At 32.1% G+C, this 72089-nt stretch overlaps 2 protein-coding genes and 1 pseudogene across 3 annotated transcripts; 1 reads left to right on the forward strand and 2 right to left on the reverse strand.

The window, feature by feature from the left end:
- Positions 1–20207: 20207 nt before the first annotated feature.
- On the reverse strand, positions 20208–31579 carry LOC18589386 (PA-domain containing subtilase family protein). Of its 2 annotated transcripts, XM_007014334.3 has the most exons (12): positions 31277–31579; positions 31016–31103; positions 30432–30630; positions 29156–29300; positions 28599–28993; positions 26434–26529; positions 26282–26354; positions 25413–25698; positions 22726–23051; positions 22272–22539; positions 21868–22149; positions 20208–20830 (listed from the first exon to the last, which is right to left on the reverse strand). In XM_007014334.3, the coding sequence occupies exons 3-12, from the start codon at positions 30608–30610 to the stop codon at positions 20424–20426; spliced, it is 2457 nt and encodes an 818-aa protein (XP_007014396.2). In that variant the 5' UTR covers positions 30611–30630; positions 31016–31103; positions 31277–31579; the 3' UTR covers positions 20208–20423. The 2 variants fall into 2 exon arrangements, with proteins under 2 accessions (XP_007014396.2, XP_088666079.1); XM_088809953.1 differs by lacking the exons at positions 30432–30630; positions 31016–31103; positions 31277–31579 and adding an exon at positions 29625–29771.
- A 14574-nt stretch (positions 31580–46153) lies between these two features.
- On the forward strand, positions 46154–48473 carry LOC18589389 (pentatricopeptide repeat-containing protein At1g11290, chloroplastic pseudogene; annotated as a pseudogene).
- A 194-nt stretch (positions 48474–48667) lies between these two features.
- LOC18589390 (pentatricopeptide repeat-containing protein At3g62470, mitochondrial-like) lies at positions 48668–51058 on the reverse strand. Its single transcript, XM_007014343.3, has one exon. The coding sequence runs from the start codon at positions 50968–50970 to the stop codon at positions 49087–49089; it is 1884 nt and encodes a 627-aa protein (XP_007014405.3). The 5' UTR covers positions 50971–51058; the 3' UTR covers positions 48668–49086.
- Between the last annotated feature and the right edge of the window lie 21031 nt (positions 51059–72089).

Here is a 72089-nt window from a genome sequence, read left to right on the forward strand (position 1 = left end):
TTAGAAATTGGGTGAATTTTCAATAAGAATGAGTTCTCCAACATGTGCAATTTTTATTGTCACTTAGTATAACCTGATTCCCAATCGAATATAAGTATAAATCATAAATCAACCACAAAATCAACTCCACATGTCCATTTTAACTAGTAATCCAACATTTAACCAATATTACATTTCATCCACCTTGGCACTATCATAATAGGCACATTCAAGGGTGTCAACATGAAGATAGTGATTATTCTGCCCCATTATTAAGGCAAGGGTAGTGGCATTATTGGCCTCACTTATGGTCAAAAAGATAATGGTATTCCATCCGCACCACAATAATGGTATTCTTGACCCCACTTATAGGTAAAAAAATAATGGTGTTTTCGCCCCACTAATAGGCCACAATAGCTTGAACCCACTTATAAGCTCTCTTGAAATTTTGAAAAGGTATCATGCAAGTTCTCATCTTTCTTTTTCAGTTCATTCATTTCATTTTGCATGCTTTTCACAATGGTTTTTTAGCTCAATCTCAGTCATAGCTAGGGTCTCATTCTCAACCTTAAGCTTTGATATGATGTTTTTGTATTTCATGGTCTTTTCTTCAAATTCAAATACTAAGTCATCATATGCATCTTGTAACTCATGAGATGAATATGTATTTTCATCAAGCATATGTGAATGAAGATCATAAGAGGTAGAACATACCTCATAGTCATCAAGTGGAGTGAGACAAAGGTTTGCAACCTCATCGTCTCCCTCATCTTGAGAGTCATCATTATCACTCTAAGTGTTCATAATTTCCTTTTTCTTGAAGTTTCTTACAGTGTTCTTTTTGTTTGGGCATTCATATTTGGTGTGTCTCGACTCCTTACAATTATAACATATCAAATTATCTTTGGTATGCTCTCTCTTTGGCACATCTTTCCTTGTAGGTCTTTTATCTCTATAATTTTTCTTCACGAACTTGCTCAATCTCTTGGCTAGCATAGCCATATCCCTATCCTCCTCACTCTCACTTTTTGTGCTTCTTCCTTCCTTTTTAACTAGGGATTTAAGGGTTATTCTCTTTTTCTTAGTATTTTTCTTCTTAGCTTCCTCTCTTTCACTCCCATGTTTTAAAGTCATTTCATAAGTGAGTAGAGATTTCACAAGTTCATCTAATTTTAAGTTGTTGACGTTTCTAGCTTCCTCTATAGCTGTTACTTTGGGTTTCCATGATTTGGGTAGGCTATAAAGTAATTTCTTTTCAAGTTGAGCATTGGGAAAGTCTTTCCCTAAGGCTTTCAATCCGCCAACAATGTTAATGAATCTCTTAAACATTTGGTAAATGGACTCACCCTTCTTTATTCTAAACAACTCATAGTCAACTGTAAGTAGTCCTATTTCAAATTCCTAAACTTGGTTGGTTCCTTCATATGTGGTTTCGAAAGTATCCTAAATTTGTTTTGCATTTTCACACATAGACGTCTTATTGAGTTCGATAGCACCTAAGGAACATAGAAGAGTATCGTATGCTTTACAATTGATTTGTATCAATTTTTTTTCTTTTTCATCCCATTTTTTTTAGTCTTAATCACTATCTTACAATCTACTTCTTTATAAGTACATGTGGACCATCTAAAATCACATTCCACACTTTTAAATCCATAGATTGAATAAACATTTATGTTCTCTTTTTCTAATAGGGGTAGTTTGTACTTATAAAGAGAAGAGGCCTTTTGGATAGATTGCCTTTCACCAAAAATGGTTTTTGTAATCTCCATTTTAATAATTTGAGCTTTATTTATGGATCACTCAAGGCTATTAATGTAGTAAGCTCAAATTAACTAAGACGAAGATGGGATGAATTGGGCTTTTTGAAAAATCTTTTCAAACTCAATGAAAAATCAAATTTCCTTCAACCAAATTTTTCTACTTAAGTTGATAACCAAAGAGTTAATATTTTTCAAAAGAAAATGCAGCAATGAAAACCAAAACAAAAACAAAAGTAAAAGCACAAGTATTTTAATAGAGGTTCGGTTTTCTCAAATGCCTATATTCTCTCTCTTGGCTCACCAAAGAGTTTTAAATCCACTATGAAAAATGCTTTTTAACAGGATCAAGAAAAATCTTTACAATGCCTTTTTCTAAGCTCAATCACAACCCTTACAATCGCATTTTACGGGCCTTAAGCGCAACCTTTACAATGCCTTTTCACAAAAGCAAGCACAACCTTCACTAACTTTTCAAGGCTAAGTTAGAACCTTTACAAGAATGGATACAAAGATTGAATAGCAATAAATGCCTTTCAAAGGCTGGTGAGCTAAGTGTTTACGCTTGTGAATAATGAGTACAATAAATATCAAGAAAATCAGCTCAATAAAAGCTTTGAATGCTTTGAAGGAATACTTGAATGAAGTGTGGAAAGGAATAAATGATTTTAAAGCTTTTTCAAGTGTAGGAGCAATTTTCAGAGTTTTTTCTTACTTCAAAATAAGTGGGAGACCTTTTTTCAAACCCTTTTGAAAGAATAGAGCCATTAAACACAATTTGGTACTAAAAATAGCCTTTGAGAGTATTAATTTATTGGCTATCATGTCACTAGGGTCGAGTATAAGAGTGATGGAGTCAACCCTCAATTTGAAATTTTTCAAATCTTGCTCCAAGGGTCGAGCTTTTAATATTGAAGTCAACCCTCAACTCGAGGCAACCTTCATTTTTTCTTTCCTTGCTTTGCAATCAAGTATTCCTTGACTAGAGTTGACCTTTTAAGCTTTCTTCAATTTTTTTTCTCAAGTTTCTACCTTAGGTTTGAGTTTGGTGATTTTGTAGTTGACTTAAAACCCAAGCCTTTTACTTCACTTCACTTCACTCTTTCTTCATTTTTTCATGTAGGGTCGAGTATAAAGAGGTTGTAGTTAAGCCTTAATTAGAAAAATGTTTGCTCTTGATTTCCTCTAACCAAAAACTCAAGGTTTTGAAAACTTCTTGATCTTTTCTAAATATAAGGGACTTAGCAAACATTTCTAAAACCTTAGAATATTAGAATAACAAGTCAAAACATTTCAAGTGCTTGTGATCAAACATAAATAAAATGCAATTTTGTCAAATCAAAACATAAGCGATTTTCAAGTTTTCAAGTAACTCAAGAACTTGGCTCAAGAAAATAGACAACCTTGTTCCAAAAAGCTCAAGAAAATGAAGATTTCAATAGACATAGTTGACCTTGGCTCGAGTATAGTCTATCTTGACAAGTCAAAAGAAGGAAAAAGTGGACATTACATAGACATAGTTGACTATAGTAGCTCAAACTTGCAAAAATCATGCTATCAGGAATTGGATCGAGTAAAGGAAGGTTATACTCAACTATGGAGTTCTAATGTGAGAAATTTAAATAAGATAGTTGACCTTAGGAGCGTTGCAGTCAACCTTCAAGCTTCAGCAATGATCAGATTTGATTTAAACTTGTGTCTAACGACTCCAAACTTCACATCAGTTATAAATAGTCGTTCTTAAGCTATTTGGAAGCAAGACAATACTTGAGCCAAAGTTTAAACCCTAGAAAGACCTTCAAAAGCTTATCCTCACTCTTTAGCTACATTTTAATCTTCCATTAAGTTTACAAAAGTTGAAAAATTGAACTTAATGCCAAAGCCATGCATACTATCCTTAGTGCACTTAGAGAAAGGTAACACAATCAAGTTCAAAATTGTAGTAGTGCTAAAGAAACATAGGACAAGCTAGAAGAGCTACATGGACAACAACTTGAAAGTTGTAAAAGGGCTTCTTGTGATAGGGAGAAAAAGTGTTGCAAACAAGTAAAAGAATATGCCAAAGGCGACGAAGAGGAAGGTCGGAGTAATTCTTGAAATATTGAGTGTCGTGGCAGGTGAAAAATAATAAGAAGAAAATTAAAGAGCAAAAAAGAATTAGAGAGAGAATTTATAAAGAGAAGCTCTATAGGAGAATGTGTTAGCTTTCCAAAGAAGAGAAGTCCCTCTAAATGAATTGTGAAGCTCTATATATAGTGTCAAAAGTGGTGGTTACTTAAGAATAGGCTTTAATATGTCTAATAAATTACATTATTATGAAAAGCTTTAATGAGAGTAACCGTTACTGTAACACATTATGTAGACATTAAAGTGACGATTTTATGGCATATAATGTGAGTGACCATTTAAATAATAAGACTTGTTCTTGAGTAGAAGGTAATAGAGAAGAGGTCTATGAGAAAAGATATACAAGAACAAGTTTAGAAAAAAGGTATATGTGAACAGGTATAAAAGAAGAAAGTGTACATGAACAGGTTCACGAGAGCAAGGTAGGAAGATGACTCATTTGTACTTTAGGAAAAAGTTAAGAGGTAGACCTCTTAACTACCTCCATATCTAAGTCATCGAGCCAAACTCTCTGAAACATCCCAAAATAAAAGTAATCCATGACTCTGCCACTTATTCCAAGTTACTTTCACTGTTATTTATGTGAAGTGGTTGTTCTAATAATATTAATTTTTCCACATGGAGTAATGCTCCACTTATTTTAGTTGTTCTGCGTGAAATAATATTTAACTTATTTTAGTTGTTCTGCGTGAAATAGTACTTCACTTATTTTAGTTGTTTTGTGTGATGTAGTATTTTACTTGTTCTAATTATTCTGCATGAAGTAGTACTTCATTTCTTTTAATTGTTCTACGCGAAGTAGTGCTTCACTTGTAATAGCTATTTTCATTATTCTCTGTACAATAATATATTGTAAAATAATTCTTTAAAGAATAGGTATTAACCAAAATTGGCTATCTACCAAAGTGAACTAGAAGAAGATGATTTCTTGTATGAAAGCTCATCAAGTAACGATGAAAAGAATATCAAATTTCAAAATTCAAGATCAAACTATGAGGTAAGATCTTCTTCCCATATTCCTATGGATAGTGAATTAGCAATATGTTTGAAGAATTAAGTTTTACATTTCAAGATATTTTTTTCTAACAGCATTTTACTTTTCAAAATCTTAGCTTAAGTCAAAAAGAGAAATTTTCAAATCTTAAACTTGAAAATGAATCGTTAATGGAAGAAAACAATCAATTGAGAATTGATACTGAAATACTCCAAAGAACTTATGATCAATTAGAAGAAGAAAATAGGAAATTGAAAAGTATTGTTAAAGGAAAGGAAAGATAAGAAATTAAAAGTAGGAAGTCTCATAAATTTGTTAATTTTTTTTTTGTGCATTCATTATTCAAATCATTCTCATTGATATTCATTTTATGCACACATTTGTTGAAACTAACCTTCAAGGATCCAAAGCAATTTGGATACCATATGTTATGTAAAAATGAGTTTTGTAGGTGCGAAATCCAAGATTGAAAAGAAAATAAAAATAAATGGCTGATATCTATTTCCTTACTCTTTTAATTTTGAAGAATGCTTGATTGATGAAATTTGATTGATTGTGAATTACTTGTTTGAGCATTGAGTGTTATTCATGTTGCATTTGCTTGAAAATATAAGATTGAGTGTTGATTGTACAAAATTGTTGAATGCAAGGAATGTGAGCATGAGATGCATTTACACTTGAATATAAATGACTTGATGAAGATGATATGATAGTAACATAAGCATATTTGATAACTTGCTTTCACATTCATTCTAGTCGTCTAAATAAGAAAATTTGAACTTAAAAGTTAATCTTTTTAAATTTCCTTGTGTCTAAGATATGTTAACCTTTTGAACTTGTTTTGCAATTTTAAAATCAAATTGATAAGTTCAAAATGGTTAAACTTGAGCATGAAAATGTTTGACTACTTGAATTGAATTCTTCAATATGACTTTATATTGACTTACATCTTGATCAAGTTTATCACATGTTGAAAATGCTATTTTGACTTGTTCTTGATGAAAATGAATGAACGAGTAAATGCTTGAGTTTATTGATCCTATTATTACTCGTGTGCTTGCATAGATGACATTATTTCTTGAGAATGAAATGTTTATATGGTCATATGGATTAAATCATTTTTTAAGGAATTGAAATGTTAAACTGCTTGGTCTAAAATCAACTTTGGAATATGTTTTATGATTGTGCTTAATTGATTGTTTCAAAATTGGTTTTTTGATTATGCATATAGAATTGGTTATGATGAACACATTGAACTTCATGAAAAATATTTTTAGTTCATCTATCTTTTTGGTCAAGTCATATTCTTACACGATATCTCATCTTGCTTGACCTTAAGATTTAAAGTCTATAACTTGACTTAAGTTATGCTTTTGAATGAGAAAGTTAAATTGTCAAGTTAGATTATGACATACATTATGTTGACATAGTTGAAAAAAAAAATTTAATGTGCTTTTGATGTGAACTATGTCCTCCATGAGCCTAAATGATTGCATGATCTAAAGACTTATGTGCATCCAACATTAGATTATAAGATATCATGAATCACTTAGTTTAAAATGAAAAATGGCCTATAGCTTTAGTTAGCAATGAATATCTAATGAGCCTTAACTGAATGTTTATTTCTTGAATATTAACAATTGTTATTCATTAATGCTTAGCTGCTTACATTAGATATATTCATGAATTGAGTTCCTTATTTTCAATATTTCATAACAATTAGTATCACTCATGAATTATAGAATATTAAGAAATAGTATTTATCTTGAACTTTATTAATCATCCTTTGTATATGCCCATATTTTTTATTAAAATCATGAATGCATTTCTATGAACATAATTAAAATCATAATTAATGAAGATAGCCATGTTATTATATGTAATCATGCTTGTGCCTACTTGATCTTAATATTCTCTTGTATGATTACAACAGGTGCAAAATCTATTGAAATGCTTGCTTGAATATATTATGGAAAAGAGATTACCAAAAAGGTTCAATGATAATATTTTCATGATGATATGCTCTTGGTGAGAAAATTCTCTCTTGAATTGTCATTCTTATAAAAATTTCCTTAAATGCTTGACTGATAATGCTTGGACAATGCACGATGAAAATTGAAAAATGTGCTTAATGCAAAATGATATCTCAGACATGCATTGAAGCTAATGTGCATAAACTTCTTGAAATTATCAGTATCTGAAGCATATATTGAATATTTATTTAAATACTCATGTTTTACTAGTTTCTTGAATATATGAGTATAAGATTGACATGTTGAATATTCATTGTAATGCTTATCTATCATATGCTCATGATTTATCCTCATATTTGTCTCATGATCCATTTATGAGAAGGTAAGATTATGCTTTAATATGATTAACCATTTAATTCCTTCTCTTTATTGAAATTGATCTAGTGAATGCTTAAGGGGGAGATGACCATTGTGGACATTGTCCTATGATTCTTGAGCACTTGAAATCTTCAACAGTGATCTTCATAAAATCTCAACAAGCGATGTTCATCTATATTGGTAATATCTGTTAATCACCATATTTAATTTGTGCTTAATAATGCCTCACATTCATGCTTGAATGATGATTTCTATGCTTTTTGCTATACTTCTTTGCATATAAATTTGTGAATATATTTGTATAATTGGTTGCGTATTCAATTTGTTTGTTTTTAGATAATTGCATGATTACTTGATTATTTAGTTGAATGAATATGTGAACATATTAGCATATGAAGTTGCACACATATCACTACATCATGTTCACATTATATGTAGACTTATAAATGCTTTATATATAACTATGCTTGTCTACATATATGCATATCCAACTTGAACTTAAAAGATAATATGTGTACACCTTGCTTATAAATGTACATCTATATGTGGCATTCTTAGTTGATTGACTGATGATATATTTCTTATTAACTTACTTGAAAATATATGAAATGGAGATATATCTTGATTTGTTATGATATATTGATATATTCCATAATTCCTTGATTGAATATCTTATATGAAAATATATCTTGGTTGAATATGTTTTCTTCATGCTTTGATTGAATATTTTGAGTAGAAATATATTATGACTTATTGATTATATATATTATGCTTGGTATGCTAATGAATATATTTCCCTATGCTTTACATGATTATATTTATTATGACATTTATTACATATTGATTGGGAATATATTTTGATCTGTTGCTTTCATATTATTATGAATGGATATATATCTTAATCTTTTAATTGAATATCTTTGCATAGGAATATATCTCATTGTTTTGATTTGATGGTTAGAGATCATTATTGTACTTAATGCTTATTTATACTTGATTATTATCACTAATCATTATTTCTTGAGTTTAAGTGTGTAAAGCTCACACTTCTTAACCTTTTTGATATAACAAAAAAAAAGAGAAAGTTTATAAGCACATTGAAATGTGATAACTCTATAATATAAAGCTATTTTGCCACATTTTAAATATTAAAAATAGCCAAGTTCTTGTGTTTTTAAGTTAATTTTAGGTAGTTTTTATGGTTTTTGTTATTTAGTTTAATGCATATTGAATTATTTTAATTTGACTAATTTGAGCTCATTTTTCTGTCAAAAGTTCTAATTTGAGAAATCATTGATTTAGTCTCTACTGTTGGCTCCATTAGTTTTATGATAATAAAACATTCACATTCATTTGTGTCTAATGCCTTTACTTGAGTGTGCAGAAAAATTAATATATAAAATTAATAAATCAATCTTTCAAAGTGAATATCAAAAGAAAAAGGGAGATAAAAATAATAAGACATGACTGCTTAACTAGGAGAAAGCTCATTAGATGAATAAGGAAGAATGTTGGATGGTCAAGATTCAAATTGGAGAAATGGCGGGCTGAAGAATATTAAGAAACAAAACCAACTTAGTTGACCAAGAAATGAGCTAGTCGACTAAGTGTTTACTGCTAGAACTATTAGAGAAAGGGAGCAGAAAACAGAGACAACTTAGTCAACTAAGATATCAGTTAGTCGACTAAGAGCATTCTGCCTGCAAGTTTGAAATCTGCACTAAAAGACAGAGTAACGGTTAAAACCGACTCCCAACTGTCTCCAACAGTTAGAAAATTGTCAAACTGTCATTAGAGATGTTTCTCCAAGTATAAAAAGGTCTTCCAACAGTTAAAAACAAGTTTCTAGAAGCATTATAGAGATTTGAGTCACATAAGAGCTGAAAAATTAGAAAATCTCTCTTGTACCCTATTTCACCTTAACGTTCATTCTTTGTACTTGTATTCTGCACTCAACCATGTATCATTTAGATCAACTTGTGATCATAGGTACTTTCTTTTACTTCTCTTTTTGTACTCTTAGAGTGAAGGATTCACTATAAGTGGTTGTTTCAAGCAAGGTTTGCTTAAAGGTGTTAAGGTTCTAACTTAGTCTTGAAAAGTTAGGTGCTGAGTTTTAGTTTAGTCCGTAAAAACTAGTGTAAAAGGTTTTGGCTGAGCTTGCTAAAAGCTATTGTAAAGTTTGGTGAAAGCTTGTGAATTTGACCGATTCTTAGTGGATTTGTTGGAAAAATTCTTGGTTGAATAATCAAGGTAGTAGATGTAGGTCTTGGATCGAACCACTCTAAATTCTGTTGTCTCTTATTTACTCTGTTTTGTTTCATATTCTTTCCTTCATTCGTCTCGCCCTTATCTAGATTTTGAGACAATATTTGAAAAAGCCAAATTGTGCTATTCACCCCCCTTCTAGCACATATTATTAGGAGCAACATCTATTTTAAAGGTTTTTAAGTATATAGAGCTTCATGGAAGTGCAATGTGCAATAATGGCTAGGAGCATAATTTTCTGAATATGTTGTGGTATTTTGGATATAACTCATACTACAGAAGTCTGACTGATGAGATCTTTAGATCACTAGAAAACTAAGAGGAAGGGCTACAACTTTAATGTTTATCACTTTGTCTAGTTATAATTAGAAGGTGGTTGACATCTTTTTTTGAAGTGAAAGTACTACACAAGGAGAGCCAAGTCAAGACATTGAGAGCTGCGACGCTAAAAAGACTTTTAGGCAGATTTCAAAATAGAACCATTGAGGGCCGTTACTGTCAAAGTGAGAGCAGTGACACTAAAGCCATTTTTTAAAAATAAGCATGTTACGAGGATTTTAGAAATTAGGTTATTTTGAGCCTATTTAAAGGACCTTTTTCAAAGAATTCTTAAAAGAGGACAAGTAGTTATTCTGGAGAAAAATAGCCAAGGATGAAGCAAGAAAGTAAGAGAATTTGAGAGAAAGTTGAGATCAAAAGCTTTAACTATTAGTTTTTTTCTCTACTTTTGTGTTTCTCTTATTTTCTTTGACTTAGATTCTGTCACGACCTAAATCCCAAGTCCGTGACCCATGCACGAGCCCAGCAGGCAAGCCCACTAAACCTGAGCAAGCCTCAGAATCCAAAATCATATAACACAAAGCTAAGGGATTCAATAATAAAAAATTCACAACAAAACCAAATATAATACATTATCCCTGGAAGATAATTCATACAAATATTTATAGGGTCTTACGTTGGCCATACAGGGTGGGTTTGTCCATAACAACCCTTACATAAGTTCATATGGTACATCGTGCCTGCATACATAACCACAGCGAAGAATTCGACTAACTTAGTGGAGTGACCAACATGTAACTGGAACTTACCATATGCCAAAACTAGTCTGTCTATAGACAACCCTTGCCATGCACCTTTGTGGTCTATTTATCTACACATGGTGCACAAATGGGTAAGTACTATAGTACTCACTGAGTAGTGCAGATAAACAAAATCATACATAAATATATATAAAAGTATTGTACTCTCTTGCAACCACATAATCCAACAAACATCTCCAAACATAGGGCATATCACTATCCCTAAATCTCCAATATGAGGGCATATCATCATCCTTAATGTCTCTAAAAATCATCACACATATCATTAGGCTTACCCTCAAAGCTGATTAAAGTTATTCACATCATTCTCCATGGCACACTCTAGTCTCTAGAGTATCACATCATATTCATATCATATTTATTTAAGCCTCTCCATGGCTATCTCATGTCATATGCAACTCAAATCAACGAGTGGTCCTCCCCTGGACATAATCAAATCACACTCAAGACAAAGTCACTGGCGGAGAACAAATCATGCGCGTGTTAAAGCAATAGGTGGAAAAAAAATCACTCATAGCATTGAAGCAACTAACGAAGAATCAAATCACGCACATGCCGAAACAACAAGTGAAAAATCAAAATCATCAATTGGAGTAATCTCTCGACAATCGGCATTACCTAGAGTACTCTTAAATGGGTGGTATCAAAACATTGTAGGCGAGAATCACAAGTGGGACTAATACCACCATCCCTGCTTACCACAATCCGTGCAAGCACACAAAGGTAGCAAGGCATGGGACTCCACTCAACCACAAATCAAATCAGCATTTTACATTCATCCCTTAAACAGAATACACATCCACAAATCTGACCATCGTGCTTGTGACATTCTATATGTCCACATCAAATCATATTTCAAATTCAACGAACTTTAGTCATCTTTAAGTTTAGTATAATTTTAAGTGCCTTCAAATCTCTAAGGCATCATTAAATGAAACATAATCAATTTACATGCCCTCATGCCTTTAACTCCATATAGGTACTCATAATACTCAATCCAATCAATCGTGGCTTATCAACCTTATGCATATCCTCAATCAACCATGAATACATGGGCATTTATGCATATATCATGTCCATAAGTAATCATGGCCCTTCGACCTCACATATTTGTTATTACTCAATCGTTGTGCCATTAACCCAAATACTTATCGAGCCATATACCTATTTGGTAGCCCATTCATCATATTTTGGCACAATTCTTAATCCATAATTCATATTGCACCATGTGTAGAACTTTTGCTCTAGGTTCTACATACCATAAGTTCTAACATAATGTCACCTTGTGGCTCACCACAAATCACACAAACACACATTTCCTATCTCAGATAACTAATTAGCCTAGGTATTCTCATCTAGGCACACAATCATATTTATTCTATAGTCTAGGCATATATCTTTAGGCACACACACACACACACATATCAATTCTCTAGCCTCGGCATTCTTATCTAAGCATACACATAACATTTAAGTACCATGGCAGCGCATACATTATGCAATATGCATCACATGCATTTAATTAAATCCCACTCGCTTTGACAATTAAAGATAGGTCCATAATCAAGCTCAACTTTTAGCCTCTAACCATCTTCCAGCTCACAAACACATCAATAGCCTCCATTTTCCCTTTGAACAAATTAAAACATCACAAAAATGTTTATTTCCTATCTTTTAAAAATATCCCAACTATTTAAAATATCCAAATTCAATATACATGCTCATTCTTCCAACAAATAAGCCAAATCCTTACCTTAGAAGCTAGGTTGCCCAAATCTAGGCTCCAAATCTCCAATACACTCATGGGCAGAAAGTTTGACTAATCTGAAAATATTTAGATTTGAGGTTATTAACCAATTAAATTGAAAATCAATCGGAAAAAACATGTAATCTTACCTCCATATCGATTTTCCAAGCTTGGATCTAGCTCAAATAGGCTCCACATGCCACTTGGAGCTTAGGATTTCATATGGGGTAAAGAGAGAAACAAAGAAAATGGGTTTTCTCCTAAAATGGGCAGAATGCCCAAAACCCCCCCTTTTTATTTTTGCCTTTCCTCAATGATGTATCAATACATTTGACAATGTATAAATACATTTGCCCATATTTCGACTAAAGGTATTGATACATTGGGGCAATGTATTAATACATTTCACACAAAATGGTTTTGGGTGCTCTCTGCTTCAAATATATCGATATATTAGGGCAATGTATCAATACATGTTCATCAAATTTCCAAATCTATCGATACATCCTTAAATGTATCGATAGAATTCCTTCAGAACACCTCATATTGTTCTTCTTACCAAGAATGTATCAATGCATGAGATGATGTATCGATACATTTTCTCCTAGAGGCAGTATTAAGTCTTTTTTTACTTCCAAAATCCAACTTAACACCTCAAATCCATTCTCTGTTTATCTCATACCTCAAATAACTCATATAATTCAAATCCTCATAATATATTCTCAAATATACAACAAATTAAATCAAATCCTCAAGTTGTAGGATTAATTCATCATTTTTATTGATATTTGCCTTGATGTTGTATTTAGGTGTCAAAGTGCCAAACATATGCACAATTCCATTGAAAACTCTCCTTTATACCAATATTCATAGCCATATAAGTATAAGTGTAGTCATATTCACCAAAGTTCAATTTAGCTCATCAATTGGCTTAGCTATTTCATCATATTATTAGAATCCTTAATGTACACTAAAATTCATAGTCTTTCTTTATAGAACACAATAACTCATATGCATGCTTCACAAGCATATACATCAAGTTTTCAAGTTTACTCATCAAATTACTTGACCAACATCACATTTAGGCCATATCAAAAATCAAGTGTGTTACAGATTCATAGCTAAATTTCTTTGGATTATGTTTTATTTCAATATTATGAACTAAATTATCTTTCTAAGATTATGGTGGATTTCAATATGTAATTTGAATATTAGTTTCTCTTTTATTTATCATGAATGGTTATAGTTTTGCTTATTCAAAAATATTCTTAATGCTTTTAATTGTCTGATCAACAATTAACTAATTTTTTAATCTAATTGAGATTTGATAAGGAGATTTTGCATTGAACTAAGATTTAAATCGTGTATGTTCAAGTCATTTAGGTGATTTGATTCGCAATTCGGGTATATATACATCAATTGCCTTACACAGCCAAATTAGGATACTAGCTTAATGAACCTTATTTAATTGATTCCTATAGACATATAGTGACTCAATAAAGTTATGTTTTTGTGCAAGCATCTTGACGAAAACTTGTATATAGCTTTGGATTCTAAGTTAGTAAAACCACCCATGAATATAAATAATAAAAGAAGTTGATATCAAATGAAGTGTTAAATAAACCCATAAACCTAGGTTTTAGTCTTTTGCTTTTCTCAAGTAATTTTAATTTCTGTTAGTTAATTTAGTATTTGCTTTAATTTAGTTTTAATTAATTTCTTAAAAAGTTGTAATTACTTAAATGAGATTAATTTGTAATAATTTTAATCCTTAGTGAATATTTAGAAACAAATCTCTGTAAGAACAATACTTTACTTCATCACTATATTACTTGTTTGCGATAATGTGCACTTACGTTAGAAATCGATAATAAAATGCTCTTATGTTAGCTGAATTTTTCTTGAAAACATTTTTAAACTTCATGTATAAATTGAGAGGGAGAATTTTCAAAGTTCATATTCACTTTTATCCTTCTCACTTATATTTAAATGTTTTCAACAAGGGCATAGAGACTAATTAAGTTAGGGGAAGGTTTCAAGAAATTTCAAATGCAATATACTCATGTTTTTGTCATATCAAAAAGGGGAAGACTGTTAGCCTTGAGTTACATCATGTCAAGCATTTAAAATTGTCTCAAATATATTTTTAATCCCTTAAGGTTACAAAGTTGTTTGAAAAGCCATGCATCATTGGAAAATATCATAAAAGCTTTCAAACAATGCATACTCAACTAAAAAAACAAGAGCAAACATGTCTTGAATTATTATTTGATTGTAAGAACAAGACAAAAAAGAAATAACCGAAGAGAGGTATCAAAAACCTAAGGAAACCTTAAGACACAAGTCAAGAGTTGACCTTAGAGAAGCTCAAATCGATCTTAAGTCAAAAAAGGTGAAAAACATGAAGAATATAAAGCCATAGTCGACCCAAGAGTGCTTATAGTCGACCTTATTCTAGAAAGCTCAAGAAAATGAAGATTTGAGCAAACATAATCGACCCAGGCTCTAGTATAGTCGACCATAACAAGTCAAAAGCATGAAAAAGTGAACTTTACATAGACATTGTCGACCACAGAAAATGCATAGTCAACTATAGTAGCTCAGATTTGCAAAAATCTCACTATCAAGAATTAGATAGAGTAAAGGAAGGTTATACTCAACTATGGTGCCGTAATTTAAGAAATTTGAAGAACATAGTCGACACTAAGAGAGTTATAATCGACCCTCAAGCTTCAGCAATAGTCAGATTTGATTCAAACTTATATCTAACGACTCCAAACTTCACACCAGCTATCAATAGCCATCTTTAAACTATTTAAAAGCAAGAGAAGACTTGAGCCAAAGTTTCAAACCTTATAGAGATCTCCAAAAGCTTATCCTCACTCTCTAGCTTCATTTTACTATTCCACTAAACTTACAAAAGTTGAAAACTTGCTTCATTTAAGCTAATATTTCTTCTCTCACTACATTCAAGCTTAAACTTATACACCTAGCCTTTGTAGAGGCATTTTGTTGTTGAAATTTGTACTTCATTGGAAAGATTCTAAGTTAACCTTGAAAAGCTATTTCTGAGGGTATATGGTTAAGCCCGTAAAAACCATTGTTGGTGGGTTTCACTTTATCCCGTGCAAAGCTTATAAAGGTTTTGCTTGATCCCATAAAAAGCATTGTGAGGGTTTCGCTTGATCTTGTAGAAAGCTCTTATAAGGGTGTCACTTGATCTCATAAAATATTCATTTCCTTTAATGGATTTCAAATTTCTTAATGTTGCAAGAGAGTGGATGTAGGCATTAGAGAAAGTCGAACTATTATAAAAATCTTGTGTCTTATTTTCAATTTTTTGCATTGTGAATTATTGCTTGCATTTAGCTTAGGAAAATATTTTGCCATGATTTATTAATTTTATCTTAGGAAAATATTTTATATCGATTCATCATTTTTGCTTGCACGTTACTTAGAAAACTATTCTTACTTTGATTTATTATTTGTTCATTACTTGACCTAGGAAAATATCTTAACTTTGATTTATTATTGAAAATTGGTTTAGAAAGATCACACACTTTATTTTTAACATAAAAAGAGATATTTTATTGTAAAAGTTTTGATTTTTATACTTAGACTTCAAAAGAATTTTTAAATACCAATTCACTCCCCTCTTGATATATTGCTTATTGAGACTTCTACACTAATAGATGCTTCATTCATTAGAATGCTTTTCAAAAAATTTTTGGGCAGTAAGTATCAAAAGCTCATTTATTGGTATCGATACTACCCTTCTAGAATGCTCGTTTTTCCTTTAAAACACATCCATTTGGCCTACATTTCTCTCCTACAAATCAAATACACTTAATAGCTTTAAAATATAGCTTTTCCAAGGGAAGTTTATGAAGATTTTGGACCAAAAACATGTTTTAAATGCTTACCAAGTAGAATTCCTATCCTTAATTTAAGGTGAGGGGTTTCACACTCTCCAAATACAAGACCTTTCCAACCATTGGCTTTCAAAACTACCTCGACTACATATAATGAATAAAACTTTGTCTAATACTCAATTCCATAAACAATCAAAGCAAATGCATAGTCGTCAAGTCAATTACACTAATTGACTTTGGAGACAAACCATGACGACTTTACAGCACTCAATGCCACAAATAGCCAATGCACATGCATAGTCGTCAAGTCAATTACACTAATTAACTTTGGAGATGGACCAAGATGACCCCTTGCATCAACTTAAGCAAGACTTTTTGTCCTCTCACAATCATCTATATCAAGGAAATCTTTCATCATTGTCTCAGTAAATGAAATCTCACTTCGAAAGCTACCATCCCATGTGCATTATTCCCACTCCTTTTAGGCCTCACCTTTTAAACCATTATGCAAATTCCCTTTCATCAAGACCATGTTGCCTTATGTCACTTTTATCATTCCATCATTGATAGAAAAACAATGCCATTTGCAATCTAATAAGCTTAATGATTTTAAGTTCTTACGCATCTTAGTGACATAGGCCACACCACCTAAATAGCACAATCCCATCAAATATTTTGATTCTCATAACTCCAAGACTCATGAATTCACAATTGACTCTGCAAACAATTCATTTTTTTCAAGATCATCTATTGCAAATTTCAAGAATAATCAAGACTAAGTCATTATTGATTAATCCAAATTTGTTTCAAAGCTTTTGAGGCTTCTTTTATTTGGATATTAATTGTGTTGATGGCTTTAATGCGCATATTAAATCTTGGGCTTAATTCATTTTGATGAAGAAATCTAGCCGATGATGATTAGATCTAGGTTTTTAGAGGGTCTTGATTTTCTTTAGATTTGGGAAAATAGGAAGTGTTTTTGATAAATTCATTTTAACTAAAGGATAAGCAAGGTTGAAATGAAGAAAAAAGAAATTTTTTGGGTGAAAAAAATGCCATTGATAGGTTTAGCCATTGGAATCTAGGTTTGTAAAGGTATATAGAGAAGTTTTGAGTTAGAGAGAGAAAGGGAAGGGAGAAAATGAAAGGAGAAGATGACTCTAAATATTTATACTAGGTGCCAAACAACTCCGTTTTGGGAAAGGAACAAAGAAAGAAAAAGGATTAAATGGTGTCATTTTAGGTTGGTCAAAGATGCCTAAACGATATCGTTTCAAAAGAAAGAAAGGAGATAAAAGAGTGAAACAATGCCATTTTTTTGTGGATGTAAGGTTCCTAAACAGCTTTGTTTTAGGAGAAAAAAGAAGAAGATGACTCATTGACTCAAATTCAACTTGGCTTGACCCAAACTAGATTTGGCATAAGAAGGTCTAAATAATTTTGGACAAATTTAGGATAAAGCCCATTAAAGGTACATTTTCCTAGCCCTTGTTTTGTTATTCATTTTATTTCTTTTATTATTTTATTTTATATGTTTATTTTAATTTATGAAGTTTTTTTAAAAAATAGTAATAAAAATATACACATGATAAAATTAAATCTCTAAGTAAATAAATTTATTATTTAATAATAGTAATTTTTTAGGAAAAAATCTCTTTTAAAAAAGGAGATTTTTGGAGAATTGCAAGTGGCAATTTCCTTGAATTTTTCCAAGTGAATGAAATTTTGGGACCTTACTAAAAGTGTTCGAACAAATCCCAAAAGTTACTTTCACAAAGAAGATTATTTCTAAATAATTACATAAAAATGTATAAAACAAAATAAAATTGTGAAAAAAAATGTTAATTGCATAATGATATTTATTTGAATCATTTACATTTTATTTTAATTGCACAAATAGATGAAAAATTTCACAATTATGGAATTTCAAGAAAGTTGTCCATAAGTTTCTTGAAAATTTCTAGGTGAGAAAAATTTTTAAAATTCTACCAAAAGTGGTAGACAATTGAGAAGAATTTTCAATATCAAAGATTTTCACTTTTTAACAAAAAAAATAAAATTTTTCAATGATAGAATTTTAAGAAAGTTGTAAATGACAATTTGCTTGAGATTTCCTAAGTGAGGAAAATTTTTAAAATTCTACCAAAACTGTTGGAGAACCAAGAAGAATTTAATATCAAAGGTTTTCATTTTTTAAGAAAAAGAAAAAGTAGAAAAAAAACAAATTAATGAAAATTTTTCGAGGAAAGTTGTAAGTGGCAATTTTCTTGAACATCTTTAGGTGAGAAAGATTTTTAAAATTCTACAAAAAATGTTGGATAATGTAGAAAAATTCGAATATCAAAGGGTTTCCATTTATCTTTTAAAAAAATAAAAGGGGTTAAAAAGAGGTTCATTAAAAATGCTTTAGGAAAAGAACAAAAAGAAACAAAAAGGAATTAAAGATTTAATCAAATATTTGTCATAAAATATCAAAATAATTTGACAATGGAATCTCTTCAAGTAAGTGATTTTCTTAAATGTTCTTGAGGTGAGGGAATTCTTTGAGTGTCTGTCACAAGTGTTGAGAAAAGTTCTAAAGATTTTCAAATATTTAAAAAGAAGAAATAAACTAAAATAAAAAATAAAAATAATCAAAGAAAAATAAATTAAATATGAATTTAAGGTTTATTTGTCAAAGATAAAAATAAGATAACACATGGACTAATTGGTGTTTTTCTTTGAACAAGTGTCATAAGGGTGCCTAATATATTCTCACAAACAATTGTACTCTCAAACTTAAATCTGTTTGGTAGACTAAAACCTATATTTTTTAATGAATTAAGTCAAGCATATGATTTCATTATAAACATAGATTTAATTAGATGACCAATGACTCTTAAACAAAAAAAACATTGGTGGTGATTCCTCCTTTCACATTGAGAGGTCGAGTTCTCGGATTCACATATTACGACAGCTTGACCACTGCTTTAAGAATTTTGAGAGTTGAGTTAACAATTAACCTTGTGTTATGCTAAGCTTTAACTAATTTGAGCCAACTCAATATTAACTTTATTTCCCTTAATTCCAAATAACATTGTTTTATTCATTTTCTTTATTCGCGTGTTGATTATTTCAGTTTATTATCATTTATTTGTTGTTTTAATAAATGTGAGGCTATTTAGGACCGGGGAGGCAAGGTTGATGTGTTCTAAGTTTATATGCATGCATCAACTTTAAACCCAGGTTTGTCCGTTTTAAGAGGGGATAAAGTACTTCCATTTTTCGTAAGGGGAAAACCTCCGACCTAATGAAATACTTCAACTCAAATCGAATCTTTTCTGTTGATAATCTATCATGGGTAAGGATTGGAATGCTTTACAAATCTATACCGGATCACAATAACACATGTTTTTGGTGACACTCTATTTATTAACTTCAAAAACAAAACAAAAAAAAAAGACTTCCTTTTAGTTTATTCTATCTCAAGAATCCTCAGCAGCTCATACCGAACCATGCCTCGAGTAATCATTACGTGAAAGACCCATTGATCTCAAATGGGTGCGACACTTGTCAAGGTGTGAACAAACGAATAGGAAAAAAAAATATATAATAATATCAATATTTAATAGATTTCTAGTGAAAAAATTTAAAAAGAAAAACAAAAAATGGGATTCAATTGAACAAGAAAATGCGACTCTCCTTTGCATTGGATTTAGATGAGTAGGTTTATTGCTTCATTTTGAGGAAACTTTCCAATGAAAAGAAGCCGCGTGCCTAAAATTGTTGCCATTGTAACATAACATTGTTTGTGTATATCCAACATCAAGAATAATAAGAGAATTTATTTCATTGAAATGCATGAATAACTGATGTAAGGAACCTCACTAGTATTTCGTCTTAATGGTTGATGCCTGATTTCGGCTCAACACAGCAAATCTCGCTTCCTCCAAATCAAAACAAAAGCATGAGATTAAACCCAACTTTTGTAGTCAATCCAACAAAAACATATTTCTCACAGGACACAGGGTGCAGAAAAAGTATGAAGCATTCTATCCAATTAGCAAAGAAATTAGCAAAACTTATACATGGAGACACTAGGAGTCCCCCCACGTTATAACAGTTATCTTTACAACTATTCCACATACATATATTTCAGACAAAATATATCTAACCTCGTGTCTTATTACCACAAATTACAAAGAATAATACATCCATAATCCTTAATTTTGCTCACCAGTCCAAACTATCGCCAGTATCCCATAGCCACCACCGGGATACTTACCTTGTGCCCTCTGCTGCCTTTCATGGTAATCTCTCCAAAGCTATAAGTTCCAGTAACTGATCGAGCAGTAAGAGTTACAGAGAACTTCCTAGATGCACCAGGTTTCAGAGTCATCGCTGAAGGGTTTGTTTCAATAGCAATGGATGGATGCATTCTAGCTGTGATGACATAGGTTTCTTCTTCAGCAACATTTGTAACAGTACGAGTAACCGTTTGAGTTCTTACCAGATGGGAGATTGTAATTGATGGGGTGTTGAGATTTGATGGGTGGCCCATGGTGTGGTTGCAAGGTGAGTTTGTGTAGTTCTTTATCTCATGGATATCAATACCAGGTGTTGAGCACAAGAATCCCAAATAATCCTCATAACCTACAAAAAGCCAGGGAGGAAGCAAATAAAGACTCTACTCAATGGTTCTTCAAAGTTACAATGCAATGCTGAGAGGCGAAAAAGCTATCTCGCAGCTTTAGCAGTGTCTAGGCAACCTCAAGCTGTCACCTAGTTAGATGTTAAAGCTCACTGGTGTACTACTAAAGGCACTGTTTCAAGGCAAACCTTTACTAACAAGCAAATGTCATAGCAATTTTTTGTTTTTTGAAAAAATTTCAGGTTTAAGGTTCTAAAATTCAAGTTTCCCAGCATGCTTCTCCACTGTTTCTATTCCCTTAATAAGGTTTTTCATTCGTTCCTATTGAGTATTATTCACCATAGCTTTTGGCCCAAGTGTCCAGTTTATGTTATACGATGGCCCTCTATCATCTTCTAACTTGTTACCATTCTCTAAGGCTGTTTTTGGGAATTTGAATTTGAAACAAGGAAATTCAATTTCAAATTTAGCATAAATTGTGTGATATAACTCATGAAAACATGTTCATGATGATTTTCAAATTCATGAATTTGTTAGATCTCTAGTCATTGGTGAATTTGAAATACTTATAAGAAATAGGTAATTTTAAATTCATTGGCTTATACTCTCTCCGATACATACGTATTAAAATCTCATCTAGCTTTTAGCATTCATCCCCACAATCTATAAAACAAACCAAATCTAAGTCCACTCTCCAAAATTCATGTTCCCAAACATAGTAAAGAGAATTATGCCAGTGCCTTTCTTGTAATTGCTATTGATTATGTGATGAACCTTGAATTTTCTTTGAATACTTATACCAGAATCACAACTTCCTTGGCTATTTACCAAACCTTGTAGTAAATATCTTGTAGCTTAAATGCTCTGAAAGAAAAAAAAAATCTCATCACTTAATTAATGACTTGGGGCACAAAGTGTCAAACCCCATTCACTCCATCCCCTTTCCTAGATGAGATCTATGTTTCATAGTTGACTGAATCTATATAGAATAACCAACGAAAAAATAAGGGACAAAATTACAATGCCCAAGAAGAAATACCTGCATGAAAGATGAGCCCAGGATCCAGAGCAGCTCTCGGATTAACATGGCCACTCCCATAATCAAAAGGAGTAGCTGTGACAAGCTTCATAGCCTCTGTTTCAGAATACTGTTGTGCTTGAAGAGGCCTTCCTGCTCTGTCCAGCTTTGTTGATGTTGTCATCAAGGCTGATTTTATTGCAGCAGGGCTCCAATGAGGGTGCTTCTGCTTCAAAAGAGCAGCTATCCCTGCTATATGCGGTGCAGCCATACTAGTTCCAGATATCATTGCAAATCCTTCTCCTGCTCAAAGCAAAGAATTGAATAATGATACACCTCTTCATCCTCTAACATGCACCAGAAGTTTCAAAAGTGATGGCAAAGAAGACAAGCAAGAGCAATATAAGAACTGAGCACATCTTTACCAACATAATTAGGCTCATCCGTTCCATTCGGTGACCAAGCAGCCCAAATTAGAGAACCAGGTGCCAAAATGTCTGGCTTGAGAAGATCTGCATCTTGAAAGCTGTAATCTTTTATGTTTGGCCCTCGAGCAGAAAATAGTGCTACTTGTGGTGCTGATTTGTGGAGAATTGGCATCAAACCGTCCCCAATGCTACCAATAGCTTTGAAGCTCTTCACTCGCCCAGTCCAATCTCTTGGTGTAGAAACATTATAGTAATCAATAAGATCCTAAAAAGATGATTTCCAAGAGCCAAATCACAATGTTTTACATTATCATGTTAGCAAAGTGGGCTGAAATTAACTCAAGCAATGAAAGCATGTTGCAGATTCTGGCCCCATTTCATGATGGAAGCCATCAGCTTCGCTTAATCATATAAAAAAAATAGGTAAAAGGAGCAAGGATCCCAGGTATACCATTGATTTGGAAACATCGGTGATAAGGATGCCAGGTATACCAACAGGAACAGGATCAAACTTTGTTCCAGGAGAAACATTTTCCACTGCAAGAACAAAACCAACTGCACGAAGAGCCTTGGCTGTTTCAGAGACTTTCTTAATTGATGCAGTACCAACAACAAAGTTGAAGGAATAGCCACAAAGAAGAATGTTCCCCTCAACTAAGTTTTTATTTAAAACTTCCGGCCTTTGGCAGTCTGAGGGGCTATACTTCATGACTGAGGAATCCAGTAGCACATCATTAGCAGCAACCATGGTGTAGGTTTGGTTTGGATGAGTAGAAGCTGCAATAATCCAGAAGCTCTACACTTCAGTTTTGAAAAACTGAGAGATTTATCGAAAGAAACTAAATGACAACAATTTGACAAGTAAGCAACCACCACTGCCATGTGCTTGGACATGCATGATCATAAGCAAAATTAGTCATATACAGCAAGTAACCAGAGAATAGCTGCAATCTCAAATTATTTAAAAACAGCAACATCCTCCCCCCCCCCTCTGGTAGATCAACTCCACCCCTAAGCCAATTTGGCCTCAAAGTGCCAGATTGTTGCTAGTCAAGGCAGACTGGGGTCCCGATGGCACTGATCATGAAATCGGGAGAGAAGGACAAAAAGATAAGAAGAAAAAGTGAGAGGTGCCATGCTGCAAAATTTTGCCAAATGGCAACCATTAATGAGACCAATGGCATGTACCGTCATTAAGTCCAATTGTTAAACTAAGGTACTTAATTAATCAAAACTGGAGATGGATTCATACACCAGAAATTGGAGGAAAATTTAGACCCTAACGAATGTAATTAGCCTTCATGGTATTAATTAAAGATATATAGTATTATGTTGGAACATGAATACAAATACATCTAAAAATTGCAACATCAATTCCTCAGAAAAGACCAAGATTTTTATATTTTAGTCAACATTTTATTACCACCATGACAAAAATAAGAACATGAGTGAATAAAGGTATAATTGAGGCAAGCCAGTAGAAAGCCAGCCAAGATCAGCTTGACTATAAAACTCAAGACTTGAGCTTGCCATAGATTAGAAGCCTTGAAGCTTGAACTTAACGCAAGCTTGGTTGAGCTTATCTTCTGTACTTGAGCTTGGCTTGAAAAAATAAAATTGAGCTACTTGAGCTCGATTATCATCACCTCAAAAGGAAGGAAAACCCAACTTGACTCAAGTTTAAGTTTCAAAATGTGTTTCAAAAAGTTAAAAAAATCTGTGAATACGTAAACATATATTATATTGTATTTCCATATGTCTACTATACTTAAAAATATTTAAACCTAAAAGCCTAATTAGACATTCAAGCTGCTCAAGCAAAGGATTAAGATTTTGGAACTCAGTTGACTCATTACTTGAGTTACAAAAACTCAGATTGATAATGAGTTGTGTTTGAGTATTCACCAACCCAAGCCTAAGTAATTCACAAGTAGCTTGACTTATTTAGACACATAGGTGAGCATGTCTAAATCCTGTTTGATACAAACTAATAGCAAAAAAAAGTAATGATTTGGTAGTTAAAAGCATTAGTGAACAACTGAAAGTTGAGATTTGGGCCTTGGTGATCACAGTTAAATTTTATTAAAATAGTAAAAAAAAATAAAAGCTGGGACAAAGTGGGATAAAGCCCATTAGTGTCTATTTAAAACAGCATTGTTTCCACATATTTGGTAAAATAATGTTATGGTGACATAATTAAAAGCATTAGCTTAAGACTTGAAGTCAAGGTTCAAGGCTTGTTAACAACATTACAACAATATAATTTAACCAAAACCACGAACCCTCCCCCCCCCCCCCCCCCCCCCCCCCCCACACCCTCCATCCCAAAAAAAAAAAAACAAAAAATAGAAAATGAGTAAATGAGTCAAACTGGGGTAAAATAGCTGTTAACCAGATTAACCAGGTTTGACCGGCTCAACACTAGTTTGGCCTCATCAAAATTGGTGACCTGGTCACCAAGTTGGATGGTCTAACTACCAAGAGAGTCTCTAGCTTTATCAACTATGCTCTAAAAACAATGCTCTACAAGATTTATCTCACTCAAAATGCTCAAATATTTAGCAGTTCATGAATAAAGCCTCGGTAATCAAAAGCATTCTATTGGTCATTTGGTAAACCTAAATTATATTCAGGTGCAATAGTCATATTATTATTTTAACCTAATTTCAGGCTTGAAACTAAGAAATTCTAGTAGAATACAAATTTATTTCTACAAAAAATTGGCAATTCTAATTGTCTAAATATAGTGTTGAACTAAAACATGTGTCCTAAAAAATTTAATGCACTACCTTAGACCAACATAAAATCAAAAATTTTTAAAAGGTGAATGAAACTAGAGATAATCAGATGAGGTGTCAAGCAGAAAAGTTTACTATTAATGGTCTACCATATGCAGATTTGCCACAAATGTATAAGGCCATCAATTAAATAAATCATTAATTAGAATAAGGAATGTCTACGTCGTTTGAATCATAATTTGACAGATTAACAAAATATGCCATCTCATACGTAGATCTTAACTCATTTGCAGTCCACTGTTCTTGAAAACATCTTTCCATAGGTTAAATAACATCTTTCCACTCTTCCTGCATGCTACCAGATCAGAACAAATAAATAGTCAAAGTTGAAGTAACTCACGGGACAATCCCATGCCAGCTAAGATTTTTCCATTTCCCAGGTTCAAATGGTTTTTGTATCTACGATCATCAATTGCAGCTGCAACAGATGCGATCCATGGGCTATAGGAAACCAAAGTTTTGGGGAAAGGACCTCCATTTCCAGCTGCCTGAGCAACAAAAACACCAGCCTTGACAGCTGCAAGAAGTGTTGCATCAAAAGGATTTAAAAACGTGGTCTTCGTGGTTGCCTGAGGACTATTTGGTCCCACTGAGAGGCTGAGAATATCCACACCATCGTGAACAGCCTGCCCATAAAAGTTCTATCAAATCACAAGTTTTCAACAAGAATGACATAAAAGAATGTAGAATTGATTGGAAAATGGGCATCTATCAAAGTCACACTGATAGCAGAAATAGAGCTTTTCATATTTTTCCTTTTAAGTATCACAAAGAAGCAAAAACTTTCACACGTTTTTCTTTAAATGTTCCCAATTCAACTTAAGACAACTCAAAAAGGACAGCTTCACTTTTCTTTTTGTACAAAGGAAGATGACAGTAATCAGGAGCCCCATGTCAAAGATACTCATTAAAGAAGTGTTCCCTATACAAAAACATAGCTGACCCCAAAATTTTTGCTCAATCCTTAAGGAAAAGGGACACGCGTATGACAATATTCAAAAGGAAGATCATTTATCTGGTTACCCAAAGTCCCAAATGACGCATGCAAAAGGAAAGCATTACTTATGAAGATGTTGAATCTATATCTCAGAAGGTGTTATCAGTAGAAAAACCTGATGGGGAGACATGTAACTTAGCAGCAGTCTTAAATCAAAATAGCAAGGCAAGAAATAACTATGCTACCATCTTCTGATGTAAATTGAAGCATACCTGATCAATTGCAGCTACCACATCTGCTACAAACCCTCCAAAAAGCCTGTATAGTGCCTTGTAGACAGCAATCCTAAGACAAAAACAAATTGAATTTCCAAATCAAGGGGAAAAAATGCATAATAAACTAGGAAGATGTTAGTAATTTGCACCTGGCACGGGGAGCCATTCCACTTGCTTTCCCAAATTCATGGCCATGCACTCTCACAGGAATACCATTATTCCCAGCTGCAATAGCTGCCGTGTGACTGGCATCCAGTGATATAACAAAGAAGGTGGAATTGGTTAAAAAGAAAGAATAGATACAAAATCTTTCTCACTCAATACCAGTTAATTTAAATAAAAGCCTTTCCATCAAATGCTTACTTTTTGCCAAAGTGGGAAGAATAAAAGTGATAGTTCCCAGTTTGAAATTTATAAAAAAAAAAAAAAAAAATCTTTCCATCAAATGCCCCTTAGCCTTGCAGAGAAGTGCTGCAAGATTAGTGGAGGTTTCCCAAATGTTGGTTGCCTGTTGCTCCATATTATGCTCTCCTAACATACTTATTTACAGTTTAAGGTAACATATTACCCTCTTCATAGAGCTTGTCTTCAATATCTAACTGTTTGATCCATATATTCATTTTCATGACTTAAAATTGAAACAAAAATATATTTAACTTGGTCATTTTCGCTAAGGGCTGCTACTGGTAAGTTGACATGGTAGTTAGAAAGCCAGACGTATAACATGTGAATACCAAACATGCTTTCTTTGGAAATAATTCTTTATAAAAGACTAATGTAATTTTAAGATGAAGCATTATTTTACCACTTCCCCATGAAGAGAACAAGACTCAACACCCTTTCAAGACCTCTACCTAGCACCTTCCAACTTTTCCCTTAGTCTAAAATGTTGGAAAGTTTACTTAAACAACCATTTCAAAACAAAAAACAAAATGAAAATCAGAAAACAGAAGGTGTTGTACAATAATCTTATGAAGAGCATACTTTATTCATTTTATGCAGGCTATCACTAAGTTAAGACTAAAACCAAAACTAGAATTACAAACACAAAGCCCTATCAGGAATTCTATTCCCATTGGTGGACTCAGGAAAGAGATCTGGATGCCTATATACTGGAAGCAGAGCTGCAACCTCAGTTCACACATGGGAATATCATGTGCAAGAACGATTGCTTATTTTGAGGTAAATTTTGTGTTAACTATTTCCCAGGAAAAAAAAATTGTCTTTTAAAAGGATGATGGGTTGTTGAGTAACAAGCGCTACAATTGATAAACATGAAGCCAAACATTAGGATCATGTACTAAATAGTATTAAGAGACTCTAGCTGAGAGAGTAGTTAGAACTTGAATAAAATAGTGGGGCCCACTAGTATCAGGTTAGCTTTTGGGATAACTGGTGAACCAACATTAAAACAAGTTAAAAATCGGAGATATCTATAAAGAAAACAAAAGATGAAACTTGACCATAAATTTTAACTGCCATTTTTTATATTGTCTGGCCTTTAAGTGCATGTGTGTTAACACAATTCTTTTTTTTTCCCACATGGATTTTCATCATACATTAATGATGTAATGTAAATTTTCTATTTACAGTTTGACTAATTCCAGGATGTTCAATGTTCAATGTTACATGTACCTCAGCCTGTTTCACCTGGTTTGAGCTGCAAGAAAACATTTTGTTGAAGTAGAGCTCTTTGAAAGATGCTGTCTAAAGAAAATTATTTGAAATAAGTAAGAACATCTTTTGTCTGTTTAAAAACTTCAGAAAATTCATCTATAAGCTTTTTGTTGCAACTTTTCTCAAAGCTCTAGTTTGGAGCTTTAGCTTTCAGTTCTTAAAAGCTCATTGTCAGCTTTTACAGAAGCCAAAAACTGTTTTCACACCTTTCAAAAAAAAATTGTTTTCACAAAACCTTGTTTGACCTAGCTTTAGATATCAGTAGTAAAGAAACTGTTTCACAAGCAGGGTTAAACAGGCACTATATATAGTGAATGTCAAGGCTTTAATAGATAGTCTGTTTCTATCTTCTTCTTTTTATAATATGTTTGAGTAGGAATAATTTTAATTTATGTTGTTACTTGCATATTAGCAGTTATATACAAGTTTTCAGTCCAACAATCACATTCTAAGTTGTTGATTCTCATATCTGCACCTTGATTAAAACTGACATGAGCTAATTTAGGTCCTTAGACTTTCCTTCCTGAATTGTAGCAATCACATAAACTAAAACCTCTCTCAAAGGTATATTTGTTTAAGATAAGGTAGCATAGCGTTTCCATTGAAACTGTAACTGCAGAAAACTATGGTAACTAACCTTCCATGCCCATCACCATCCATGGGAGATGCAAAATCAATAGCAGGATTAAATGCACCAGCTGCTTTTGCAGCTTCAGCAAAATGCTGGGCTCCAATGATCTTGCCATTACAGAAGTCTCTCTTGGTATCAGGATCAATTTCGCACTTTCCTCTATACTTTGGAACAGGCCCATAGGGATCAGTATGATAGGCTGCAAAGCTTGGGTGAAGTGGATAGATTCCTGAGTCTACAAATCCTATCACAATGTCCTCTCCTGCCCTGTCAAAGCCACCTCCTGTTGGCCATACACCTGTTGGGAGCCCAAGAAATTGTGGGGTATGTGTTGTAAGTCTCCTCACCTTCCAATCTCTCTCCACAGATTTCACACCAGGAGCACGTCTCAGGGTTTCTGCCTACTAATATATTGGCATAGTGTAAGGAATGAGAATGAAAAAGACTGGATTCAGAAAAACTGAAGTATTCATTCAACTAAAACATAATTTCAAATTCAGAGAAAAAAAAAACATTATTTCAAATACAAAAGCACAAAAATGTTTAGCACTTGAAAGTTTCACCTGTTCAGGGGAAAGGTGAACTGAAAAGCCGTTTATTAGGTGTTTATAACTGTAGAGTTTCTTGTAACTCCCACGCTCAAACAGCATTCCAAGAAGCATATCATGTTTTTTCTCAAGATGACTAGCATAGGATGTTACCAATTCACTGAAACAAGCACCAAAGAAAATGACACGATTATTAATGAAGCAAACTTCAAAATATCCATCAAGTTGAGAGAGAGAGACAGAGAAGGAAAGATCACTCATGTCAAGGTAGTACATGATAGACCAAGAGACTTTGGAACAGTAAAAACAACCACCCTATTTTCAACACAAGGAACACAGCAATTAGATGAGAAATTTCATTAATCGGATTACTAAGTGGGCTAAAAATTAACTCTATTATCCATAAAATGAAGCTTCAATTTCAAAAATAAATGGTTCAACTAACTCACAGCAATAAGCATAGAATCAGGAATTAAAACTTTACCTTTTTTTTGTCTTTTTCCTAAAGTCTGTCAGATAACCTCAGGTAGTAATAGCATGAAATAAGAGTTGAATCTGGGATCAATGGTTTATAATGGGCCTCACGGCAACTATCTTCAACTTGCACAGCAAAGGAAAACAAAACTTTTCAAACTTAACATTTTCTTCACTTCTCTTCTTTAAAAAAGAAAAAATATTTTCTTCACTCCTTTTCTAACTTCTCCTTCTTATTTCGACGGAAAGTTCCCGCATGAATAATATAAGTAGTTGCACCCATTTTCATAATAATTATTATTTTAACAGGAAAACTGCATTAAGTTATTATCAAAACTTTAGAGCAAAAATATTGAAAAATTCCATTGGGACAATGATCGCAGACAGAGTCCAAAAGTATAGATGAGCTGCACACAGGTGAAAATCCAAATTTCCCAACCAGCAAATATGATTCACAGTAATTTTTTTTTTTTTAGAAAAATTTTCCATGCAGAATATAAAAGAGTGAATAAAAAAAGGGAAAGCCCCACATTAATTACTATACTACATCAATACAATCAAGAAACTGTTAAGTATAAGCAAGCTATCAACGTTTATTTTTGCTGGGGTACTGCTACACTATATATTGACAAAGTTAAGTCAAATTCATGGTATTTTTTTTTTCTTTTAGGCCACAAATGTGCACATGTCATCGAAATACGTCCATTGCTCAACAGGATATCAAATAAGTGAAGAGTGAAGACCCCACAGCAGAAACTGACGAAAAAAAAAAACAACCAAAATTGAGAACAATGCGAAATAGTACCAAATTTTTTACCTTGTAGTGTCAAGCTTCTCATCTGACTCCACAGCCGTAGCTTCAAATCCATTCTCACCACCTTTGTAGCTAATTATAGGCTCTCCTTCAACTGTCACAATATAAATCTCCGCTTTCCCAGTAACCACAAGCCCCAATAGCACCACTAGGACTGCGCACCGAAGCTCCATCACCTTCATTCTTCTCTCTTTCCCAAGATCTGCTTCTCGCTAAATTCAGTACCACTTAAAGGAAAGTTCTGGATTTCTTTTCTTTTTTTTTTTTTTTTAATTTTAGCTTTGAGTAAATTTTACAGAATTATTTTATTTTGTTTCTTAAAAAGGAAAAAGTTCAATTTAATACGTAAGCAAAGAGACTTAACTAAAAGTGATACTGACATTTATAGTGAAATAAATAAATAAACTAACATGGATTTGGATCCTTCCTGCTCAAAAATAAACTTACTTCAATGGAGATCATGAGATAGAGTTGAAATCTACTAAACTTGATTTAGCTACTGAAACAAACCGTTTTAAATTTAAAAAAAAAAAAAGAAATAACACTACTTAAATTAGTAAAAAAAAAAAGGAAAGAGAAAATATTACCGAAGAGACACTAAAAACCCGATCCAATCCCGCCAAAGCTTGCTTTTGTTATTTACATTCACGTCAATCTGCGTCAACGTCCTTTTATCTACGATTCAAGCAAAGAATAATTAAAAAAATGAACTAAAAACATTGAAAAAAAAATAAAGAAAGGAAGGAAGGAAGAAAGAGCAGAATCTCCATTAGCATTTTCGGTGGTAAAGAAGATCGTAGAGATATCATCTCAAAAAAAAAAAAAAGAGGAGGAAAATTTAGACTTACGCAAGCATTAAAGAAGGGAATCGAGGAAGCTTTGATAAGACGATTTTATCAAAGCAGCAAAAGAAAAAAAAAAGAGAGAGAAAAGTGACTGTGAAAAACAGAAGAGAAAATGATTAGATCAGAGAGAGAAAGAATATATTTATTCACATTTGCAGAGCTAAGATCATTTCACGCAGATCTTTCATTCAAAGCGAGAAAAGAAGAAGAAAAAGAAAGAGCAAGAAAGAGATCCAAGGGATGGAGAAAGGAAAGCGTGTATGTTGATTTACTGTGTTTTAGTGAGGGAAGAGAGTGAGTGAGAGTGCGTAAGGCAGTTGAGTCTTTTTATTATATTTTATAATAACTATGCTTTTAAACACTAGAAATGAATTTTATAAAAATCATTTACACTTTATTTCGCCCATTTATATAAAATTTATTTATATGTTAATTGTGTCTACATAATTATATTCAATTTAAATTTATTAAATCATATCATATTCATGTGATATACAAAATTACTAATACCGATCAAAGTGAAGGTGGTAATAAAGTGATGGTTGTATTTTTTAATTTTTAATTTTTTTATTATTTATATAAATAAAATTTAATATATATTAATTAATTAATTTTTATATAAAACTCTAAATTCGTTATTATATTAAATATACAATTATTTTATTATTTACGTGTTTTAACGCGGACTTACAGACAAGGAAGCGAAGATGATGGTGGAGTCGTAGACAAATTATTACCAAGGTAGCATTATTTAATTCTTTTTTATATTTGTTATATAATTTACTTTTATCACGTTATTTGTCAATTAATGCAATGACTTTTCGTTTTTTTTTTTTTTTTTTGTTGGTTTCATGTAGCTTTGTTGTTATCTTTAACTGTTGTTAGGGACATTCGCGCGCAAGCTGTCGGGGGAGTTGTTCCAGTGAAATGACGAAACCACCCTTGGAATTTGGCTATGATAGTCGATAGGAGGCAGGGCAGCTGAGCGGAGAGCGAATTCCCAGCTATTTGATTTGCCGCATTTACGCGAGTGTCCACCAGTTTTTCTATACATATTTTTTTCCTTTTTGTGGTATTTTCTTTTCCTTGTATAAATGTTTTCTTGTTCAATTATTCAAAGATACATGCTTTAAAAACAAGGGCTTTTGTCATAAATAATTATGGAACTCTATTAATATTTTTTTTTTTTTTTGGTTTTGGTTAATAAATGTTAAGGTCAAACATTGCCACAATTGTCTGGTAATAAAAATTGATTTTAAGATTTTCAAAAAGGTGAAAAAGAAGAAGATTAGCAAATGAAATTTCAATGGTCAAAAGGTAAGTGTAGATTACACGATGTGCGCACAAGATCAAAGGTTCCCACTTAATCAACTACTTTGCCCAACTTTTCCTGATTAACTTGCCTTCTTCTGATTACAAAAATGTTTAGCATTTAGAGTAGACATAGAAGCTTAGACTTTGAGCAACTAGAAGGTTTGAGGAGAAAACAAAACAATAGTAACAAAGACAAATTCCACTATTTTCTAGTTTTCTTTTTATATATATTATTGATAAAAAAAATTAGGCATGTTCAAAGGAAAATCTAGAATCTGACCGTGAAAACCTCTCCAATTACTCTTCCCTAAATTGATATGAATACTTAATTAGCGAGTTAAAGCACAATGCTTAATATTCAAGTCGTTTTTTTTTCGGTGTGAGATTAAGAAATTATAATTTGGTTTAAAAATTAAAATTAAATATTTTACCTAATATTTTAAAAAGTTTTTTAATTTTTATTTTTTTATTACATTCAATTAAACTATTATATTTTTATTTAAGTTAGATAGATCTTTATAATTAAAGGTTGATCAATTGTTATTAACCAAAACGTCATGTGTCATTTTCTACTCACATGACATTAACGTAGAGTGTGAAAAATGTCATTAATAATGTCATTATGTCACATCACTGTTCATTATGACATGTTAATATACCATGTTAACACCACTATTATAAAAATAACAACTAACGTTTTAACTATGATATTTAATCAACCATTAGTTATAAGGGTTTATTTGATTCAAAATAAAAGTATAAAGATTTGATTGAACGTGATAAAAGAATAAAAATTTATTTAAATTTTTTAAAATATTTCGGAACCTTTTTAAAATATAATATCTAAATATTTTGATTTGAAACTTTTCATTTAGATTTTTTTACTAATAAAAAATTAATTTAATTGATAAAACCATTTACCTTGACAAAAATTGATGTTGAGTTTCGATCTTACTAATAAACCATTATATTACTATTAGTACTATTTAGTAAAGAGACAATTGTTTACGCCCTAATAACTATAACAATTTTTTTTTTAAATCGTTAAAATCACTCATTAAGAAAATCTATTATTTATTATGCCCATAAACTATAAGCCTCCAGCTGTAAATTTTTGATATGGGGGAACATAATACGATAGTAATTTAAGAGTACCAAGTAGAAATAAAGATGGTAGTTGGTAGTAATTATCAATGTGTCAGCTGATAAGGACTAAAAGGTTCACTCACAATATCATAGGACTCTACCTCCTTTATTATGGCTTCCAATAAATTTTGAAATTTTCAGGCAGAATAACTGCAGTGGCATTTGGTCCAAAAATAATTTAATATGTAGCATATTTAGGATAATATCGTGTATCAATAACTAAAAGCAAATGTATTAATGTACAATGTTCATTTTTTTATTCTTATAAAAATATGGGAGATTAAGGTGACTTTTTTTTAATCCGTCAAAATCTCTATTAAAAATGAGTAAATATATCACTAAAATTAAAAAAAAAACAGCTAAATTTAAAAGGTACAAGGACTAGATCGATAACGTATAAAAAATTAGTAATTAAAAGTAATAAGTATATCGAAAATCTAACTTACCTATTAAAATAATAGGTAACGAAAAATTTCACGAATTTAGCTTAAATATTGACCCAAAGATAATATAAAGAGATCATTAATTTAAACATGAATGTTGACTTAATTTTTTATGCTATTGATTGACAAGGTCAGCAAGATGAATAGAGTTTGTGGAGTCACTAACATGTATGCTTCGAATGAGGAATCGACAAAGAAAAGGCTATGGGAGGAACTAATTGAGGCCATGACAAAAGGGAGGTCATGTGGTGTGTGGGGGGGATTTTAACACAATTAGATATGAGCATGAAAAATAGGTAGAGGTGAGGTAGGAAGATTAGCTGTTGTGTTTGAGAATTTTATCAATAACTTGGTCTGGTTGATCTGCCTTTAATAGGAGATAAATTTACTTGGTGTGGCTACTGTGAGGGTTTGGTTTTCAGTTGATTGGATGGATTCTTATTAGATATTGAGTGGCTACAATATGAACAAAGGCTTCTTTAAGAATGTCTACCAAGTTTTCTCTTAAACCATAACCCAGTGATCTTGAGGTCAAACAATGCTGATTGAAGGCTTAAACCCTTCAAGCTATTCAACTACTAGCAAGATGAAAAGAGTCTTCAAGAGTTGTTGTTAGGCTTTTGGGAGAATAATGTGTAGAAAATAGTAGAAAAGAGGGACATATAAAGTAAGCTAAGGGATATGAAAGCAATTATTAAAGATTGAAGAACAAGGGTGTTAGAAAACACACAATTGCAAATTCAATGTCTTGAAAAAGAACTTAAGGAGTTAAATTCTCAATGTTAGGTGATGGGGTCTAAGGAGGAAAAATAGATGGAGATAAAGGATAAAAAAAGTTAAGTTATAGGCACTTTATCCCAAATAAGAGACGAAATATATAGATGCAAAAATAGAAACTTAAATGGGTTAAAGATGAAGATTGAAATACAAAGTATTTCAACGATATGACTTTTAAAAGGAGGAAAATAAATCACATTGAGATAATTCAAGGGGCAAAAAGGTTAAGAGGTGATCCACTAGGCATCAAAGAAGAAGAAAAAGTAGCTAATCATTTTGAGAAATTGTATAGTGAAAAAATGGTGCTAGATCTAGTTAACTTTGACTGTTAGTTTAGGAAACTCAATAAAAACTTTGCTAACTTCTTAGAAAGGCCATTTAAGGAAGATGAAGTCTGGGAAACAATCCAAGGATGCTATGGGAACAAGTCCTTAGGGCTAAACAGATATAATTTGAATTTTTTCAAGAATCAATGGAATGTGGTCAAATTCATGAGGGAATTCTATAAGCACGGACAACCTAGGTGCAAGGTGAATGCATTGTTTATTGATTTGATACCCAAGATCCTAAATCCCAACAATTTGAGTGAGAAACTGATCAGCTTAGTGGGCAATTTATACAATATTGTGGCTAAGACTTGGGCCAACAGATTGAGAAATGTAATTGATGAAGTTATTGGGAAGAACCGATTTGCTTCCATTAAAGGAAGGCAATTGATGGTTATGCACTTATAGCCAACGAAACGGTGGATTGGATGAAGAAAAAAAATGGTGTGGTGATTTTAAAATTTGATTTCAAAAAAGCCTATGATAGCATGAGTTAGAGATTTTTTGATTTAATTATGAAAAAAATAAGATTCGGGGAAAAATGGAAATAATGAATTAAGGAGTGCATTACTTTGGTTTCAATCTTAATGTTAGTTAATGGATCCCTAATGAGGTAATTTCGCATGAAAAGGGATTGAGACAAGGATGGCGACCATTGCCCTTCCTATTCAACATGGTTGCAAATGCTCTTAGTTGTATGTTGAGAAAGGCAGAGGAATTGGGGTTGTGCAAGGGTTTGAGATCAGGAAAAATGGATTATCAATCACTTATCTTTAGTATGCTGACAACATGATATTGTTTTGTGAGCTCAATTTAGAGAACATTATTCTTCACTCTATATATTTTGATGATAACAAAACATTCCTCACTCATTAATGTTTAACTTCACTATTTAAGTGTGCAGGATTTAATCTTATACCCCTAACAAAGCTGTTAATTAAAAACAAGTAAAGGAGCTTCCTAAGTTTAATGAAGAGTTAGTCAATTAAGAAGGAAAGAACAAATAATGAACAAAACAGAACCCTAGTAACTGATTATCAATGGACCTTAATCAGCTAAGGCATGGTTGTGTGATATGTTGAAGTAGAACAGAAGTATTCTAATTGGTTAAGAGGTCTAGTTAATCAGTTAGAGCACAATGTCCTATACTATCTTCAAACGCCAAAAACAAGTTTAAAAATATAATTGACTGTTAAAGGGAGCCAAAACGAAGCAGTTCAAAATTCGAAGATTTTCTAATCGATTAATGCTGGTTTTAAATGATTATGGTTGAAGGAATAAAAGCTTCAATCAGTTAAAGGAAAAGCTAACCAATTAGAGGAAGATTGTTGTGCAGACAAGTGAAAAAAGAAAGTTTGTAATCGGTTAGAGTAAAGAACGCAGCAGCAAGATAATGCAAGGCAAAGAAGCTATAATCAGTTAGAACTATCTGTAATTGATTAGCTCAAGTTTGTCTGCCTGTTTGAATTTAAACAATAGAGGACAAAATAACGACTAGAAGTGCATCAGGGTTATTTTTAACGACTAAAAACTATCTCTAATAGAAAAATCTAACTCCCCAAGCATAAAAGGAAGCTCCAACAGTAAAAAAAAGTAGATTTGAAGATAAAAAAGTTACTTTGGGCAAAAAGCCAAATATTCTTCATTAAGAGCACTTGTTCTTTATTCCAAATCCAGAAAAATGTTTGAACTTGATTGTAATTTGATCAAACCTGTAAAGGTACTTAGTTGTACTTCTTTTTCTTTTTTTCTTGGGAAATTAAAGTGGGGGAAGCACTCTAAAGATTGTTGTAAGGGACTAGAGCTTGGGTTAGAAGCTCACTTTGCTAAACTTGTTGAAGCTGTTAATTTCATTGGTTTAGTGAAGTTGGGTTGAAAATATTTGATTGGGAGATTAAGGTGGTAGATGTAGGTGAAAGGGACTGAACCACTATAAATACTCTTGCATTGTCCACTTCTCTTTACTCTTCCTTACTTGGTTTCTAGTAATTCTAACAAGTTATTGTCCTTTCCTTTATCTAGTTGATTACGTGCTCTTCAAGCTCTAAAGGGCTGAACAGAAAATTTTTAGTGTTATTCACCCCATTCTAGCATTTCAACAGGAACAACAATTATGGCATTAAAAAGAATATCTTGATGTTTCCAAAGCATCTCAAGACTCAAAATTAACTTCCACAAGATCCACTTGATAGAAATAAAAATTGATTAGAAAGTTGCTGAAAGTTGGGTGAAGAGTATCTCATGTCAAGTAGGGAAAACTCTCACCACATGTATTAGGCTATCATTGGGTGCGAATCATAACTCCATAAAATTTTGAAAATCAGTACTTGAACGAGTGGGATCAAAACTTGTTGGTTGGAAGGTGAAAACATTATCCTTGGGTGAAAGAGTGACTTTACTTAGATTAGTGTTGGCAAGCTTGTTAATATTTTACATGTCATTTCAAAATTCCATCCATGAAATTGAAAAAATTCAAAGGAGATTTTTGTGGGGGTGTGGAACAGAAAAGAAAAATTCATTTTGTGAAAATGGATAGGTTTGTAATTATAAAGAGTGTGGGGACATTGGGATTATGGACTTAGAGGTAAGAAATCATGCTTTGTTGAATAAGTGGATTTGGCGATATGGTAAAAAGAGAAACAGTCTATGGAAAAAAGTGGTAATGGAAACCAAAAACGATCCTTCCATTATTTTGCGAAACATGAGTGCAAACAAGAGTGCAAATAAGAAAGTTTTAACAATACAGAAAAGAATTATTAATCCCAGTTTTGTTACTAACAAATTTTTCTTACAGGTGATTTCTAACATTGGTTTTACAGTTGGTAATAGTGAAAATATTGCCTTTTGGCATGAGGAATGGATTGAAAAAGTTATATTGGAACGTTGTTTTCTTAAAATCTTCGCATTGGCAACAAACAAAAGTAGAAAGATTTTAGATTATGGCAAGAGAGATGATTGTAATTTGGTGTGGGACTTAAGCTTGAGAAAAAGTTTATTTTATTGAAAGATCGAACAATGGGAGCAATTGAGAGATACTCTTTGGGATTTCTAGCTTAGCAAGAAACTCAAAGATGATGTGGTGTGAAAAAGGGGAAGCTAGTAAGATCTATACGGCCAAGTCATTTTTTAATCATATTCTCACCCTTAGTGAAAAAATTGATAGCATATGGAAACATGTGTGGGCAAACTTGACTTTATTTAGAGTTGAGATATTCATTTGGCAGTTGATGCATGGTAAGGTTGTCGTTAAAGACAAGTTAGCCAAAAAGGGTATGCTTCAAAATAACTCAATATTGTGCATGTTACGCAATGTGGAAAGGGAAACATGTTGTTACCTTTTTATTACTTATTGTGAGACATAAAAAATCTGAATAAGTTGGTGCAAGGCTTAGGGCTATGTTTGGACATCACCAAAGAGTGCTAGATTTTTCTTTGAGAAGTGAAAGGAGCTTAGCTTGGTGAGATGGATAAAAATATATGGAGAATGGCATAATTCGCAATTGTTTAGTTAATTTGGAAAAACAGAAACGAGATGGCGTTTGGTTAGAAAAAGTGGAATGTCAATTAGTGTTTTTGGTGAAACTTAAAGTGGCTTTTTAGGCTAATGCCAAGAGGCTAAATGGGTACATGTCAGTGTTGGACACATACAGACAACTTCTAATTGACAGACAACATGAAAAAATGTGTAAATAAAGAAAAAATGATTAAATGGGAGGAACCAAGGTAAGGACAGATGAAGTTCAATGTAAATGGAGCTGTTAAAGGGTGCCCAAGGCTTGTTAGGATCAAAGGATTACTGAGGAATGCTAATGGTGAAACTAAAATCATATTTTTCAAGTCCATTAGTACCAAAAATTCCAACTTAGCAATGACTATGATAGTGAAAGAGGCATTCCTCATTTTTTCAGTTTCTATGTGGAAGGATGAGTACAAACTTGTCATCGAAATTGACTCAAGCAACGCTATTAAATGGACTCAATGCCTGGAGATAATACCTTAGAGGTTGAGGAAGTGGTTGTTGCAAGTTGAGAGATTGAAGGAAAAACTAGAAGGATGAAAGATTCAACATGTTAAAAGAAAGGCAAATTAGAGAGTTAATAATCTAACGAAAGATGGGGTGTAGTTGCAGACAACAATACTACATGTTTTCTAGTAGGTTTGTCATTTTCTATAGTTTGTATTTTTTATCATTTCATTGAATTGATTTTGCTACTAGTGCATATCTTGCTTTAGTTATTGGTTAGTGTGTCATTTGGGACGTTGTTATGGTTGCTGGATTTTTTATTCTTTGAGTTGTGAATTGGGGGGGGGGGGGGGGGGGAGGTTGCTACCTTTTTTTGTGTATAGGGTTGTCTAGGAATTATGTTTTATAAGGTTGCCTGTGATAATGTAAAGTGCAAGCATAACGTGCTTTTTATTTCTCAGTGCATGTGTATGAAGGTAAGGGCTTGGGTTATGTTTTTGATGGGGATGGGTGAAATTGAGGGGCATTGGGGACATATTGTCAAGCCCAACTTTATAATATACTTGTCATATCATTTATGTGCTTGATAGAATGTTTGCATAAGTAAATGTATCGAAAAAATCGTTAAAATTCTGTATTGTACCTAGTGGTACAATTAAGTTGATTAAAGCCTCGAACTAATCCAAATAGAGATTTTAAGATGTATTTGAGAGTTATTGAACCTTAAAATGTCTTAAAATGGTAATTTGGAGTTCGAGGATTGATTTGGAGTTAATTCAAGAATTTTCATAGCATAGGGGTAAAATGGTCATTTTGCCATCCAAGGGTAAAATTGGAATGTTGGACGAGATTTTTGATCAATTTTGACTATTTGGAGCATAATTTGAAATTGTGGAGTGAAAATTTTCAATTTTGACATTTTTCGAGTATAAGGGCAAAACGGTCATTTCACGTGTCCATGAGGACGTAATTGAAATTTTACACCACCATGACACTTGTCAAGCCCATGAATTTCACCTATTATCACTTTATACTTTGGATAATTATGGGATTACATGTGGTGGTGAGAAATTGCTTAATGGTTAAGTTTTTAAACATGGACCAATCAAATGGTGACATGTGTCAAGCTTTAATATTTTTATGATTTTCCTTTATAAACCGACTTAAGCTTCTCCCATTTCATTCTTATGGCCGGCCAAGCAAGGGAACAAAGAGAAAAAGAGAAGAACAAACCCTAGGAAGGAAAAATTCAAGAGAAATTGTTGGATTTTAAGGAATTAGGCAAGTAAAGGTAAGATTTTTTAATTTTAGCTTGTGATCTACCTTTCCCATGCATTTTTTTTCATTCTCCATGGCTAAAACTCAAGTTTTCAAGAGGGAACCTTTGCTGGCCAAATCTAGAGAGAGAAGTTTTGGTGATGAATTTTGCTAGATTTCATAATATCCTAGTGTTTTTAGTCATTTTGTGATGTTTGGAAGGAAAAACAAGCAAGAAAATCACATGTTCTTCAACCACCCTCATTTGGCCGATTTTTTTATAGAGCATGTTGATGATGGATTTGGTTTTATTTCATGTTATTTAGCTAGGAATTGATGAATTATGGTGTTGGACATCGAAACCGATTATTGAAAAATATAGTTCCTTTAGAAAATGGCTTGATGGAAAATGAGAAAATCATAGTAAATGGACTTGGATTTGATTCCTAATGATATATATATGGATTTACGATACTGTGTAGACATTGATTAGTATGTTCGTTCGGAATCGGAATGAATTTCAAAAAATGGTGAAGTTAGTCAAAAATTAAGTTCATTGTAATGCTTTGGTGTATTAGATTATTGGGAGTGTAATGAATATATTTGGAGTTGAATTGGATGTTTTGGTTAAATCAATGGTGCATAGTGCGGGTTAGGTCGAATGCCAATTCAGTCTTATCATAATTGAACCCCCATAGAACATCGTCTTTAAGTGATTATTCGGACACTTCTCTTTCAATTTCATGCATTCATATAGAGCCTGAAATAGTTTTATAACAGTTTGGTACAAATATATTGAATTACGTGTCGTGTATTATGTATAGGTGGTGAGCCCTCTGGTAAGGGTAAGGATATCATACCCGAGGATCAAGAATAAAAGTACTCCATACTCCCGTTATTGTGAGTAATCAAACTTTCGTCTTAACTATCTAAAGTAGTTTATACTCGTTTTTATGTTTTAAAGAAAAATGAATTTAAATTGTAAACTATTATGTTTTATAATTGAAGTGTTGATTAAACGAAATGAGATTTATAACTTGTTTTGAAATTGAATATTGGTTTTGGAAATTGAGTAAGTGGAGACTGTATACTTGCGTTATATATATGTTTTGACATATGGTATGAATTGATGGCTTATGACAATGTGATGGCAAGCATGGTTGGATTTGTGTTCGTGTGGAATATATGAATTGTTTTGCTTTACCTTAACAGGCTGGTAATATTATATCAGTCATGTCATGCTGTCAAAAATTTTATTGAATTGGTGGGTTATTTGATTAGCTTACTGTAGTGGGCGGGTTTCCGTGGACCATCCTATAAGAGGGGTACGGTAAACCCCGTTATATTTTACCTTAGTACGAGAGGCGCGGAGGGTATCTCTTAAGGTAACGTTAGAGTTCACTTCACGCCGAACCACCATGTGAAGGTGAAACTCAGTCAACGCCAAGGAACGGCTGTGTTTTAAACGTAAGAACTTGTTTTATGTGCATATGTTATTTTCACAGCCTTGATGGACTCAGTTGGATGCCTCGGGCCAAGGTGTCACCGAGTATAAGTTTGGCACGAGCCAAGTTTTAAGAGAGTCATAAGCCTTGTTGATTATATTTGATAAAATATAAGTGATTGATATGGGTTGAAATGAGATTTGATATTATGAATCATATTATACTGAGATGTTTTAAATTGTCTCCATTTACTCGGCTTTATATGTTATAGATGAAATTTGCTTACTCACTGAGTTTATAAAAACTGACCCATTCTTTCAACTATTTCAAGCTCAAGGCAGTATGTAGACCGTCGATTTTGTCGAGGGTTTGCTGTTGGATTCGCACCCTTAGAAATTACAGGTTTATAATCGTGTTTATTTTGGTTATTTTGGGGGCCCACATGTCATTGTAGAATATTTTGTATACCTGGCTGTGTGTACCACTGTATGTATGAATTTATTTTGCTTTTACGCTACAAAAATTATTTACACAGAGTTTTATAAATATTGTTTTATAAGAAAATATAATATTTTATTTAATATTTTTATTTAATTTGAATAGCTATAATTTCACTTTAAATTGATGAATTAGACAACGAAACTTATTTTTAGACATGAAATAGATGCTTATTACTCGTATATCATATTTTTACCAGGGTTTAAAAATTTTGGATTAAATGACCAAAATACTCTTGTGTAGTAGAAATTAGTTATTGATTGTTTTATATTTGAAATTAGTCTATATTTCTTTAAAACATGGTATTTAATAACTGTTGCTCACAGGGGAGAAGTAAAACTGATGCGAAAGTCTTGCGAGGTTTTGGATGGTATTTCGGGTAATGAATGTCAATCGAGACATCGCAACAGTTGTCACGGACTCGATAGGAGTACCGAGTCATGACACATATACTCATCTGTGTTGTGAAGTATATAATCCAATACCATAAGGTTTTTGTTTAATTTACAAGTGATGTACTAGAATGAGGGGAAAAATTCTTTTCGTCGATGGTCATGAAAGAAGTTGCATAATTTTCAAAAAAAAAAAAGTTAATAGCTATTAGTAATTTTTTTTTTTGAAAGAAAAAAGAGAAGAGTTATGTTTCATAGAATCAAATGGAAGCTACCATGAGATTACTCCTTTTAAGTCTTTATGAGAAAATACATTTTTTCTTATATTTACATTATTCTAGACAAGGAAAAAATGATACTTTAACAACACTTGTTAAACAAGTTGAATGAAATTGGTAAATGAAAGATTTATTAGATTGAGCAATTTTTCAAAGGAACATGGCTTTCATTCAATTTGTAGTGGAATCCAATGTTGCACTAGCTATCCTCAGGGTCCGCTCCTACCCTTGAATATTGGATTTATTATTACAAGTAGAGAGCTTTCAAACGAGAACTAGTTACCAACCCGTGCTATGCCACCGGAGTTATTAATTGACATATAATAACATCATTTTGTTTAAAAATCATTTTGAATAGTTAAATAATTTGATAATATATTTTAAGGTAAAATATCCCACACATTTAAATTCTAATCGAAATTCTAGATGGGTTTATTAGTTTTCGAAATAAACACTCTACTTCAAAATAATATCATTTGTTAAACATATAGATCTAGTCGTTAATCAACTATTAGTGTTTCCATTAGTTTGATAATGTGACAATATTAAAATGATAATTTTACTTTTTATTAATTTTAAAAATTATTATTATATAATTTTTATTTTTTATTAATTTATATATATGTGTGTGTATATATATACACGTGGAGAGACAAAGATGGACTTATACTAATGTTATAACTTTGAATCATTGCACACTTTAATATCTTTTTATATAAATATATTATGTTTTAATCATTTCAAATATGATGCTTTGTAAATAGAGAGAGACTCATATTTCAATAAATTGTAGATGTCCAATTTTTTGGTTTGACAGGAAAGGGCGTACAGAGATTTTTGTACTGACAAATAAGGAAAAAGAAGTTTTGCTTCTGGTATCCGGAGCTGGGAAAACTAGATTGGAGATCGGAGATTGGAGATTGTAGCTTTTCTCACAGTTGCTTGCCCAAGCACATGTGAGGCTGCCCCACCACCCTTGTCGTTTGCTTATACACCACATGTGACGCACTTACTCCACTTCATTCCCCCCTGCAATTATTCCAATTCCCAAACATATGAAAACTAATCATACGAAATTAAACCCTTTTTATCTCTCTTTAACAAAAATTTACTATGTAAGAAGAAAATATATCTAAGCCATGATTGGGTTGGTCCCCCAAATAATCATTCATTCTATCTTGTGCATAATCCCAGTCTATCCTATACTCCCTAGCCTTCACTAATTTCTCTTTGGAAGGATTGTCATGTGACCTCCTTTAGAGCTAATAAATAAATAAATAGCCGTATGTTTAATTTCTTCTAAGCTTTAACCGTGACATGAAGCCTTTTCACTCAAATTGCAATTGGTTTTGTCACTTCATGGGAGTCGTTTTTATTGAGAGTTGCTTTGAACAGTGATGGTATTAAGAGGAGGTTGGTCCATTAATTAGTCCCATGTGGGTATACATATGCCTACAAAGATATTAACTTGATCACTGATTGATCAACAATTAGGATATGCACCTATTGTCATTATCCACAACCATGAATTTTTTTTTAAATTTTTTTAAAGTTTATTTGATCACACACATACCTATAGATTGCACTATCAATCCAGAACCACTAAGACTTATATGTTCATAAATGCTTAATTTTTTTTTTTATCATTTTAAAGAAAAGAAGAGTTTGAGAGGGAATGGTTCAAGTCTGGTACGGTGATTTTGTCACATGTAACATGCATGCTTGTTCATCTACTTAGAGAGCATTAAAGTTATACCTAATATGAACATACATATATATAAATTCCAATACAAAAAGGCTTTTGAATTACCACTAGTATAATGGGTGGTTAGACTTCAAAGCAGCACATGATTATTGAGTGGGGGATGAAGGATTGGAAAGGAGCTTTGGGAATTAATTAATAAAGTTGATTGCATGATTACTGTCATGCAAATAGATGGGGAAGTCTTGAGTCATTGTTATGTGTATTGTGGTATGCTCTTTTCCATTTTACATGAGCAAGAGCAAACGGGTTAAATTGGTGAAAAAGGCATGGGTGGGGGTGGCCAGCTCTTTGGTGAAAGGGGACAAAAGTTGTTGTCAATGTGACAAAAAAGGGGAAGACTTTTTGGGTGATTGAAAGAGACCAAATCATCCTCAACGATCCCCTCTTTTTGTTTGCTTTTAGGATTTTCATAGGTGATGGTTATGATCACCATCCTTGAATTTGCTGCTTTCCTCCTTTCTAACAACCATTTTTTAGGAAAAAGAGAGCTAACATTAAAACTTGGGATTGGAAAACCAAACCAAAATTATCGGCATCAGTGTATTTCTCTTCCTCACATGCTATCAGCCACCTTATTTATAATCCTCAAGGATATAGGCTAGGGTTTGTTATTGAGATGAGAAGTCACTGTCCTATACTATACTCTTCATTCTTAAGGGTCTTTAATAAATTATTGAAATTTTTAAACCCATCGGGAATTAAAATTTTTGATAAATTAGAAATTAACTCTCTTAGCATTCCTTCTAGGGGTTTTTCTCCCTAAACAATGTGCACTAAATTGTTATCTTCCTCACCCAAAAATATTTTTTTTATCTTCAAATAGGGATATATATTTTATTTTTTTGAAATGGGGTATTTTAAGTCATATCATATTATTTTTTGTGTCTGCATGACCAAAACATATCATATGGTTTCTTAAATTCAATATTCTCGCTCAAACTTGCATTGTTGTCATGCTGCACAAAAATACAAGTAAGAGAGCTTATACAATTATATAAGATTAGACTTTTAATGGTTATCGTGTCATGTCAAAGTGACAATCTCTAGAGATGTTGTAGAAATTGTATACTAGAGTAACTTAGAGGTGGCATAACATAAAAGAGTAAGAAAAGAACAAAGTATTATCAATCAATAAGAATGGATGTGAGATTGCTAGAAAAATCAATAAGAGGATAAATTTGAATATTTGTTCAAATTTATATAGAAAAGAACAAAAATTTAGCTGGGGATGCAAACAAAAATCAATTGAAATGTTGTGTTGATTCCCATTGTAGTTTTTCCTTTCTCACTAGTACAAAATACAAATGAATGAATGGTTGTGAACTAGTTCACATATCTTATTTTTGTGAGAAATGATCTAGTTCATGTCCTTCAATTGTTGGGTGTTTTATTAATGTAAAACCAAATTGGGTAAATACTAAAATGGGGCAATCTACTGAGAAATCTATTAAACCCAGCCCAAGTCATTTGCCCCATAATCCTACTATGTTGTCGTTTGGTGGTTACCCAAATTCCCCTTTGTATTTTTTCCCATAAGCCAGACCCAGCCAGGTCGCCTTTGCTCTCTTTTAAATCCAGAATTTCCCTCTCCCAAGTCTCAACCAGGCCAGGTAATTGGAAGACAATTGAACTTGAGTTTAATGGATGATTTCATGATTTAGGATGGTCCCATTTTTCTTCATGAATCTGGGTTCCTGGCACAGGATGTTAAAGGAGAGGAGATCCTTGACATTGGTAATTGCTGTATCTGGTGGCTAGATTAAATGGTACCTGAAACTATTGGCTCGCTTTTGCACCACTGCTCCATAACCAAGGCATTTCGCAGTGGTCTTTCATTTCATGCTGCCGTCGTCAAGGCTGGTATGCAGGCAGATGTCATTGTCTCCAACCATGTCCTCAACATGTATGCAAAGTGTGGCAAGATTAGCTTTGCTCGTCAGGTATTTGATGAAATGTCTGAAAAAAACCTTGTTTCTTGGTCTGCCATGATCTCTGGTTATGAACAGGCTGGGGAGACTTCATCAGCACTTGATTTACTTTCCCAAATGCGCCTTGCACCCAATGAGTACATATTTGCCAGTGCGATTAGTGCTTGTGCCAACCTTTTGTTGTTAGTGGAAGGACGACAAATTCATGCTCAATCATTGAAGTACGGATACGCGTCTGTCTCATTTGTTTCCAACTCCCTTATCTCAATGTACATGAAATGTGGTCATTGTAGTGATGCATTGTCAGTGCATTCTGGGGCATCAGAACCAAACGCTGTGTCTTATAATGCTCTGATTACTGGATTTGTAGAAAACCAGCAGCCTGAAAAGGGTTTTGAAGTTTTTAAACATATGCATCAACAAGGCCTTATGCCAGATCGCTTTACTTTTGTGGGATTACTAGGGAGTTGTGCTGATTTAGATGCTTTACATAGAGGAATGGTATTGCATTGCCAGACAGTCAAGCATGGACTTGACTCCACCGCTTTTATAGGTAATGTGATCATGACACTGTACTCAAAGTTTACTTCAATACAAGAGGTAGAGAAGGTCTTTGAATTCATCGAGGAAAAGGATGGCATTTCTTGGAACACTTTTATAGCTGCTTGTTTTCATTGTGAACATCATGAAAAGAGTTTGAGAGCTTTCAGAGAGATGTTTAATGAATATCACACAAGACCAGATGATTTCACTTTTGCCAGTGTACTTTCTGCATGTGCTGCGCTTGCTTCAATACTTTACGGCAAGCAGATTCATGCTTATCTGATAAGAACAAGGCTGAACCAAGATATTGGAGTTGGTAATGCGCTCACAAACATGTATGCTAAATGTGGTTCCATTGCATATGCATACCACGTATTCAACAGGATGTCTCATCACAATCTTGTCTCATGGAACACCATCATTGCTGCATTTGGAAATCATGGGCTTGGAAGCAGAGCCCTTGAACTCTTTGAGCAGATGAGAGCAATTGGATTAGAACCAGATTCTGTGACATTTGTTGGACTTCTGATGGCTTGCAATCATGCTGGTTTGGTAGATAAAGGCCTCCATCTTTTTAATTCTATGCAAGAAACCTACGGTATTACCCCTGATATAGAACATTTTTCTTGCCTTATCGACTTGTTGGGACGAGCTGGGAGATTAAATGAGGCAGAGGATTACATGAAGAAGTATCCTTTTGGACAAGATCCAGTTGCCTTAGGGAGCCTGCTGTCTGCGTGCAGACTGCATGGAGATGTAGTCATGGGGGCACGTTTAGCTAAACAGCTTCTGAAACTTCAACCAGTGAGCACTTCACCTTATGTATTATTGTCAAACTTGTATGCGTCAGATGAGATGTGGGATTGTGTTGCAGAGGCGAGGAAGATGTTGAAGGGAAGTGGACTGAAGAAGGAAGCTGGGTACAGCCTGGTTCAAGTGAAGGGAAATTTTGTAAAATTTACAATAGGGGATTTTTCTCATGCAAGGATTGATGAGATGATGGACGCACTCAAAACTTTAGCTTGGGAAGGAGGCGGCATTCCTTTGGATCTTACATCCTAGTATTTTTGATTATTTTTATTCACTTTAAATTTCAATTTAATTTATAAACACAATCAATATAATTGGAATATGACTCAAATTATTAATAAAATAACTTGAGTAATTTAACATTTAAAATGACTAAAGCCCAAAATACTTGAAGCTGAAGTGATTTGAACTCGTAATAAAACCAATATAAAAACAATTTAAATGCATAGTGACTCAAAACGAAATGGCACAATCACAAAGTTAACACTTGATTGGCTCAATAACCACCTCTACTAAATATCTTGCCCTACTTTGCTCTTTGATGCAAAATAAAGTTATAAAATCAGGAAAATTAGGGTTCCATTTTCGAACCAAGCAAAAGCTAACAGCAACCCTATCATTTGGCTTGCATCATATTTAAGTATAAACCTCGGCAGCCAGCTCCATTATAAAAATTACAAAGCTCAGAAAAGAACCTAGATGGATGCAAGGGTGAACAAAACAATCAAAGCTATTGCACAACAAGCAAGGATAAAATTGAAGAGCAGATAAAGGAATCAAGAACTAAACTATAACACTAGAAATACAGGATGCAACAACTGGATAATACTTACAAAAAATAAAAAAGTCATGTGTGAGACGAAGTAAAGTGACCAGACTATGATCCACGAGCCACACGAAACCAGAGTGAAACAGTTCATTAGCATGCTAGATGCACCTTCCATCAGTTTTAAAGGGACGTTTTCTCTTAAGCCTTTTCTTCATCATCTCAGCCCATCTTGTAAAGACATTAGCGGCTTCAAACTTACCAGAGAACTTCATCTTTTGAGCCAGATCCTCAAGTTTGTCAGGTTTCCCAGCTCTAGAGAAATCAGCTCCAAACTTGTTGTAATCAAGATGAGGAGCTTTCATTCCTTTCTCCATCATTTCTTCTAAAAATTTACAAGCCTCTCCTGATCTTCCTAGACTGATCAGTCCTCCAATGAAAACAGCATATGCATTATCATCGGGGCAAAACCCCTTTTCATTCATCTCATCCCAAATTGCACGACCCATGTCATAATTTCTGGTCTGGAAGAATGATTTCATGATCATGTTGAAAGTGTGAATTGTTGGTTGAATTCCACTCTGAATCATCTTCTTGTATACCCTCATTGCATCCTCCGGCATTCGTTGCCTTGTCAACAATTTAATCAGGGCATTGTAGGTTTGGCCATCGGGTGGACAACCCTTTTCTTGCATCTCCTTTAACAATCTGTAAACCACATCCATCCTTTTCTGATTTCCAAAACCAGTGATCAAGCATGTGTAAACTGCTGCATCTGGCTGACATCCAGAATCAAGCAGCTCATCAAAATATCCAACAGCTTCATTCATCTTGGCTTGCTTGCAAAGCTCCCGAATGATAATTGTATAGCTCCGAACATTAGGCAAAGGCCCCTTAGCCTTCATGACCTCAAACAACTTCACTGCATCAGATCTCTTCCTACTCCTCAACAGCCCTTCAATCATAACATTATGTGCGACAATATCAGGCTTAAATCCCTTATCAATCATCTCATTCCACACCCTCCCTGCTTCCATCAAATTCCTCACCCTGCACCAACCATTAAGCAATATCGTATATGTACTTAAATTGGGTGTAAACCTGTCTCTCAACTTCTCAAAAAGGGCTTGCGCTTCTTTCGCAAGCTTAACCCTCACAAGACTATCAAGCAAGCAATTAATAGTATCAACACCCGCTTTATATTTATACTTCTTCATTAACTCAAAGATCCCAATGGCTTTCTTCCTCTCCTTGGCGGCCGCAAAAGCTTTTATTGCAATAATAAAAGTCTCCATTGTCACAACACCTTGGGCACCCATCTCTTCAAGCATCGCTACCATGGTCTCAAATTGCCGATTCTTCGCTAAAACATTCATCATTTTGTTATAAGTCATGGAATCATGTTCAAACCCCGGCTTTTGTCCGGCCCAACGGAAAAACCTAAAGGCCGGTTTTCTGGCGTGCCGGAACCGTTCGAGCACATCCATGACCAAATCATGAGTAGGATTAATCCCACATTCATCTAAAACGGCCTCCATGTTTCGATCTAAGCCAAATAATTCATCGATCACCTTGCATATTCTCTCAACTTCCTTTGGGTCCGCTCTAGACTTAGAGCTGTCACCAGAACTATCAGATTCATGGTCGGCTTCAGAATCTGTATCACCGTCAGTGAAGCTAGAGAAATTCCTATGATTGAAATCTAAAACATTGCGGGCCAAAGAAATGGAATTGGCTAGCAGTTTTTCTTGTAAATAATGGAGCGAAGAGGAGTGTGGCAAAAGAAATGGAATTTGACAATTAACACGACGGAGACTATAATAAGGAGAAGAATGAAGCAAACTAAACAAGGGCAGAGAGCTACCACAAGGAAAGAACACTTGCTCTCCTCCACGTCGTCTTTTTTCTCGTAGTCTTGGTCTCTGATCGAGAAAGAGTAACTCTGAAGTTCGTTCGCCATGGAAAAAACTGTAACAATACTGAGAGTTGCCGTGTCGTCGAATGAAGCTCGTGACCTTGGTGGAAGTCCTCAGCGAAAGAGACATTTAACCGCCATTAAAGGGAGGAGGAAAGTGGAAAATGAGAAGAGAGGGTGGCGGGTGCCCAAGGGTAAATTCCTTGGGTTGTTCATTCTTGGGCTGCGCTGAGGATCCACCAAGTGCAAGGAGCCCATTACATTGGGTTGAAAAATGGTTTGACAGGAGTCGGGTATAGCATTCGGGGAAAGGTAGGGGAAGAATGAGTGGGCTGTTATTAATTGGAATTTTGGCTTTTTATTTTATTTTATTTAAAAAGAAAGAAAGAGGATTCGAATATTCCTTTTTAAGTAGAGATTATGTACCAACTAATAAGTTAAATGCTCATATGCTTAATTGAAATTTTGGTTGATAGATTTAGATTTAAGAGAAATATGTACGCATGATCTATTCAATTATAGGCTTTGCATATTTCATCTGGGTTAAATGCAGCTAATTTTAACATAATACACATTTTATTAAGGTTAGGATTCTGTTATTGCATGTTTAGTTCGTAGAATGAAATTGAAGAGAAATAAAATGATTATTTTATGAAAAATAAAATAGAATATGAATAATTATTATGTAGTTTAATTTATAAAATGAAAAATATCATTATGTCATTATTTCAATATTTGAAGTTTATGATGATAATACAAAGTAAATAATGAAGTTTATGTTGTGCTTTTTTAATTTTTACTTATATAAAAAATTGATGGTGTTTGAAATAGAAATTGAACAATTAAAATTTTATCGCCTTCAAGAGACAAATGGACTCAATTTTCGCATTGCAAATTCAATTGCAAATTGTGATGGAGAACAATCATAATCTTCTAGAAGGCTTTTACTCGTTTTTGCTATTAAAAAAAGATAAATTACCTTAAGTCTTTAGGATTTTACTCTAATTCATCTCAAGTCCATTAATATTAAAAATAAACACCTCGTCTCAAAATAATATACTTCATAAGATATAAAAGACTTACTATCACTTCATTGTTTGAGTTTTTTGAACTTAATGACACAATATGAATTTCCATTTTACCCTTTATGTATCAGAAAAATAACAAAATTATACTCAGCTTATTTAGATAAAAGTTGGGTTGTGTTTATATGGCAATGACATGAAACAACATACAACACTTGTGAAGGCTGGATTGACATGTGCTACAGGAAAATAGAGAACGGAAAGTGGATTCTTAAAGGCTAAGGTAATCCTTAAACAATTGGAAGAGGGTCCATAATCAGGTGCTTCATCTCCATTGATCTACCTCCAAGATCTCATAGTGAGATTCATGGTTCATTTGATAACTAGAAAATAAGTTGTTGAAGTCAAATCTCTTTTGTGTAAAATATTTTATTGAAAATTTTAATAATTTTTATTATTTGGATAAATTATTGAAAATATTTTGGATAAAATACTCCCACTCTCATTGCATGCTTGGTTGGAAGAATGGTTATTCCATTCCCCCCTTATTCCAATCACTAATTAAATATTACAATTGGTTCAATGGAATGGCCATTCCTCAAAATGACCATTCCAAAAGGTCTGTGAATAGCCAATTCTAAGGACCCTTTTGGTATTGGCTATTCCATAGGGTTAGGAATAGACTTAAAAATTGATTAGACATAAATATCCCATAGCAATATAAAAAATTCCTACCCAACCCAAAGCCACTCCTAAACCAACCATCTTGAGTTTCTTTCTCTTCAGGACTCCTCTTTTTAAATAGCCATCCATTGTCGCACCTTTCTACTACTATCTACTTTTTCAATGTCGATTTCTCCGCATTTGGTGAGTTGTTCATTGTCTCTCTCTTCTAGTTTGGGTACTTTTTTTTTAATAATTTTAGGTTAATCAATTTCTTGTTTCGTTCTTCATCATATTCTCTCCTTCAACTAGCCATCCACTGTAGCACCTTCCCACTACCATCAATTGTCAATTACTTCATCTCTGGTGAGCATAGTTTTTCTCTCTCTATTTTAGCTTGGGTATTTTTTTGTATGTGTGGCAAAGAAAGAATCAAACCACCAAGAAATATACATTGAACATTGTTGGCTTTATTAGTTTTTGATTATAATAAAACATTCCCATTTATTTGTGTTTAATATCTTTACTTGAGTGTGCAAGAAAATTAATATATGAAATTAATTATTTAACTCTTCAAAGAGTATATCAAAAGAAAAAGAGGGATAAAAATAACAAGATGTAACTGTCTAACAAGGAGGAAGCTTATTGGTGAAACAAGAAAGAATGTTGGTTGACCAAGTTTCAAATTGGAGGAATGACGGGCTGAAGAGTTTGAGAAACAGAACCAACTTAGTCGACCAAGTCAATCAACTAAGTGCTCTCTGCCAAAATCTGCAACTTGAAACAGAACCAACTTAGTTGACCAAGTCAGTCGACTAAGAGCTCTCTGTCTACAAATTGAATCAGAGCACTACAAGACAGATTAATCGCTAGAACTCATCCTCAACTGTTTTCAACAGACATAAAACTACCAAACTGCAATCAAAGTTGCATCTCCAAGTATAAAAGGGTCTTTCAACAATTAGAAACAAGTTTTTATAAGCCTTGAATGAGATTTGAGCTATAGAGAGTTTAAAAATCAGAAAATCTTCACTGCACTTGTTTGCACTTAAACGCCTACTCTTTGCATTTGTATTTTGCACTCAATTTTGTACCAATCAGATCAACCAGTGATCATAGGTACTTTCTTTTACTACTCTTCTTGTATTCTTAGAGTGAGGAAGTCACTCTAAGGGGTTGTTCAAGCTTGGGATAGCTTGATTGTTGTAGGTTGTAGTTGAGCCTTGAAAAAATCACTTTGGGTTTTAGTTTAGCCCGTGAAACTCTAGTGTAAAAGGTTTTGGCTGTGCCTTGAAAAGCCATTGTAAAGCTTGGTAAAAGCTTGTGAATTTCACCAATTCTTAGTGGATTTGTTGGGAAAATCCTTGGTTGAATAATTAAGGTAGTGGATGTAGGTCTTGGACCGAATCACTCTAAATTGTTGTACATCTTGTACCCTGTTTTTATTTTTTAAAGTTTTGAAAATTAGTTTCCAATATTGTTAAGAGCCAAATTGTGCTATTCACCCCCCTCTAGCACATATTATCGAGACCAACAAACATAACTAATTTCTCTATGTCTACTATATCTTAATTATTCATAATTTTTTTATACAAGTTTGTTAGGATTGAATGCCCCCTAGCTAAGATATGCAGGCTTTACCTTCATGTTGATAGTAATTTTGTTAATAAAATAGATCAATTCATTTATAATTTTCACATATGTATCATATGTAGTATCTTAATTCTAATTACAAGAATTAATATTGGACAAATACTTAGGTACTATTATAAGATATATATATATATATATATATATATAATTTAATAAATTTGAATCATAAAGCTCCTTTTTACCTTAAAATATATGTGTATAGTAACAACTAAATCCTTGAGGAATTGAAGATCACATATATTTATTGGATTGGGATATAGCAATATTAATTTTCTTCCCTCCCATATTTGTTAATACAAAATATAGAATAGAAAGAGGTCGACATGTGAGATGATGAGAATAGAAAGAGTGTCCATGGCATTCAAAGCTGTGCATGTGCCTTACCACCTACTGCTACATATTCATATAAATAGGTGCACATCAAACTTGCTTTGTGGAAGAAGGGGATTAGCTGATGCTATAAATAATTATATAAAACAATGAATGAACATAACATTTCCAAGCATGTGTAAAAGGAGTTGTGCACAAAAAGTTTGCCCAAAATGATTAAAACGCCAAAGCCTTCACTCTGACCAAGTTAGGCAATGAAATTAACTTATCCCAAAGCAAGTTGCCTGATGACATATTCTTTCAAATCTAAAGATATTTTTTCCTTCTTTTTTATTTCTATTTGTTTTTCTATTGCGATGTTGATTATTATTATTGATTTTGTGGTTTTATTTTTAAATAAATATTTATTATTAGGTGTAATAAATATTTATTGTATGTTTATTTTTATTATTTTCTTCATAACAACATAAATCATGGATATGAAAATCTAATTTTTGTAGTTATGGCTCGTTTGGGTTTGTGTAGAAATTTAAATAGGAGAAAAAAGATTGTCACTACGTTAATAGTGTTCTTGGAGATGTGTGTCGTTGTTATTTGGTTTTGGCTTATGTTGGCATTCATTTGTGTTTTACGAAATTGTAGGCGAAGAGTAAGATCTTATAACTTAGATTTTTATGCAAATCGAGAGTATGTGATACGACTTGTGCATGATAACGATTTTTCGTGTATTGCACAAGTTAGAATGAATAGGCGCACCTTTTTTAAAACTATGTAAGATGTTAAAAAATATTGAAGTGTTGAAATCAACAAGGAACATGCTTGTAGATGAGTAGGTAGCAATATTTTTATGTGTTATTGCTCATCATCTTAAAAGTCGAGTTATTAGACAAAATTTTAAAAGGTCGGGTGAGACAATTAGTCGGCACTTTAACAAGGTGTTAAATGCAGTGATGAATTTACAAGATCATTTGCTTAAAAAACCTGAGCCCATTCCAACAAATTCTACAAACAATCGGTGGAAGTGGTTTAAGGTAAATTAATCATCTTGTTAATTTTATAACTATACATACAAGATAGCAATAATTTTTTCTAATAAAAGTTAATTCCATTTAAATTGTAAAATTGTTTAGGTGCTCTAAATGAGACATATATAAAGGTTAAGATACCAAGTGTGGATAAGCCTAGATATCGAACTCGTAAGGGTGACATTGCAACAAATATGTTAGGTGTATGTACACCTAATATGCAATTTACCTATGTTCTTCCTAGGTGGGAAGGATCAGTAGTTGATGGTAGAGTTCTTCGAGATGCAATCTCTAGGAGACATGGACTTAAAGTGCCTCATGGTAAGTTTTTTTAAGATAATAAGAAGCATAAGGATTTTCACTATAATATTATATCAACTAAATAAATAACTTAGTAATTAATTTTTTTTATATAGGTTGTTATTACCTAGTTGATGCGGGATATACAAATTGTGAGGGCTTTCTTGCACCTTTTAAGGGTCAAAGGTATCGTTTGAATAAATGACGTCAAGGTCATCAACCAACGACTTTTGAAGAATTTTTTAATATGAAACACGCAGCTGCTCGCAATTCCTTAGAAGTCCATCGTTTTATCCAATTAGGATACATAAACGAATTATTATAGCTTGTTGTTTGCTTCACAATTCTATTAGGAGAGAGATGACATTTGACCCTATTGAAGATGAAGTGGGTGAATATCTTCATAATAACACAACACTTGAGGAGGAAGATGCAATAGGTGCTATTAACCACACTAATGCTTGGACTAATTGTAGAATGCAATTAGCAAATGAAATGTTCACTGAATGACAAACATCTAGGTAGAATCAAAATTGAAGGTGACATTTGTTTTTGTGTAGGTTTTTGTTGGATAAGTTGCTCATGGGATAGTGTTGGGAGGCTTAGGTAGACTTGATAAGTAATCTTTGTTATTGTTCATTGCTTTTAATGGTATACTTTTTATCATGTGGATAAACTTTGGTATTTTTAATTAATTAAGATGTTTATGTTTCATTTATCACTATGATAATTTATTTGATAAATAAAATTTTACTTTTTGATAGTAAAGAATGTCTTCATCTTCAACCATTCCTTCTCAAACTTCAAAAAAAAAGAACAAAAAGAAAGTGGATCCACAATGAAGATGTTGTACTAATATCATGTTTGGTTGATCTGCACAATAAGGGATCATATAATGTAGACACCGATTTCAAATGTGGTTATTTATTAAAGCTTGAACGAATGATTGCAAAAAGTTTGCCAAATGTGAACTTGAAGGCCAAACCTCACATAGAATCGAAGATTAAGACCTTGAAGAAAGAATGGACAATTATATATGATATGGTACAATGGAGAGGTACTAGTGGATTTGGTTAGAATCATGAAAGGAATATGGTTATTCTAAAGATCCTGTATGGGATGCTTATATAAGTGTAAGCATGTTGTTTAAATTTTTTCCATATTTGTATTTATTTTCTTATCAATTATTATACCTAATAATATTATTTATTTACTTTGATTAGAGTCACAAAGATGTTGTTCAGTTCAGAAAAAGGAGTTTTCCTTTTTTTTAATGAGTTGTCTGATATTTATGCTAAAGATTGAGCAACAGGACAAGATGCTCAAACTCCTGCAGATGTCCTAGATGAAATTGAAGAAGATGTTGCTCATGGGATAGATGAAGATTCTGCATGTGAATATGTAATTGGTTTGGATGATGTGGATATCTCTACGAGCCAACCTCAACTATCAGTTGGTTGAAAAAATCAAAATTCTACAACAAGTAAGAAGCGAAGGACTAATGACTCGAGTGAAGTGCATGGGTTTGAAAAATTTATGGATGCTGCCATTTTATTGAGTGAGAAATTAGAAAATATTGGAAATTCATTGAGCCATGCTTTGGGGACTAAAGTACTTGTGCATCAAAAAAATCTTCAAGATTTGAATTGTGCATTACGTGAGGTTGTGGGTTTGATAGAGGATGAAATTGATGAGGCATCTTACAAACTTACTAATATTCCATCCCAAATGACTTACTTTTTTACTCTTCCCTTTAGCACCAGACTTAGATGGTTGAGAAATAATATCTCAGGACCTTAATGTTAAAATATTTTGATATTTCAAGACTTTGTCGTTAATTGTTGAGAACTTAAAAACTCGTTATTAGTTGGTTTGTTCTTCTAGAACAACAATATTACTAAGGATATTTGCATTCTTCAATATTATTATGAATGTTTGTGTTCTTGAATATTGTTATGGATATTTGTGTTCTTCATTAATATCTTCATCAATCTCATATCATTATAAATGAGGTTTTTGTAAATTGTGATCTATATGATGCCTTAGAATATTTATTGAATTATTATTTTTTTTCTCCCTTGTTATTAAACAAAACAAAATTAAAGAGCATCTATTATTAAAAAAATATTATTAAGTTATTTTTGTATTATGGTAAAAAATATTACTTATTTATAATAAAGAGTATTTTTTTTCTCATCATAGTATTTTTGTTTTTTAATTAAAAAATTTTTAAATTTTAATAAAGGGTATTTTATCATTTACCTATTATTTTTTAACTATTCTTAAAATTATTCCTGCCAACCAAATATTGGAATAAGTAATAATATAAGTTTCCATCCTATTCTAATCCCATAAACCAATCTACATAATAGTTATTCTTTCCATATTCTATTCCCTTGGAACAGTTATTCTATTCCTATTATATTCTTTATAGTGAACCAAACATGTTGTCAAAGTTTTAATCAAAATTTCAAGTGGATCCATTAGTTTTTGAAATGAATACTCCGCCCCAAGAATGCAAACACCGTTAATAGAGATTATGAAAAGACTAAAATACCCTTTTTTTATTTGTTAATTTAAAAAATTAGTATTATATTTTTTAAAAGAATAAAAAAAATAGGGAGCATTGACCAAGACAAGGAAGCACCGGTCGATGCTCCCAAGGAAGGGGAGCACCAGATCGGTGGTCCCAAGCCCTTAGGGAGTTTTTTAAAATTAATAAAATTATATAATAGTAATTTTAAAAATTAATCAAGAGTAAAATTATCTTTTTAACCTTACCATGTCATCAAGTTGATAAAAACACTAACGATTGATTAACGGCTAGATCTACGTATCCAACAAAATATTTTTTTTTGGGTGGAGTATTTATTTTGAAAACTAATGAACCTTCATGTAATTTCTATCAAAATTTAAGGGTGTAAAGGTATTTTACTCAAATATTTTCTATTATTTTGATCAATTTATAAAAGAATTTTTTTAGTATTAACTATTTTCAAAAATTTCTTCATCTCAAAATATTTTTTGAGAAAAATATTTAGAAACATTATAATCTGATAAACTAATACCTTTTTACTAATTTTAACCAATAAAAAATTTACTACACAATTCCAAGTTCTCAAAATTCAAGCAACCATTTTTAAGCATAACAAAGTAGAGTTAAAGGCTTTAAGCATGAGCAGGATTGATTAATGTCCACCACTTTAACATTTATCATGCAAGACAACAAAGGTCCATTGTGCTTTAAAGTTCAAAAGCCAAGAAATATAGGTAATATGGACAATCGAGTTTTCTCAGCTTGATTTAGATAGCTTTTTTTTTTTTTGACTAGCTCTTCTTTTTCAAGTCAGTGGATGCCTACTGTCATTCTTTTGAAGCTTATTATGTTGGATTAAAATGTCTACTAGTACAGAACCCAAAAATAAGGAAATCTCTCTCTCTGACTTGTAACTTTGCATTATATATCTATGCTTGATTAATGTTGTCTTATATTAGATTCAAAAAATAAAAAGAAAAAAAAAACATGAGTAGGATTTTTAGCACCAACACGAGGAGCTTGACCAAGCTAACTAGGCTTTGGCATATTGTCCTTGCATTTAAGAAAGCACTGCGTGAGTAATGATTCCTCCTGTTAGTGTGAGATCAAGCCAAAATCAACTAGTGTACACACACATATTATAAATCAAGCTAAAATCAAAACCATGAAATAAGTGGAAATGAGAGTATGATTTGGTCTCAATTTGGGGTTGAAAACAAGAAAAGAGATACAAGGGTTCAACAAGGGAACAAAAGAATAAAAGATAATGAGCAGAAGAAAGAGAGAGTGACGTCGATGATAGGCCATTCATAGTTGCTGTAATAGGAGAGAGAGAGAGAGAGAGAGAGAGAGAGAGACATGGTTTTGATAACAAAAAAGATAATTAAAGAAAGAAAAAAAAAGGAAGAAAAAAAGAAAGAAGGAAAGAGCCTGTGGTGTTGGCGACAATGGTAGAAGGAGCTGTCGACAATGGTGGAAGAAAGAAATAGTAAATGTTAGGATAGTGTTGAATTGTAGTTTAATTAGGATAGTTTAATTCTAATTAACCTAGTATACCATATTGAGATGGTCTTTAAATCTAGTTTGACTTGTATAACATATCTTGATTATATTAAGATAAGATTATTATACTTGGCCCTATAAAAAGATCTTATGGGGTTAAAGAATATACATCATCTAGATTTAGAGAGAGTGAATTGAGTATAAGTGGGATAAGGGTTGTGAGTTTGAGATAGTTCTTGTAATCTCTTGATTTTTGTCTTAGTGAATCTTTCTCTATTGCTGTGCCCGTGGATGTAGGCCATTAAAAGATCGAACCAGGTAAATTCTTGTGTTCTTGTGGGTGTGCTTGATTTCTTTCTTTTTTTATTCTATTGATTGGGTAAGATTTTAGGCGACCTTTTAGAGATAATTCTGCAATAATTTTCACAAGAAACTAATATTAGAACCTTAAGGTCTTAAGTCAATCTGAATCTCATTATGGTAAATTTATCGACCAAGTATAAGATTGAAAAGTTTAATGGAAGAAACAATTTCAGTTTGTGGCGTGTTAAGATGCACGAATGGCTAGTGCAACAAGGACTGTTGAAGACACTAGAGGGAAAAGAACATCTTCCCTCAAATTTATTTGATAGTGAGAAAGATGATTTTATGGAAAAAGCACATAATGCATTTCTCTTAACTTTATCTGATGAGGTGTTAAGAAAAGTCACGAATGAAGAACCTGCTGTTGCAATGTGGCTTAAACTCGAGAGTATTTGTATGACTAAATCCATGACGAATTGGCTTAATATGAAGCAACGATTGTATACTTTCAAGATGTGTGAAAGTACGTTCGTTAATAACCATATTAATGAATTTAACAAAATTATTCTTAGTTTAAAGAATATCGATGTTAAGATTGAGGATGAAGAGTTGGCCCTAATTTTTTATGTTATTTGCCTCCATTGTATAAAAACTTCATGGATACTATGTTATATGACTAAGACACTTTCGCTTTCGAAGATGTAAGGGCATCTTTAGATTCCAAAGAATTGAAAAAGAAAGTTGGTGGTATCTAGAATGAAAATCAATCAGAAGGGCTAATTGTGAATAGAGGAACAAATAGAGAAATAGGCTTAGACAGAAAAGGTAAATTTAGAGCAAAAAAAAAAACTTGTTAGAACTGTGGTAAGGAAAGGCACTTTCATTAAGATTGTACCTATAAACATCTATTTTTCTTTCCCAAATAAAAATAATAATAATTTAAATAAATAAATCACTATTTAAAAAAAAAAGAAAAGAAGGAGAAGTCGCAAGCTTGGTCTCCATAGTCAAGCTTGCATAGAGCATTCAATGCTACCTGAGGCAGTCAGATTTGGGGGTCACCTCTAGTTGATTTTCTTTGACTTAGAGGCCTTCATCTGTGAAACCATGCTTAGAAGAGCATAATTTCACCTATTGATTGTCTAAAAATTTCGACAATCGAGTTCTATAAGAACCCTAAAAATTTTGGTTCAAAGGGGGGCCAAGTTGGAGAAAAGGCCGGATGAAAAAAAAAGCAAAAAAAAAAAAAAACTAACGAATCTCTACTGCAAAATCCCAAGAACAAGAACCAAAATACCCTAGTTTTCTACCAACTGAAACTCCTAACGACAATAAAAAAAAAAACTAAACACAAAAAAAAAAAAGCAAAAACAACAAAAAAAATAATAAAACAAAAGAGAGCCAAAAACCATTAAAACTAAAAATAAGTTTTGGGAAGTGGGTTTAGTGAGGTGTTGAAAAGGGGAATTAGCTGCTGGTGGAGAATTGATGAGAGAGTGAAAATTTAAAAGTTTAGGTTTTGATTGAGAAAAAGAATGAAAGGGGGAAGATTTTAAAAAGAAGGTAGAAGAATCGTTGTTAAAGAGAAAAAGTGAAAGAAGGAAATGAAGAGAGAGGAGAGATGTCAAACTCTGCTTTGTAAAATAATTATAATGTCATTCACATGCTCGATAGAATGTTTGTATATTTAGAAAGTTCGAGAAATCGTTAAAAAACGATATTGCCCATAATGGTACCATTTAGTCGATTAAGCCTCGAACTAGTTCAAATAAGAATTTTAAGGTGAAATTTAGAGTTTTACAGTTCAGGGATGACTCAAAATGATAATTCGGAGTTCGAGGATTAATTCGGAGTCAAATCGAAATTTTCACTATCTAGGAGCAAAATCGTAATTTTTCCACTCGCAGACAAAATTTGAGATTTTGAGAGAATTTAGATCACATTTGACAAATTGGAGAATGGTATGAGTATAAGGGATAAAAAATATGTCCATGGGCAATTTTTCAATTTTTGGATAAAAATGTAATTTTTCACTTTACGGGGGTAAAAGTGTAATTTTTAAAAATTTGCTCCACCAAAACTTTGGAAAAGTTTAGAAATTTCATGGAAGATATGGACAAGTAAAGAGGATTGAGTGGTAGAAAAAGAAAGTAAAAAAGATGGCTAGAAAAAATAAAATAATAATATATTCAAAAGGTAAATAAAATAATAATATTTTATTAAGCCTATTAAAAGGCTTGAAAATTTCAGAATTCTTCATTGGGAGGGTCAGCCAAAACCAGTAGGAGAGAGAGAGAGAGATAAGAACAAACCCTAGAGTGAGAAAATTCAAAGAAAAAGTGTGATTTTTCAAGGAATCAAGTGTTTAAAGGTATAAATTTTTAAACTTAGCTTAAGATTTATCATTTCCATGCATTTCTCCTTATTTTTCATGGTTAAATTATGTGTTTTGATGATGGATTCAAATTTGATCATATAGGTTTAGAGAGAGAAGGTTATTAGATTAATTTGATTTTGAACTATGTTAGTATTTAGTGTTAGTTTAGCATGTTAATGAGTAAAACAACAAGAAAAATATTCATTTTCTCCATGAATTTCTCTAGGCCGAATCCAGCCAATGGTGTGTGAGGATGAGGTTGACTTTATTTTAAGAGAATTAGATGGAAAAATGATGAATTATGAGGTTGGAAATTAAATGGGAATTTTTGGTGCAAAAAAAATTGAAATTTTTACCCACTAAGGGTAAAAGCGTAATTTATGATCCGAACTGATAAATTGGACCACATTCACAGTCATTGAGGTATTGTGGATATAATTGAATAATTGAAATTGAAATGGATGGAATTGGAGTTGAATTGGAGATTTTAGAAATTTACACTGTGTATAGGCGAGTTAGGTCGGACACTGTGATTAAGCGATTGTCCGAACATTTCACACCCTATCTAGTGCATACGCATGGATAAGAGCCTGAAATAATATATATTGATTTGACACAAATTATTGAATTTTTTGTGTCATGTATTGTGGATAGGTGGTGAGCTATCTGATACGGGGTAAAAGACTACACCCGAAGATCGAGAATAGGAGTATATCTACTCCTATTACAGTGAGTAAACTTACTATCGTCTTAATTATCTAGAGCAGATTTATTTAATTGTGTGATTTTATGGAAAAATGGTTTAATTGGAATATTATTGTGTTTTATGGGAAAATGAGATTTTATAAAATAATTTTATAAAATTTTTAAAAAATTTAATAATGATTTCAAAAATAGAGTAATTGGAGACCTATACTATGATTGTGTTGTTTATCCATGATTTTACATTAAATGGCTTATGATAAATGTGGGTATGACTGGTTATTTTTGTGATTTAAAGAATATGTGAACTGCTTTGATTTGCCTTGAATGTGTTGAGTGAGCCATGTCATACTATTGTGATTTTATTGGTTGATGGATTATAAAGTGGGCACTGCAGTGACGAGGGTTCCGTGGGCCAGCCTAATTAGAGGGGCACGGTTCCCAATTATTGAGCTTACTTCGATTGGAGAGGCGCGTAAGATAACTCCCGAGGTAGGATTTGAGTACACTTCACGCTGGCCACCACGTGAAATTGGGACTTAGCCAACGCCGAGGAACGATTGTGTTGTTAGAGGTGAAATGTGTTTGTGTGTGTGACAATAAACAGCCTTGGCGGTCTCGGTAAGATGCCTTCGCGGGGTATCCCCGAGAATGGATTTTTGGCAAGGGCCAAGTTTTTGAAAAGTACGTAAGCCATGTTGAGTAATTGGAGGAAATCCAATTATTTATATGGGTTGGGATGAATTATTTTAATTGTCTCCTATTACTCGGCTTTAGATTATTTTGATGATGTCTGTCTACTTACTGGGATTTTATAATCTCACCCCTTCTTCCTATACATTTTTCAAGCTCAGAATAGGCAGTAAACTATCAATTGCATCGAGAAGTAAATTTCGGAGTTGCATCCTAGAAAGCAAGGTTATAGACTTAAACCTTCTCAGTTATTTGGGAGCCCACGTGTCATTGTAATTTAAATTGCATACTCTAGTTTTCTATATTACAGTATGTATAAATTTATTTTGTTTTTATGTGTAAAAAATTAATTTTTGATGTTTCAAATATATATATATTGTTTTACATTAAAATAGATTATTTTAATTAATATTTTTATTTTATTTTATTATTCAAAAAAAAAAAGAGGAATGGAAAAACTGGTACAAAAACCTTGCGAGGTCTCAAAAGGCATTCGGGAAAAAAATATCTGTTGAGGCTTCGCGACGGTTGTCACGAGCTCGATGGGAGTTCCGGGTTGTGACAAGAGAAAATTAAGATTATATACTTAAGGTTAGGCCTTGAAATGGTGTAGTTTCTCGTAGTTGTTGTAGAACAAAAAAGGGGCTCTTGAACAGCACCATTTAGAGGAATTCTAACGCACCAAACAATGCATTTTGTTGTGCCTTGGGTGGTCTATGAATCATTGATGCAATTCCACCTTCACAAGAAAACTCCATTCTAAAATATTGATGAGTGGGAGTGGATCTTAAGCCAAATGGATCCTAATCTACCTGATGCAAGACTTCAACAGTCTTCTTTGGACCATTATGTGATGATTTTCCAACTAGATAGATTGCTCAAGTGCCAATTTGTTTACTTATACCTTTCAGTTCTAGAGTTAATGCCCAATACTAAATGCTACAACATCGTACAATTTTCCTCTTGGTACATCTACGGTTTGTTCCACGTTAACCATATCATCAAAATGTATAATGTCTCGATTTTTGGTGGTTGGAGAAAATGAATAAGAACCTTAAAGAGTTCTGGAATACGATTTAACATCATTGTTAATAATTGTGATTAAAAACAACTTCAATTACTATGCCAAATTGACTACGATGATGTTTTCTTTTAGACTAGAGAGTTAAGGTTATTTTCCAAATTGTTCTATAAACATTATGCAGTTGTGAGAGAAATCATATACATCTCCTCACAATTAATTTTAATATATAGTCATAAGGAAGAAAACGATGATCTAAATCATTTATGTTGATCTTCAAACTTTCCTCTCTTTCAAAATGCTTTAACAACATTAGCATCTAGCCTTTTAACAATAACTGTAGCAAGATTGCATTATCCACAACAATTAAGAATCTTTTCCCAATCAATGGTGTATTGGATTGATTCTAAGTTGATTAAATGGAGAAATTTTCGAGTGTCTACCTAACATAAGTGAAAACTTTTTTTGTCTATATCATTCATTGCTTGAGCTACCATTTTCTTGTATACCTTCACTGCATAGAGAATTTCCCGACCTTGTTAGATATAAGAATGCTTTGTCGGTGATAAACTTTCTAGATACCTTTAAATTTTAAATAAAGTATAGTTTACTCACTTGATACAAAGGACTACCATGAAAATCAAGGTTGTAACAAAATTCATCATCAACATTCGAATCTTTCCTTCCCTAAGGCTTATAGTCGATTTATCTAAAAAAACAACCTCAACAACATATACAATTTCGAAGTCTTATTCAAAATTTAGTCGTAACTCTCCAAAGTTGGTAAAATGGTCCTCTATCACTGTTGGTGCATTTTTCCTTTATTAAAACATAATTTGGCTTCTGTCTCGTCCATGATGACACTTAAAGGCATTTTCTTCCAACTTGTACTAGAGATCTCACTTGAGAACAACTTAAGATCCCTCTAACCTAGGAGTTGGAATTAGGAGTATGAAGCACAAATGGTGAGAGCTTCGAACTAGAAGTTTGAATGGTCAAACTAGGCCTAAAGGTGTGGATAATCAACCCTAGATATTGCTTTGAATACACACACACACACACATATATATGTATGAATGTACACATATACACATGTACACATCTACATATATGTGTGTGTATATGTATATGTATGTATATATATACATGATTTTGTTAAAAACTTTAGTACTTTAGCTTGAGAAAGTGTTTCGTCCACTCTTCCTTAACAAGATTGAAATGAAAATTCTAAAGCAATAATACCTTAAATTGATTTTATTGAACATTTTAGTTTGTTAAATACAATTATTCAATTTTTCTTTAGTTAAAACTTGGAGTGCTCAAAAACCTAAAGCTATTTGATAATAATTGCAATTTTGAAATATAAATGAAAAGATTATTATCCTATACAACACAAGTAGAATTTTAAATGTCACAACCCGCAAACAAAGTTATAGAATTGTCACATAGCCCATTAGGATATATTTTTTAAAAAATTAATATGATAATTAAAAGGATATATGTAGAGGCGGAATAAGCCAACTTTTGTTGTGGGGGCCAAAGACAAAAAAGAATAAGGGCTAAAATTTTTTAAAACTACTATGTTGAACTTAATCAACAATCAAAAGATTCATATAGACAATAAATTTATATAACATGTAAATTAAAAGGAATAAGAAAAGAAAGACTTACAATAATCTTTTAAGAAAATTATGCTCGACGTTGTTTCTTAGATTAAAATTCATCAATTATTGACTTTGCACTAAAAATGTTAGCAATGTCTTTTTTCAATATAATTAACTAAATTATCTACAAGAAACTCATCGTCTATTTTATTTCGGAGTCTGTTTTCACAATTTTCATTATTGAAAAGGCTTTCTCTATAGTTGCTGTAGAAACTAGAAGAGTCAAAACAAGACAAATTAATCTATCAATTAGGATTAATAAAAAAGATACATTTATGAAATTTTAAGCAATAGCCAATAATGCAACACTACAACTTATATTTGATAATTACATAATAATTTTTTAATTTTTAAAGGCTAAAATCATAAAAGATAAAATTCACATAACAAAAAAAAAATGACAAGTAAAAGATAGAACTTAAATAACAAAAAAAAAAAACGGACATGGTTGATGGTTCCTAGAAATTTGGAAAAGAAAATCTATAGAAATTTAGAACATACGAGCAAATAGAATAAAAATGAAAATGATAATATAAGTAGAAAGAAGAAAACAAAAGAAAACTTTATCTCCTCTTAATTTCACATAATAAAGGTGAGTAGTTCTTGTGCTTATTTGTCCAAGTTGACAAGCTTATAAATCTCTTTTAACGAAATAAAGTGTGTTTCGATAGTGAATTATAACAAAAGAGAGTAAAGCAAAAATATAAGGACAAAAGAAAAGAGAAAGATAAAAAGAAAAACAAAGAAAAATGAGTGAAAAAACTTAAAGTTAAGTGGCGTTTGATACCTTACACTGCAATGTGATTATAAGTAATGTAATTGCAGGGAAGATAACATTCTAGTGTTTGATATATAAGCAAAGTAATTATTAAAATGTAAGAAAGATAATATTACAACGTTTGGTTTACAAGTACTTTGCTGAGAATGCAATGTCGATTTTTATAATTACCTCTATTTATTAAAATGCAAGTTTAATATACTAGTATTTTTTATTATTAATTTTTATATAATATCATCTTTTAAATATATTTTTAATGCCATATATTTTATTTTTATTTCTTATTATAATCTTATATATTTTATTTTCATTTCTTAATATAATCTCTTGTATTATATATTTTATTTTAATTTTTTTCCTTTAAAAGACAATATAAATTTTATTGACAGTCAGCATTCCTCATCCAATAGAGAATGGCTATTAAGAGTAACAAAGAGACATCTCTCAAAATCTATATAAAAAAATAAATTATAACATTGCAAAATGTTTTTAACAAAGAAACAAAGTTGAATGACAAAAATTGTCTTTAATAATATTATAGAGTTCAATGCAATCTGACTACATTAATTTTGAACTGCAATCACATTACATTCATTGGTTGTAATGTGACTGCATTGCAATCTTACATTGCAATGGTTTGTTGCAAAACAAACATTGCAATTGAATTTAATTAACCATATTGCAGAGAATATACTCTCACTTCTTTCATACCAAGTGTTATCTTCATTTGTATTAATTATTAAATAAAAAATTATTTTAAAAAAAATTAAAAATATATAATAAATAATAATTTTTAAAATTTTGGAGGGCAGTCCCTTCCCCCGTCACTTATGAAGTTTAAAAACTTCATAAATATATAGGAATGTGAATTTTTAATGTGAATATAATTTTAATGCGAATTTTTTTAACCAATATATAGGCTTCTAGACAAAGATTATAGTGAAGTTTTTAAACTTAAAGAATGGGGTTAGAGTCTCATTAAGCTATATTTAAAAAATTAAAAGTTAATACATTAACTAAATGATCATATGGTAACATTGGAAACTCGCTGGTGGAATTTTAAAAGCTGTATAGAAATCAGCAAAAGCAGCCTGTCCACCATAGCTGGCCCATAATGAGGGGCTGATTGTAGAAATGAGAAGGGCCCAAGGCTTCATTGGTACCTGAAAGTGTCAAGCAAAACTGAACGGCGGATTTGACAAAGAGTGTGGCTAGTTATATATTGATCCTTTAACATATACTAATCTTTTGATCATCAAGCATTAACAATTAAGAAAAGGAAATGACAACAAAATTTTAGTATTCTTTGCTTATTGATTTTTGTAATGGCTATTGCACAAGAAAGATATAAAAACCTTTCTTACAAGCTATGTTCAACTTATTATTGAGAAAAATAAAAATTTGAAACGAAAAAAATAGGAATGGGAAGGCTTTCACACTGTTTTCAAAATTGGAATGGACTGATTTCATCCATATCGGATCTTCCATTTAAAATTGTTGTTTTAATTTTTATAAAGACATAATGTTTAAAATAAATTTTTAAACTATTCAAAAAATTTAAATAAGTCTTTTATATTTTATTGTGTTCAATCAAGTTTTTACATTTTTATTTCGAATAAAATAAACTCTTGTAACTAATATTCATTAATTAAAAAGTCATTTGTCATTATATGTACACGTGACGTTGATGTAATGCTGCTGATGTAAAGGGTAAAAAATATCATATGGCTATTTCATCATACAGGGACTAAAGGTAGTATATTTAGGGGAGCTATGAATCCAAAATTTTTAAAATTTTTTATTTATTATATATTTTTTAATGATCTCTTCAAACTAAATTTTTTATTCCTTTAACTATTTGATGAAATTAGAGACATTATGGTCATCACATTGCTAGTTAAACCAAGTATATAAATTCTAACCCAATACGTTAAGTCTATTGATTTAAAAAAAATTAAAAATGAATCTACCAATTTAAACCCACAAAGTCTTCATATAAATCTAAGCTTATTATAATATATTATATCTTAATAGTTCAATCCAATAACCTAATATGCTAATGAACAATTGAAGAGGCAAATAGAAAATAAGATAGCTTCCTTAGGAAGCTACTGAATTCATGCAGAACGAATAAAGTAAAGAGATTTTTCATTTGAGTTTGAAAATTTGCTTGCTCTTCCACTCTTGTATGTAAAGGGTGAAAGAGAAACTCTTTTTATAATTCTATTCAGTTATATATTATATATATATATATTCATTATTGTTAATGTGTATTTTTTTTTATGTATAATATCTTGTGAATTTTATTTAATCTTTTAGATGAGTGAGAATTAGATTATATATAAAGTTTTCTTTAACTGTTAAGTGTCTTTTTCTATTTGACCCTCCTAAAAATGCTTTAACTCTACCTCTGTCATCATGTCACATCACATTATCATCTACTATAACATATCATCAAATCACATCACTCCTATGTGATATAAAATGATTAGTATTGTTTTGATTGACAATAATTAGTCAATTATTAATTATTAATATTTTTTTTAATAATTGAGAGAAGGAGGATTCGAATCTTACTCTTTAAGTAAGAAATTATGCATTAACCAATGAGTCAAATATTTGAGTGTAGTTAATCATTAAGATTTATTTAATGTAAAATAAAAATTAACAAATATTTTAGATTTTGACTTTAATTTGAAATAAAAAACGTGATTCTAAGGTATCAACTATCAAACAATTATTTACTTAGCTGCATCAAAATAAATAAATTCCATTTAGTCTTCAACATCGCTTCTCATCAAGTTCTTGTATTTAACGAATTTTACTATTATTTAAGTAATTTTTTTAATTAAGCAATCAAAAGTTTTTTCTTCCTTTTTTCAAACAAGTCAAAAAGTAGGCGCATTTAATGATGATCGTTTATTGAAAGAAAGCACTTAAATGATGATCGTTTATTGAAAGAAATTAAGATCCTAGGTTGAATTGTTTAGTTTATCTCAAGACAACTTTTAACAGGAAGGAGGCACTTAGCGCTTGACATCCCACAAAAGTGCGGCTCTCCTCCTCCTCCTCCTCCCCACTTTGCAATTGATGAGTTGGCCCAAGTAGTGGATTAGGCTTCGTGTATAATCTCATTTCTTTTTTTATTAAGTAAAATTTCACAGTCAAAACTCTACCATTACACCAAAATTTTAATGTGCTATTAAATGTCAGATTCATCACCATAAGTGCTAGTGGTAGTGCCAAGAATGAATTCATTGTGTCATGGATCTTTGCAAAGGTGAAGACAACGATTATTGAACTATTAGTTTAGCATAAGGCACACCTTTTTTCATTATTATTTTTATTTTTATACAATGCAACTTCTCTTTTGTTGTTTATTCTAATTACACTATTTCTTAAATCTTCAAGGCTTTGAAGATTAAATTCTTACGTCTAAACAAATTTTTTTTTTTGGAAAAGTCCAAATATATTTGTTATAAATAGAGTTAGCTTGAAATTTTATGTGATTCACCTGAATTTGAAATTCAACTCAACTTGATTTGATCAGAAAATTCAAGAATCCAAACCCGAACCAACCCAACTCAATTTGACTACGAAAAATTAACAACCCAAACTTGCCCAACCCGATCTCAAAATAACCCGAATTTGAACGATTCAAAAATATAACTTGAAACGACTCTAAACTTAAATTAAGTATAATTTTAATTAATTTAATAAAAATAACTACTATATAACAAACTATTAGTCTACTAATATTTAATTATTTTAAATTAATTTTTAAAATATCTTTCTTTACTTTTTCTTTTTTTATATAATTTTGAATACTATCCTTAATTATGAGAAAAAAAAACAAATTCTGTCCATTATTATAATTAACTTCATTTTCTACACTGATAAATCATAAGTAATTTCTTTTATTTTATGCCACTCTTAAGAAATGATTAAATAATAATTAGAAATAGATAATAATAACTTAAATAATAAAAAGTAATTCATAAAATAAAAAAATTGACACCGATTCAATAAAGTTAATTTTGGCACCTATTTTAACATTTTACATTATTTACTATAATGGCTTGAAATGCAGCTGGAAGAGCACTAGATTAGAGAATATTTCTTCATGTCACTTATATAATATATCATTACGTATCGTATAAATTTCTTATATAAATCTTAACTCCTAAAAAGTAACTAAAGACAAAAGGAAAAATGATTTTATTTTTTACCTCTTAATAAAATTTTAGTGTTCGAGAAATTAACAAATACCACTTTAAATTTTTTAAATTATGGCTGACTTTATCAGTTGTAAGTCATAACCATAGTCATGGTAAATCACTAATAACCAATGTAATGAAATGAAAATTAAAAATTAATCAGTCAAAATCATTAATAATTTCTTTGAGAGCAAATTGTTAATCTTTATATCAAACAATTCTAAATTAATAAAGGAATTTTAATTCACGTTTTTTCTTTTTATATTAATTTTTCAAAATTTTATTTTTATGATATAAAAAATTAAAATTAAAGATATACTACAAGTTAACGAAAATATAACTTTGAATAACTTAATTACCATTGATAAAATATGGCTTGATGTATATTATCCTTCCAAAATTCATTTCAATTTGAATTTTAAAAGTCAACAAATTAAACTCCAATCGGAACTTGAAAAA

Source organism: Theobroma cacao, chromosome 9, assembly GCF_053813885.1.
Source record: "Theobroma cacao isolate CCN51 chromosome 9, ASM5381388v1, whole genome shotgun sequence".
Taxonomy (NCBI): domain Eukaryota; kingdom Viridiplantae; phylum Streptophyta; class Magnoliopsida; order Malvales; family Malvaceae; genus Theobroma; species Theobroma cacao.

Excerpts from the sequence above, each read along its gene's own strand:
- LOC18589386 (XM_007014334.3), bottom strand. The coding sequence starts at position 30,610 with ATGAAGGTGATGGAGCTTCGGTGCGCAGTCCTAGTGGTGCTATTGGGG. Across the intron at positions 29,301-30,431 it reads GAGAAGCTTGACACTACAAG|TGAATTGGTAACATCCTATG; the intron begins GTAAAAAATTTG and ends TGCTTGTTTCAG. Across the intron at positions 23,052-25,412 it reads AGCTGGCATGGGATTGTCCC|CTTCTACTCATCCAAACCAA; the intron begins GTGAGTTACTTC and ends GGATTATTGCAG.
- LOC18589390 (XM_007014343.3), bottom strand. The coding sequence starts at position 50,970 with ATGTCTCTTTCGCTGAGGACTTCCACCAAGGTCACGAGCTTCATTCGA.